General features: G+C 33.4%; 6 protein-coding genes across 24 annotated transcripts; 3 read left to right on the forward strand and 3 right to left on the reverse strand.

Moving 5' to 3' along the window:
* Positions 1 to 17,637: 17,637 nt before the first annotated feature.
* On the reverse strand, positions 17,638 to 27,293 carry LOC105431024 (proteasome adapter and scaffold protein ECM29). Of its 2 annotated transcripts, none has more exons than XM_089074469.1 (28): positions 26,916 to 27,293; positions 26,108 to 26,355; positions 25,908 to 26,026; positions 25,629 to 25,778; positions 25,286 to 25,564; positions 25,013 to 25,208; positions 24,840 to 24,925; positions 24,098 to 24,281; positions 23,858 to 24,003; positions 23,440 to 23,743; positions 23,181 to 23,367; positions 22,663 to 23,022; positions 22,418 to 22,593; positions 22,208 to 22,309; positions 21,926 to 22,132; positions 21,733 to 21,847; positions 21,464 to 21,647; positions 21,030 to 21,318; positions 20,704 to 20,937; positions 20,289 to 20,633; positions 20,057 to 20,213; positions 19,730 to 19,888; positions 19,506 to 19,637; positions 19,081 to 19,390; positions 18,804 to 18,987; positions 18,598 to 18,733; positions 18,247 to 18,456; positions 17,638 to 18,062 (listed from the first exon to the last, which is right to left on the reverse strand). In XM_089074469.1, the coding sequence occupies exons 1-28, from the start codon at positions 26,938 to 26,940 to the stop codon at positions 17,860 to 17,862; spliced, it is 5,427 nt and encodes a 1,808-aa protein (XP_088930595.1). In that variant the 5' UTR covers positions 26,941 to 27,293; the 3' UTR covers positions 17,638 to 17,859. The 2 variants fall into 2 exon arrangements, with proteins under 2 accessions (XP_088930595.1, XP_011643232.2); XM_011644930.2 differs by having other exon boundaries at positions 24,098 to 24,287.
* Positions 27,294 to 27,314: 21 nt separating this feature from the next.
* On the forward strand, positions 27,315 to 37,468 carry LOC105431025 (glycogen debranching enzyme). Of its 10 annotated transcripts, none has more exons than XM_089074474.1 (26): positions 27,315 to 27,487; positions 29,732 to 29,972; positions 30,485 to 30,605; positions 30,745 to 30,931; positions 31,004 to 31,214; positions 31,294 to 31,428; positions 31,511 to 31,729; positions 31,826 to 32,061; positions 32,153 to 32,365; positions 32,459 to 32,653; positions 32,737 to 32,866; positions 32,928 to 33,051; positions 33,173 to 33,438; positions 33,516 to 33,671; positions 33,754 to 33,962; positions 34,035 to 34,238; positions 34,306 to 34,538; positions 34,689 to 34,778; positions 34,864 to 35,041; positions 35,175 to 35,531; positions 35,624 to 35,771; positions 35,880 to 36,243; positions 36,312 to 36,520; positions 36,622 to 36,807; positions 36,946 to 37,182; positions 37,311 to 37,468. In XM_089074474.1, exons 2-26 carry the CDS (start codon positions 29,862 to 29,864, stop codon positions 37,371 to 37,373), a joined length of 4,782 nt encoding a protein of 1,593 aa, XP_088930600.1. In that variant the 5' UTR covers positions 27,315 to 27,487; positions 29,732 to 29,861; the 3' UTR covers positions 37,374 to 37,468. The 10 variants fall into 10 exon arrangements, with proteins under 10 accessions (XP_088930600.1, XP_088930605.1, XP_088930598.1 ...); XM_089074472.1 differs by lacking the exon at positions 27,315 to 27,487 and adding an exon at positions 27,932 to 28,792; XM_089074470.1 differs by lacking the exon at positions 27,315 to 27,487 and adding an exon at positions 27,932 to 28,786.
* LOC148937058 (uncharacterized) lies at positions 37,374 to 39,678 on the forward strand (the record flags this gene model as incomplete). Its single annotated transcript, XM_089074414.1, has 1 exon — positions 37,374 to 39,678. A coding segment is annotated over one exon (1,299 nt), but the record flags the coding sequence as incomplete, so codon positions are not given.
* Positions 39,679 to 40,003: 325 nt separating this feature from the next.
* On the reverse strand, positions 40,004 to 43,686 carry LOC105431022 (LMBR1 domain-containing protein 2 homolog). 2 transcript variants are annotated; one of them, XM_011644928.3, is made up of 10 exons: positions 43,513 to 43,686; positions 43,061 to 43,398; positions 42,601 to 42,811; positions 42,342 to 42,518; positions 42,086 to 42,263; positions 41,622 to 41,803; positions 41,320 to 41,559; positions 41,041 to 41,242; positions 40,798 to 40,920; positions 40,004 to 40,713 (listed from the first exon to the last, which is right to left on the reverse strand). In XM_011644928.3, exons 1-10 carry the CDS (start codon positions 43,684 to 43,686, stop codon positions 40,472 to 40,474), a joined length of 2,067 nt encoding a protein of 688 aa, XP_011643230.2. In that variant the 3' UTR covers positions 40,004 to 40,471. The 2 variants fall into 2 exon arrangements, with proteins under 2 accessions (XP_011643230.2, XP_011643229.2); XM_011644927.3 differs by having other exon boundaries at positions 40,004 to 40,920.
* Positions 43,687 to 43,747: 61 nt separating this feature from the next.
* Positions 43,748 to 44,651, reverse strand: BBIP1 (BBSome interacting protein 1). The gene has a single exon (XM_011644929.3). It carries the CDS (start codon positions 43,993 to 43,995, stop codon positions 43,768 to 43,770), a length of 228 nt encoding a protein of 75 aa, XP_011643231.1. The 5' UTR covers positions 43,996 to 44,651; the 3' UTR covers positions 43,748 to 43,767.
* Positions 44,652 to 48,085: 3,434 nt separating this feature from the next.
* LOC105431020 (interference hedgehog) lies at positions 48,086 to 60,704 on the forward strand. 8 transcript variants are annotated; one of them, XM_089074484.1, is made up of 7 exons: positions 48,086 to 48,632; positions 54,785 to 54,865; positions 54,949 to 55,212; positions 55,363 to 56,358; positions 57,340 to 58,176; positions 58,272 to 58,397; positions 58,857 to 58,991. In XM_089074484.1, the coding sequence occupies exons 2-7, from the start codon at positions 54,796 to 54,798 to the stop codon at positions 58,973 to 58,975; spliced, it is 2,412 nt and encodes an 803-aa protein (XP_088930610.1). In that variant the 5' UTR covers positions 48,086 to 48,632; positions 54,785 to 54,795; the 3' UTR covers positions 58,976 to 58,991. The 8 variants fall into 8 exon arrangements, with proteins under 8 accessions (XP_088930610.1, XP_088930611.1, XP_088930612.1 ...); XM_089074485.1 differs by having other exon boundaries at positions 48,087 to 48,632; positions 58,976 to 59,204; XM_089074486.1 differs by lacking the exon at positions 58,857 to 58,991 and adding an exon at positions 59,028 to 59,168 and having other exon boundaries at positions 48,087 to 48,632.
* Positions 60,705 to 61,707: the final 1,003 nt, after the last annotated feature.

A 61,707-nucleotide genomic window follows, 5' to 3' on the forward strand; every position in this document is an offset into this window, starting at 1 on the left:
TCATTACATTTTTACAGTAACGAATTTTTGTAACTTTCTTAATGCTTTTTCAAAAATTATTTTCGCAAGAAAAATATTAGAAATGTTAAATAACATGTTTATGTACTCATTTTATTGTTAGTGTCCTAAGTCAGTCTCATTATGTCTGATTAAATTAATTGGCCTATTATTCCATTGGAACAGATCAATGATGAAACTTGTACTTCACCATTGATTTTGGTATCTTTAATCATAAATCCTATTATTTTTATATTTGTTCAAATTAAGAAATGTTCTTGAATATATGTTTAATCATTTAAATTAATATGATTTTTATACTGACAAATGATATTTGATTAATCATAATTACATTTACATGAACGCAATTGTGATAAGATTCAGCGATAAAATCATATTCTTGAGTACACATGGAATGTAGTTTTCTTTAATATGAAATATATATAACCAGGGATAGAAACGTTATTTCAAAAAAATAAACGTGTAACATTACCGTTACAACGGTAATATATTACCGTTACCGATACTTGAAACGTAAGGATTTGTTACTTTTTCGTAATTTTTTTCTAATACTAAAATAAATTTAATTAGATTTTAAATTTATGTTCGTATTTTAAATTTTAAAATTAAATACAAGTTTTCTTTTCAACATTATCAATATCAATAAAATTTAAATTTAATTTCAAATTTTTATGTAATCCTAGTACAAATACTTAAATATGACATATGAAAAAAATTAGAAAAACTATATCTATGTACATATACAGGGTGTCCCGTAGCATGTGTAACACCGCTCGTGAGAAGGTGAAACGGGAGCGAGATAATCGAAAATATCTTATCACAATTTTGCGATATTCGCAATAATTTTAATTTTAAAAAAATTATTAAATATTAAAGTTATACAAATAAGAAAGCGCGGAGAGAAAGCGAAATGCGATAAATATCGAGCATTGCTTGTAATCTTATTGTGGCAGCAGATATGAAACAGACATCGTGCAAAGTTTGTTGCCATATCAGATACTGACAGCAAAAACGCAGCAGAAATTGAGCACAGTGTGCCGTCATGATGTGACGGCAAAAATGCAGCAGAAATCGAATAGGGCCTGCTAACATAACTTGTTGGTAAATTAACAACAGAAATCGAATAAATTCTGTTTTGTAAATATTTAAATGGTGACATTGTTACTAAAAAATTTTGGAAAATAGTGTCTTTATTATTTTTTCCTCACAATCTCACAAATTTTCAATACAAAAGCTAACGGACATTCTTCAAAGATCACTATGTGACACGCATTACAGCAATTTCGTAAACTGCCGGATGACTCTGAAGCACATCCTCAGGTTTCAAAAGGATAAATTATAAATTCGTCAAACCTGATAATATCCGAAATTCTATTGCATATATAAGTTTCGCCATTAGCATCGTAATAACCATAATCACCGCTATAATCAACCTGAAAACAGAGTGTGATTATTTTATTAATATAAAATTTATATATATATATATATATATATATATATATATATATATTAGGTGTACAAAAAAGTTCTGAGCTTTAGATTTCATACAACCGAAATAACAATTTAAATTTTATATATCTTCCCGCCCTTTTGCGGTTTTAAAGCGTTGACATTTGGCCTTCTAAAATGTCATACGGTTTGACGTTTGATGCACATAACCTCAAAAATCAGTAGTGTTCACGATGGCAATAACAAAAGAGCATATTCGATTTTCTATCCACTTTGTGTTTCATCTGAAGAAAAATGCTGCTGAAGCCACTGCAATGATTTGTGCTGCATATGGAGAGAACGCTGTAAGTCATATTACATGTAAAAGATGATATCAAAAATTTCATCAAGGAGATTTCAGTCTTGAAGATGAACCGCGCCCTCAAAAGATTGAAACGGACGAATTGCAAGCACTGCTGGATAAACTCTGCGCAAACTGAAAAGGAGCGTGCAGAACAGCTTGGCGTTACGCAGCAAACCATTTCCGTACGTTTACATACAATGGGAAAGATTCAGAAGGAAGGCAGATGGATTCTGCATGAATTGTCCGAAGACAACAAAAATCGTCGGCGTGACACTGCACTCACTTTGCTTTCAAAGTTCCGGAAAAAAGATTTTCTGCACAAAATCATTACAAGCAATGAAAAGTGGATTCTTTATAATAACCCTAAACATAGAAAATCATGGATTGACCCTGTCAACCTTCGACATCGACGACAAAGTCCAATATCCACGCCAAGAAGGTTTTGCTTTGTATCTGGTGGGGGGATTGGACAGGTGTGTTGTATTACGAGTTGTTACAACCGGGTGAAACAATTGCGGCAGACCGCTACCAACAATAATTGACCAATTTGAGCGATGCATTAGAAGAAAAGAGGCCATTTATTGGCCAAGGACGTCATAAAGTGATCTTGCTTCATGACAATGCTCGACCACATATTGCGAAAGCGACTCAGGATCATATCTTTGCGTTAGGCTGGGAACTTCTCCCGCACGCGGCGTATAATCCAGACATGGCGCCTTCCGATTACTATCTATTCCGGTCGCTGCAGCATCATTTGGCTGATGCACATTTCGTGAGATTTGAAGAGATACGAAAATGCATTGATGACTTTATCGCTTCGAAGCCGGTGAGCTTCTATCGTCAAGGAATTCGCAAGCTACCCGAAAGATGGCAAAAGGTCATTGATGCAAACGGGAAATATTTCGCTGATTAATATTTTTTTATTTGTTTTTGAATAAAGATTGAATTTTACAAAAAAAAGCTCAGAACTTTTTTGTACACCTAATATATATATATATTAAGTGTACAAAAAAGTTCATATATATATATATATATATATATATATATATATATATATATATATATATGATCATAAATGGTTTAACTTATGACAAAATCATCTTTAGTGCGATGACATGAACAAGCAAATCATAATATCATTAAATCCATTATATCCAAATTACAACTTGTCAAAATTCGATCATCAGATAAAATCGTTATCGCTTTGCAATCATCTAATACGTAAAACATTATCGTAACAATAACAGTTAATCTCAGGATATGAAAATTCAATTAAAGTTGAACATCCAGATTTTTCAATTAAGTTAAATGTGAAAATGTAATATATACAGGTTATTCCAGAAATGAAAATCATCGTTTGGAAAGTGACTCAGTATTGAAGAGTTTTGATTTTAGCGCGCTATTTATCATCTAGTAATGCATCATCTGTATTTTTTGTTCTTTTAGTCTGAGGTGGCAACACAATATTTTCACTCTCTCCCTTTTTTTTTTAAAATTAACACAGGGTATGTTAACAGAAAGAATCAAAAGTGTCAGATGATTTTCTGTATTTAAGACTAAATAAAGTTTTTATTAAACTAAACCTTTTTTTTCAATTCTCAGAAATAAAAAAGAAAGGTGAACATAGCTGAAAATGCGTTTTCGATTTATTGTCCTTTTTCTGTTGAAATTTAAAATTGCTTTCCTTTTGAATTTTTTTGTCAAAATTGAAACAAGAGATAGTGAGTTTAAAATTATTACGTTTACACGGCGACATTAATCTTAGTAATAACTGTAGTTAAAAATCTCGCGTTAGATTGATACATTCTTTTAAATTTAAAATTGTGATCCAATTAAATACAAGAAATCACTAACTACGGTTGTTACTAAACTGGTTTAACGTCGCCGTGTAGTAAATGATTAAAATAAAATAAAAGTTGCGAGCTGCTTTACACAGGAGAGCACAACCGTAAAGCCTTGATTTCAAGAGATGCTAAGCGAGCTATATTTCGCTATATCTACCGTGATGTATCCTGTGCTAAAGCATGTATGCAGTGCTAAAGCAACCCGCAATTTTTATTTAATTTTGTTAATTATGTTATAAAACTCATAAGACCATTTCTTCTTTTAATTTTGACAAAAGATTTTGAGAAAAGCAAAGCAATTTCAAATTTCAATGTAAAAATGACAATAACTTGAAAACAATGCATTTTCGAATTTATTCATATGAAATTTCTTTCTTGTTTCTTCAACTATCTTTTGATTGATTTCGATTTACAGAATACTGTGCGCTGTAAAATGTGTTTATAAAAAGATATTTAATAAGATATTTAAAAAGATAAAAAGTTTCTATCCACTTTTAAAAAAGACATGTAAAGTCGATTACTCTTATCAGAATTTATTGTCACCTTTCTTCCGCGATGTCGATAGGTTCTCTCATTGCGTTTACAATGCGTCGTAAGCGGCTGTTATTGCGGAGCTTTGACAATGTGTATGTCAAATGGTTAATAATATAACATATTGTATATTATATTTTCGTTTTAACACCTTTAAAAATATAAATAAAAGAGAAATAACGCAGCGCGCGTCTATAGTGTCTAGTACATAAAAAAACAAAAAGAAAAATGATAACAATTATATCTGATAAGACATTTTAAATAATAACGAAAGCAATATATAGAATACAGCGAAGCAAATTGGGTAGCGAGACAATTTGGATAAAATTAAAGTTTCGCGCTCATTAGCTACGAGAAACACCATATTGGTATTTTGAGATTCAAAGGAAAGTGTGAAGTCTTTTGCACGTATGTGCCTTATTAAGTGGAAATTTCATTAATTAAAGTGCGCCGGAGTAGTCTTTCTGATTAAATGTGAATATCAAACTCTTTTATTCTTTGTATCATGTAAAATTTTATGTCCTGAATCTAAGCTGTAAGCATTATATTTTAAATATTGACTCTAATTTGAAAAGGCTTTCATGTTATGACCTCTTATATCATCAGATGCCGCTTTTTGTTGATATTTTTAAAATTAAGTTATAGTTACTCACATGTTGTTTTGTGGGGCAAATTAAATAATAAATTGTGGAGCTATTTGGAGTCATGCGTACATTTCCAAGTTCTTAAATATGAAAATTAATTTGTTCTTTGAGTTGAACTATACTGAGGCACTATAAAAAAAATAGATCTGCCCCATGGGGTAAAAAAATCCATGATCCAGTCTCATCAGTAGAGAGAAACCTGTAGTTATTGGAAGTACTTTATATAATATACCATACGACTTTGCACAGAAAGATTCCGGCAGAAAGAAATCAAAATTATGATGTTCCAGAACTAGAGTCTGCTTCTTTAATATGTCACCCTTTAGTTCTTACAAATAATATCAACAAATCCTTGGCTAACCGTCTTATATTTAGAATATCGGATTTAGCTTGACATAGAAGGCTTTACGAATCGCTGCGCATTTATACAGAAAAATGTGATATTGCGATACCTAGTTCGTGGAAAGAACAAAATTGACTAACAATAAGAACAAAATTACTAAAAAAAAACTGGTACCTTTTGTTTTTTCTCAAAATTTGTTTCAAAATTTAATCTTTTTAAAATCTTTTTAATCTTTTTCAGAATTTTCGCCTTTGTCGTTATGTATACTGTTAGAATAAAACTAAAAAAATAGCAAAAAGTTTCAGATATATTAATCGTCATGATCCAAATTGCCCTATGATCTATTCAATTTGCCCATCAAATTTCCTTTGTATAAAAATCAGTATATAAATTGAATAACTTACTTTCAGCATAGCGACATAGGTTTTATGTTTGATGTTATTGTCAATCAATGGTGTATGTTCTGTATGTTTGATTGAACACATTGTGTGATTTTTTTATACAATTTCAAAATTTTTGTTAACCTATCAAATTATTTTGGTTTATCCTATGTGAAGATAAGAAATATTAAGATCTAGGTGTAGAAATTAATATGTAATTACGGTTAATCTTATACATATAATCTTAGTCTCTGTTTGTTAATAGGTTTGTTAATAAGAAAAATATTGAATTTTCTTACATTTAATACGGCGGAATCAATTCATATTTAATACAAAGAATGATTCCAAGCTCTCCAGATAAAATTATGTTATACAATAACGTTAATGTAAGAACCAACAGTAGATATAAAATAAAATAGATGCAAATTTTTGTTTGAATTCTCTTTAGTATCTAATTAGTTATTATATAACAAGTAAAATAAGTATCTAAACTTTAATATAGACTTAATAATATTATTTAATAATATTATTTATAATATAGATTTAATAATATTATTTAATAATATTATATTATTTACTTCATGTCACCACACAGAAGATAATTTTGTTATAGATCAAAAAGTTTGCATTCATATATGTATTTATTTTTATAATAAAAAAATATAAGTATATATATATATATATATATATATATATATATATATAATATAAGTATATATATATAATATATAAAATATAAGTGTATATATGTGTGTGTGTGTGTGTGTGTGTGTGTGTGTGTGTGTGTGTGTGTGTGTGTGTGTGTGTGTGTGTGTGTGTAACTTAATTAATTAGTTTATTTTTAATCCATTTTCCAATTTTCAATTTTTTAAATATATTATACGTATTTTATATATTTTTTTATATTTTTCAAATTCTTTTTCTAAGTTTTCCTACTTACCGTACATAAAAATAATTTCCGTATGAGGCAAAGCTTTCCTTATGCCTTTTTGTAAGTGCGGCCTCATAGCTGCACCACCCATGATCAATCTTTTCAAGGAAGATAAATATTATACGATATTTCTGAAGAAGACTCTTTATCAGAATATTCGCCGTCAGTCCAAGTTGCAAAAATGCCTATGCTACCTATAAACGATTGCTCTACATAGTAATATTGTTAAGAAACGTTTTTAGCTTAACTTTACTTTAGCTTACTTTAGCTTTAACTTACTTTAGCTAAATGTATACGTATGTTAAACTTTTCAATAAGTTTGCATGTCGATTCCACGTCATATTTATCGCAAATAATCTGCGTCTTGTAAAAATAAATCTATAGAAGAGTACCATCCATCGCATAGTACTGTACCACATTACTACACAGTAAAAAACATTTTGTATTTGTGTCAAAATTGGTCTTTGTTAAAATTTTTGTGTTAAATAAAATCTACATATTTATATGTAAATTTAACACATGTCTACTATGTTAACTGACCTTAACAAATATAAAATGTAAAATTATTAAAATGATTTAAGAAACGTATTAAAATAACACAATTCGTACGTATTTATTCAATATGTTAAAATTTACACAAAAAAAATGTTGGTTTTATAACTCTATAACAGGAGTGGGGATGACTTGTTATTATTCTTTGTGTGGTTTTCGGCATAGTCTCGAATTTTGACGCGTCTCGACATGTTATTTTATCATAAAAATTATGTTAATTGTAACACACAATTAACTTCAAAATTAAAATCAAGAGTACATTTCTTTTTTGTTGAAATATTAACATAGTGTCGGTGTTACTATTTAACACATCCGTATTATGTTAAATTAACACAAAATTTTGAGTGGACCGTTTGGGACATGCGATTTATGTTCAACACATTTTTTTCTAACAGTGTACATTTTGATTTCTTCGGCGGCAAACGACTGGTCGCAAAACATGTTGTTAATCATGGCGCGATGCGACAATATCGTCAGCTTACACGATCCAATACTTCCGGATGACAAAGCCAGCAAGGCGACCTCACCCAAACTGGAGATTGGTGTGCAACGAAATTGATCGAACATTTCAACGTCCTGCTTTTCCTGTATAATCTCCTGAAAATCCCCTTGTATATCCTTCGACAAAACCGAAAGTCACGAAATATAATACATAATTCTTTTTCCTCCGCAGCTTTCACCATAGTTTTGATTCATATCAGCATTCACGAAGACAACTTTGGGTTTTAGCAGAGAAGGATATCGACTATCATCTGTGTGATGATCAAGAGAAATAATAAATATGATGATATTATAAACACAATCTTAATTTATAAGTTTAATTTGATATTATCAATAATCAAAAACAAATTAATTAATCGATTAGATTTATTTTAATTAAAAATAAATCTAGAAGAAAGCCATATTTCATGAACTTTTTTTATTAAAAATATTATTTTAAAAGGGAGTTATATGCATAAGTCAAAAAAAATTGATTTTTGAAAATATTTACTTTGGAAACTATACTATCTAAAGAATATTTTCTGAAAGTTTAAAGTAATTTGAATTAAAATTATCGAAGATATACGAATTTGTAGGGTACGCTGCACAAAATACTTATCGCGGGTAGCGCGCCGTAACTGCCGAGGCAAGGCGATCCCTTTTATGTAAAATTGGAATGTAAATCGATATTTTGTAAATTGATATTTTGGAGACAGTTTCTACAGCAGAAGATTTACGGGCTTTATAGGCCTGTAATAGATGATTCTGTGTAAGTTGAAAAACAGTAATTTTATTTTCGTGACAACTTAATCTGAAACTTCAATTGCGTTTTTCTTGAATCAAATTTTTTTCAAACATACGAATCGGTGAGCAAAATATATAAGAAGGGAACTGCTGCATTCGGGCTAAAATTTTGCAGGCTTCTTTTTTATAAATACTTGTCCTTTGAACAATTGATTTTTTTTAATGAAATTTTTGTTTTTAATTAACCTAAAACAAAAAATTTAATCATATAAAAATTATAATTTTTTTTTATTTAAAAACTACCATTTTGTTCAAAATAAAATTTTAAAAAAATCAATCGTTCAAGAACAAGATTAGAACATATACTAACGAAATCTTTTTGAATTTCTGATTTCATATGATCCAGTTTCGAGAAATTGTGCTCACCGCAAAGCACTTTCAAAAAAACATCTTTCGCGAGAGTGCCTGCTATTCGTGTTTTTCAATATATTTTGAAAAAATTTGTATAAACTGCAAAATATATGTACTTTTAAATACTATATACCTATATTATATACTATATTACCTGCGAAAAAAAATCTTTGAATGTTTCTAAAAAAAAAATTTTCAAAAATTTCGTTTTTTTGGGCTATGCAATACAATTCCTGCATATAATCCTTTAAGTAAAATAAAGATGTGCAAAAGATATAAATATAAAGATATAAATATAATTTATAGAGTCTTTAAAATACTTATTATTGCCAATTTGCAAATTTTTTCCCAATAAACAACTATTTTTTATTTTGATAGGCTAATTTGCATATTGTTTTTGTTAAACGTTCATTCATACTTGCAAGGACTATAAGTTTGCAAAGTTCATCATTGCAAGCATCATCTCTTTATAACATGTATTATGAAATGTTAAAAACAATATTTAAATAAATGCGTTATTAATGTGAATTATCATTCTGTGAACAAACTTCTATAAAAAAATAATAACCATATAATAACCATAAAAATATAATCATATATAATCATATAATAATAACATTTTTATATGAAAAAACATACCGATACTGAGTTTGTAATGCATGGCACAGAATTGCGCGCAAGTAAAAAGAGATCCCAGTAGAGGTATTGGACTATCGATATGATTATGGGGAATAGAAACGCCGATGACATCACCGCGTTATACTCCTTGATTTTTCAACCATAATGCGCATTTAACATTACGCTCAGCGAAAGTTGCCTGCTCCTTCGTAATCGAGTCTATCTTTAACAATATTAATTAAAATGATTTTAATTTTAATTAATTTAATATTAATTAAAATGATTTTAATTTTAATTAATATTAAATATGAATTAAATGAATTAATTAAATGAATAAATTTGAAAATAAAATTTCTCGGTTTATAATAAATCAGTTGAACAATTTATAAGAACGAGCATTACGTAGAAGACATTTTGATATACCTGTCCGACAAAGTCCGGATTATTGTTTAATTTTTCAAAAATCAATTTACTAAAGCATTCGTTAAAAAGTGGTGGTTTTTCACCAAATATTATATTTTTCATGATTGTGCATGGTGATGGATACTGTAATCCATAAAATATTCAATTCATTTATTCTCTTATAGACACATTTCTGAATTGTATATAGAATAAAATTTATATTGTCACTTATCTTCAGCTTTTTTTCTATCAATTGGATAATCGTTTCATTCGACATGTTCGACGTGTTTTTTGATAGAGCTGATTTTGAATAAGCTTTTTTTGTTTTTTTTTTATTCACTTTTTTAATAAAAATGTAACGTTTGTGCACTATTAATATGGCAGCTGTAACTTTGTGGACTAAGACTTTTTTAGTCTTTAATTGTTATGGTAAAAAATATTTCTCAAAAACGAGCAGGAAGGAAATGAATACTAATCTCTTGTATCGGTTTTTTATCTATTCATTTTTTCTTAAAAATAGGTAGGGGACATTTGGGTCTTGATACTGAAATGATCAGTATAACATTACAAATGGATTTCCCTTTGTTTACCCCCAGATAACTACACAATTATAACTATTTATATATAACGATTGAAATAATTGGAAAGCAATAATAGGCATAATGTTATAGAAATTAATTAATAAAATTTAGTTAACTTTTTGATTTAATATTTTGGATACATTAGTTTATATTTATATTATATTTGTATTATATTATATTCTTATTTTCATATTTAGAATTCTAAATATGTATGTTTTGTGTATATATAAAATTTAGTAAATTTTGCCATTAGCAAATTTTTTCGGTTTTTCTTAAAATTTTGTTAAATAAATACTTAAAATACATTGTAATATCTTAACCATCTAAAAGATATTTAAAAGTATTACAAGATGTCTTGTTAAACTTGTGTTAAAGTGTTTGGAATAAATTGCTTTTTTTAAAAGCAATTTTTTAAAGCTCAATTTTGCTCAATTTTGAAGATAAAGCTCAATTTTGCTCAATTTTGCAGATAACAACTATTCCCGTCCCCTCCTACTCTGTCGCATTATTATTGAAGGTGACGATCGAGTCACCGATTATACACTGTGTCAGGAATATTTAATAACAGAATTTCACTTAAATACTTTTTATAAAATTATCATTAAAATATTTTTCTTTCTAAATAATTTCTATTTTCATAAATAATAGACATTAAGTTTTCTGTTATTAATATATTGTAGATATTCTAAAATAATACAATCATATAACAGAGTTTTAATGTAATAACAGTAATAATTAAAATGTTAACAATACATTTCTACAACATCCATGAAGTATTATTGTTGCGATTTTTTAAATAATTAAATTAGAATAAAATATAATTTAATTCAATTACATAATTCTGCTAAAGAACATAAGCCTGCTAAAGAAATCATTTAAAAAATATCAATAATAGCATCTCAAGAGTAATGTGAAAATTCATTATTAAAATATTATAAATTTAATTTTAATTTAATTTTACAGTAAAATTCCCTTTTAGAGAAGTCAGCTCCAATGACCTTGATCTTGACATATGTTGTCAAGATCATGATCCTGAATGACTTTCAAAAAGTTTTAGCCGTCGCTTGCTCTTTGTTAAAAAGTTATAGTCATAAAAAGTTGACAAAATAAAAATACGTTCAACTCCAAATTTGGAAAGTAATTTTCACGTGTACAAATCTCCGATCCGTCCCACTCAGTAAATTTTAATTTCAACTTAGGAATTGCATGGAGAATTATAATAAAAGAAATAATTGATGTGTGAACAAAGTTTTATTTAATATTTAAATGTTCTAATGGGTATATTAAACTTGTAGCGGTCATTGCCACTCCGGCCTAACAACAAGCGCGCCGGCGCGCCGTGCGCTCCCACGCGCCGACATTGTGGGCCCGCGCACGGGAGTGATCCGCGCGCTCGCCACGAGATGGCCAACCACTCGATCATTCACTCGTGCGCAGGATTGGCTCTTGGCGCTATATAAGAGCGGCTAGCACCACTGCTCAGGACTACCACCTCAGTGCGCACTGGAGCCCGCGCACGGCTTAAGTAAGCACTGAGGATTAATCGCTTGCGGTCATTATACGGCCCTTTTGTTACGGCCGGCGTTACCGACCACTGCTGGTCGTATTCCCCCCTCAGTGGCCGCGCACGCCATCGAGGACTTCCTCTACCCTACGACGCGGCCGTGCACGCCGTGCCTCCTCTCACTTGAGTTCACTTCAGCGGCCGTGCACGCCGTTGGACGTGACTCTTGGTACACCCGCCAAGAAGCGACCGATCGCGCCACTTTTCCCGTCACCGGCGGAGCGTCACACCGCAGGGACACCACCGGAGCACACGCAGCCCCGGGACCAGGACTTCGCCGCCGCGCCGGGACCGCCCCTTCGCAGCCGCCGACTTCGTGGCCGCATCCGCCCGTGCCCGAGCAACCTGCTGGCAGCGATCACCGCAGGGAGATCCACCCCCGCTGCCGCGCTGAGTGGACACCTCACCGGCCAGAAGGACTGCGAGGCACCCCGGCACCAACTCACCAATTGGTTTTTGTTTATTTTTAATTCATTGTTAAAATAATTGGAGTTTATTTAAAGAACAAACGTGTAACATTATTTAAGACTAAATAAAATAAATATATTAATAGTATATTACTTATTTCTCGATAAAAATTTGTCCAATCACTTACAGCTTTATCACTTAATTCTAATTCTGTTTTCAAGAATTCCTTTAAAATAAAATTCTTCATAAAATTTCTTTTCGATGGATGCAATTTTGTTTATAATCGCTATCATAGTTTTCATTTTATACAAACATTTTTGTATGAGAAATCATATATCCCTCTGACATTCAATATTATGTTCGAAATCAGCAGGGCTCTAAAGAATAAAAAGAACATTATTTTCAGTTCAACTATAGTAATTATATTTTTAACATAAAATTGTTTTATATAGAACATAAAGAAATATAATAATACTACTTACACTTACTGATAAAATGAAAGAATTTAATGATTCAGTTATTGTGTGATGTTTCTTGTATCTTTATGAATTTTTATTGTTGGGATACATAATGCTGGCAATAATTTTAAAAGTCTAATATTTCTTTTCTCTAAAAATGGAGATTACGAAATATATAATAGCACAATAAAATAATAAATTTTAAGTAGATAATAATAGAAAATATAACTTTTTCTTATTACCTTCTGATATATCTTCTATTTATTTGGTCAAGTTGCTCTTGATATATTCTATCTTTAATTTCAGCCTGCATAACAGTATAAATTTTTTGTGAAAACTCTGGCTCATTCATTGTATATAGAGAACATATTTCTGAATTGTGCAACATAATCAGATTTAATGTGTAAAAATTATTGAAAATGATACACACATATGTGTCTTCTACTAACTTTTTAATACAGCACTATTATTATTAAAATTTTCACTAATGTGTAACCCTATAAACGCTTCAAAATGGGCCATTTTGAAAAAAATAGTTGGACATTTTCATTCCATGTAGCCGTATCTTTTATTCTAGCAAGTCGACTTGCCTTCCAATGTTTAACAACATCAGACCATGGTTCTCTATTATGTTTTAACCATTGCAGATGAAGTTCGCAATTTTTGAACCTATAAATGTATATACATACATATACACATACATACATACATATATACTTTTATATATATATATATATATATATATATATATATATATACAGGGTGTCTGGAAATTCGCGAATTAAAATATCATAGCAAGAAAATTCTCGAAAAAAATAAGTTATTAATATATTTGCCATTTTTCGTTCCAAACAGTAATTTTTGAGATATAAATACTTAAAACTAGTCAATTATAGATTGCAGTTAAACGGAAACTTGTCCGCGGCAATAATGTTAATGAGCGCGCATTTCATGTGCTCACTGATATTAGACAAATGATTGTGTGCGTAACGTCACTGTGCGTATAATATTTATTTCAAAATAATTGATGCTATAAACAAACATAACGAATAAGAAATACTTTATAATTAACTTTATAATTAAAGTACTTTATTAACTTTATAATTAAAATACTTTATAATTAAAAAAAACTTTATAATTAAAGTAAAGTAAATTTATAATTCACCCGAGTTCATTACTATACATCTACGTACGATAGTATTAATAAGAAATCTCAATAAGATTTGAATAAGAGCAATCAAAATATCACATAAATACGTGCTATTATTTTATAATCTTGTAATCTTATACATTTATTTTCTGTTTCTCTTTAATCTTTAACTAAACTGAATGTTTTATTAATTATTTCTTTCTTATAAAAAAAAAATACTTTTAAAAATAAAAAATAAAAAAATATATTTAAAAAATTACTAAAAAAATTACTAAAAAATTACTTTATTTTAAAACTTGGAAAGTCAATCTATAATTGGCTAGTTTTAAGTACTTATATCTCAAAAATTACTGTTCGGAACGAAAAATGGCAAATACATTAATAATTTATTTTTTCGAGGATTTTCTTACTATGATATTTTGATTCGCGAATTTCCGGACACCCCGTAAATATTTTTGGCTCTGCCGGGAATCGAACCCGGGACCTCTATAGCATACTCTACTATGCCACGCTTTTTTTATATTACTTATATTTTATTAATCGAATTTGCTGATCACGTTTTTCTGAATGATATATTTTTTAAAAGTTTTATTAGAAAGTTCGAATAGAAATAAATGGCCTTCTTCTTTTAGAGACAACAGTACGTTAGTCAAAAAATGATAAATAAATTCAGAATTTTATAACTAATTTGCACATTTATTCGTTATTTCTCTCATTTATATACATAATTTCTTTTTTTTAACCTTTCTTATTGAAAGATACGTTAAAGATATTAATCTAATTAAATTAAAAACATATATTGTTTAATGTTACATAGAAATTATACGTATAATTCTATTATGTTATATCAGCATGTGTGAGAAGCCCGATATCCATATAATCACAATTTTTAAAATTATGATTTTACAAAAATGTACAATAATGGAGGATATGTGTAATTTTATCAATAAATTAATTTCAATATCTAGTCCTGATATTAATTTCAATATGTAGTTTATGAAGCAAAATTTACAAGGTTTCTCATCGATTTTGATTGTCTTAGAATGTATAAGAAAGGATAAGAAGTTATCTTTCTATGACTTTACATTACGACTATACATTAGATTTTAACTACGTAAAAAGATTTCTTTACGTTTACTATTCCTATTTGTTTCATTTATATCTGTTTAATTTAAATAACATAATTTTATATATAGAAATATTTATTTCTTTGAACAAAAATATTGTTGTTTCATTACATTAAATCATATGATTTGATTGTTTGAAGCACGATTGTTTGTTTCGATAAGATAGTATGTTCTTTGATTATACTGTATATTATTTAATGGAATAAAACGCAGTATGCACCAGATAGATGCAACAAAGTTTCTTGTAAATAAAAATTATTCAAAATAGAATTTAAAAAAACGTAGTATCGAGACCATTTTAAGCATTTCTAATGAAATGATTTTTTTTTCAAGACGAGTCTCCAAAATGAGGACTATACCAATGATGCCAAACAATCTATGAAAATTGCATATGTAAAAGAATATGGAGAATATAAGTTAATGTATACAATAGCATGAATTTATATTCAGATAGTGACACAATCCATATTCTGAATCCTCTTTTATCAATATTTCTAAAATATAATAAAAATATTTCTAAGAGTGGCTTATAGCCAATGAAAAATCTTTTAAGCCACTTTCAGAAATATTTTTAACGATGAAAGAGGATTAAATATACTTAGAGCGTTTGAGAAGTAGAAGTTTGAAAGTAGAATGCACTCTGTTTTGCCTCTGCCTTCTCTCTCTTTTGCGAAAGATCGAAAGATAAGACGCAGCCACAAAATCGTGGATTGTCTGGCATCACTAGACTATATCCAAATGAAAATAAAATGTCAAGATGAAAATAAATTGATGTTACTTTGATAATACAATTATTAATTAAAATGAACAAAAAAAGTTTTTATAGAAAGGAATATGCAAAGTTGGGATATTCTTTTGCCAAAGTGAGATTGTATGAATGGCCATTCAGCATTGTCGTCACACAAGCCTCATCTTTTGATTTTTGACAAAATTTTCCCAATTTCCATTTTACTTCTTTGAACATTCTATAATTTTTTTTTTAGACGACTTGACGTCCGGAATTTTTATCAATGTATATTATTATTAGAATCATAATACATCGTGTGTATGTGTTAAATAAGACGATTAAATTGTTTGAATTAAATAATGAAATTGTTTAAGTTAACATAATATTTTCTTTCATATACAACAATATTTATTATTTGAAAAGTTAGATAATTATTAACCCAAACAATGAATTGGTTGGACTATCCTAAACATTAAGTTTATTTGAGAATTTATAAAGAAAATTTAGTAAATTTAAAGATATATTTTTTTCTATGTATCCTTAGAATGCACATACATAGATACATTTATATATACATATATACACTCGTACATACATTTCTGCACACAAATTTTCATGTCGAATTTTCAGTATCAGTATATGTATGTATCAGTATATGAACGTTGTGTTGAATTTTGAAAGACATATTCTTTAGGCCTTATATTTTCAAAAATATAAGAATATCAATATTTTTGGTCTTTTAAAATGTAAAAATTTCTTACTGATTGTCAAAATATATTGAATATAAAATTGTAAAAATTGTCAAATTTACAATTACCACACAAATTTTTGGAGATGTACACTATAAGAGGATGCTCTGTCATTTGTAAATCAATTAAAATTATTATTAAATAACAAACATATAAGTCAAATTGAAATTAACTAATAATAAAATAAGTTTAATTATTTTATTCCTAAAACTTATATAAAGTAAAAAAAAAATAAAGTAATAAGTAAAAATAAAAAAAGAAAATATTAAGAAAGTATTCAATTTAAATGTACAAAAGTTCACCATAGCACTTTGTATGAAAACATTTCATCTCAATCTGAAAATTCAGAATAAAAATTGAACGTAATATACAATGAATACAAATAAGTATAAGATATAAGTATAAGATATTATATTTTATATTTATTTATATTCATTGTGCATTGTATTTAATTATACACACACAAATATATCGTTGGGAACATACAAAATATAATTATATATTGGAAAAATAATAAATAAAGATAAAATAAGAGTACTAGTAATAAATATGGTTAGTAATCAAGTATGTAGTTATGCAATAATTCAAATTTTTTTTCAATGGAGGAAGGCTCTAATTTACTAAGAAGTGTGTGCATCTGCCTAACACATATTATTGAGAAAATAAAAATAATACTTTGAAATAAAAATGTTTCTTTTTTTGTCAAAATTATTTTTTGAATTATTCTGTAAATCATACAATGCAATTTGCAAGGTCAACTATTAACATTAAAAGAAAATACGATAAAATTTAATAAAAATAAGTATAGAGTTATGCATAAGAAAGTGAATACTACATCTTGTATTTTTGTTGTTGGTAAAAACCAGAAATCTTATAAGATTAATAAGTAATTTCCTTCTTTGTTAAATGAAAATAATATGAATAGATATATATGTATATAGATATACGTATGTGACACGCTCTTTCACTTTCACTTATCAGATTCGAGAAGCTTTTTACCGATAATTATTTAGCTTAAAACAAAAGGTCAAAAGCTTGTTAAATCCATAATCATAAATCAAATGTAACGTGATTACAATACATGTAACATTCATAGAGTTAAATTATTTTTTAAATTATATTTTTTTTCTTCTACACCCATTTTAGGATATAATACAAAGGTATAAATAATTTTAGAAACAAATTGTGTTTTAAATTACATCTTATTAAGGGATATAATACTATATTAGGCACATCTACATTTAACATATTATTAAATAAACCATAGCTATATCAATCTTTTGTTATCATCGCTCCAAGATTGCCAATCGATACATCAACGATAGTATGCAACATATTTTGACGTGTGCGAAGGATGAATTCGATCCGTGATATCAAGTGCACACTTAATGCATGTATGTGCTAGTTAAATTTTAAGCATTTCCTTAATATCAATTACTCTGGTCCGTATTTCTGGTTGGTTATCCTTCGCTAGATCGGGCAAAAGTTCTTTCAAAAGACGCGTTATTTTGTCAAGTTGTTCATCGTTATTCGTTTCGCGCATTTTTTTCGCTAATGAAAGGACTATATTTAATGCTTCTTTTCTAATTTTGGTAAACTTCGAAATATCTACAAAGAGAAAATGTATTTAGATTTTAAAACATATACTTAATTATAATTAAAATTAACATCATAAGAATCTTAATCTTAATTATTTCAATATAGCATCATATAATATAGTGTACTTAATTATAGTATATAATTTATATAATTTATACATAATTTATACATAATTTATAGGACATATACTTACTTATACAATACGATAATATTTTATTAAGACTATCACATATTTGATCTAGTAGTTTTTTATCTTTCAATGGCATTTCTGTTTTATTTATCTTTAATAAGACAAGTTTATCCACGAAGAGATTTAATGCTGTCAAGATAGCCACTTGAACAGATCTTGTGCTATTTGGCAGTACTTTCTGACAGTGAGCCACAAATTCTATGCAATATTTATCTATAATCATAAACAAATTAATTTAGACTTAGAATGTCATAAAAACATATTCATATCTTCCACTAAATAAAAATGTCATAAAAACATATTCATATCTTCCACTAAATAAAAATTCTAAAATTAAACACATAACTTTATTACCTTGAGTCTCTTTCGTGGAAGGCCATGCTTTTCCAAGCACCTCGTAAACGGTTTCTTGTAATTTTATGTTATTTTCTTTTTTCTTTCTACTTTCTTCTGCAGTATCTTCTTCATCATCATTATTTTTATCAGATACCTAAACATAAAATGTATATAGATATTGTAATCAGTCATCCTTTCATAATATCATTGTTAATGCAGTTTACCTTAATCAATATTTCCTGTACAATTTCATAAGTTTCCGTAAATCTATCAATGTCAAGTTCATGCAAGACCATAGTAAATGCTTGTAGTGCATTTCGACGATATTCCGCGTTCTCCTTCTTACTTTCCCTATATAGCGTTACCACAATTGTATCTAATAATGCAGCATCTGCATTTAAAGCTTCTCTGCAATAAGTTCAATCATTTAAATTTAATATTAAATTACATTTAAATCATTTGTACAAATAACATGAAGTTTCAAACAAAGGTCTAACATACTTGCTATTGCATGCTAGTACAGCAAGAGCATTTAATAAACGTTCTTTTCCGTTCCATGTTCTACCTCGCAAACCATTAGTCAATATCTTTAATAAAGTATTCCTAGATTCCGTATCAATATTATGACCTGACTTTAAGGCAACGGTATGAACTGCGTTCGCCGCTTGCATTTTTGTAGTCCATGACGCCGACTCCAAAGCTGTATGTAAAATATCGATTATTACTCGTAGATTTTGCACAATCCCAGCTTCGGTCCCAGGCGTTATTTCGTTCCAAAGATCAGTCCATAATTCAACGGTACTTTCGTTTCCTAACGAATAACAATATATATATATATATATAACAATATATGTATAATATATGAAAATTAAAACGCGAGGCATACTTTTATATATGTGGCAAATTACAAATATTAAAATACAAACCTGGTACCTTTTCCGCATGCATCGCAAAAAAGGCAAGAGGAATGACTATTTTTTGATAATTTTTTAATTTTTCTTGATTATAATTATTTATAGATTGCAATGTTTGCCCAATTGCTAATCTTATTGCATCATCTAAAATTTATACATATTTTAGAATATTTAAATATAAACATAAAATAAAACAGAACTCCATAATAAAAATATATAATATTAGCTAGATGTACCTTCGCGTTCCAAATACCACGTGCTCAAAGTATTAAATAATTTATCCAGACTAGAATCTTTAGCTGAACCAACTATATGCCCAATGCTAATCGCATTATTTTTTCTCACAGCAGCATTACGATCCAACAAACCATTAAGTAAGGCAGATAATATTTTAGCTAGATAAAAAAAATATATAGTTAATCTTTCTATATATAATAAAAATTCCCAAAAATTTCATTACTATCAAATTATAACATTTCATATAATTTCATATAAGCTTCAAATATGTAGCTTTTCTTAATAAAAAAAATTTTATTTTTCTTGAAATTGAAATGGTTACTAACCACTGTGCGGTTGCAATTCTACTTTTAAATGTGTGCTGAGAAGTATTATAAAATGCGAACAGGCAATTTTGGTTCCAAACCCAACGCTGCTCTTGATTAAGTCTATTACTTTTGGCATTAATTCCTTCAATACATCTGCATCGATGTTTTGGATACACTGTAAAAAAAAGATTGAAAGCAAGGTATTAAGGTGTATCTAACAAATTCAAATTATCTATGGAAATAAAAGTACCTTTGTTATCGTATCTGACGCATAATGACCTTTGGCAACATTTGCTCTAAGATTATCGATTACTTCCTGAGTCTCTGTAGTCGCGCCACACACATTACTCAGATATGAAAGCTTAGGATTCTCCGATTCACCGATCGTTTCCAATAATGACGGTATTAAATTGACCAGCGACGGTTTTAATAGGACACCGGCCGTGGACACGAGTTGAGACACCGTTTGCAATGATATAGACCTCACCGTATCCACAACATGAGTAATGCCAATGTCGAGTAATACGGGCAATATCGCTTGAATAACTTCTTTCCCCGCGTTACCGTGCGACGAATCGCAATGACGTATACAAACCTATGAAATTAATATAGTATAAATCTCTGAAAACCATAAGTCTTTAGAGATACGTAAATTCATAACTCACTTTACTAAGTATTTTAGTGGTGTTCGTCGCGGCTAACCGCGTGCCTTCGTGAATATCATCCATTACGCGGAATAATTTTTTCCAGAGTTCCGGGCCGCATTCGGCAAAGTTGAATTGAACATTTGTCCTTAAAAGATCTGCGAGAGCATTACAACAACTGATACGTACCCTCCATTCGTTATTCGTTAGATTATCAGTTACATCAATCAATATTTCTTTATGATACTGTTCGATCTATGGTGATATATAAAAACATTTTTACGCTTAACATTAAATATATATATATATATTATAGAGACTGTTAACGAATATCAAACATTACTAACGGCTTTCGTCGTGGAAGGAACGACAGCTCGCCAAATGCTGGTCATACTCTGCTGGATCTTCGGCGTTGGATCGAACTGATATCTATAAAGTCGTGGTATAATATTGGGCAGATATTTATTTAGTTCGTCTCTCGCAATATTGGCGATTGCCGCAAAACCAAATGCCGCTCCCTTCTTGGATGTCCATATCGCATTGTGATTTGCCAAATGCATGAAATAATATACGAGTTCAGGTTTTTGCAATTCTGTCGCGAGAGAACAAATTTCTCGATACGTTGACAAATTGCCACTGAAAATTGCATTATTTACATTTAAATAAATATCTACTTTTTGTTAATGTATATATAAATTATTTAATAATTATCACTTCTTTTAACAGATACTTTTCATCTTAAACTGTAAACTCGCGAAACATCTTACAATTTGAATCTTACCCAGACGGACTTTTTCCCAGTTGACCCTCTTCAAATAATTTAGTATCGGCGGTAACTTGTTGCACTGTTCTGCGACCCTGTGTAAACTGATCCAATATGGTGGATACCAAAGCGTCGCGTTCTTCCTGTTTGCTGTTAATGTGTACCAAACTAAGACCTTTTGAAGCAATATCTTGCACTATATCTGTTAAGAAATAAAAAATTAAATCCATTTTTCCATTTAAACCTAATAAAATTCACCGATTACAATCGATAATTCGTATTCTTACCACTGTCGTCTGAAAGAAAATCTATAAACGCAAGATGAATTGTGGAAAATCTTTCCTTGATACATTCTCGCTGGATGTTATGTTTCAAAAGTGCGAATAGCCATACACATACTGCCTTTAAAGAAACATCATGCTATTAATAAAACAAAAACTTGTCTTATCTATTCTCATTTAAATTATGTCATATAAATACCTGTCGTAAATTTGGGTGAGGCACTTGATATATGTTAAATAATTCATTCAATACATGTACTAATAATTCATCACTCTCCTTACTGTACGGAACAATATGTTCAGTGGATAAAGTCGTCCAAGCATCTCTTGCTTCCGGAGAAGCTTGTGCTTGAACGCAACAAACCAAAGCTTCTCCCAAAATTAAGTGGATTTCAATATCTTTCGTCTGTTGAAATGCCATATTTCATTATTATGTAATAAAAAATTTAATGGAACGTCGGATGAAAGCAAATTTACGCACCTCTTTAACTGTCGCTATGATTTTTTTTGCGATGTCCGCGGTATGCGGAAAACATTCACCGACACATAAATATCCCAATGAAAGCGCAGCTTTTTCTTTCATCTGAGAAAGATAGAGAATCATAAGAATAAATCTTTGCTCCATCAAATAACTAATAAACTAATATCTAACAATATACAATATATAATTAACCATATTTGGAAAACGGACCTTGGTATTTAATTTGGCATTAGACAATACGGAAAAAAGCGTTTCTACTATCGCTTTTTTATTCAATTCATTATCACCTTCTGCTGGTAACGGTAGAGAATATATTCTACCTAAAACGCCAATAGCTTGAATAGCCGCGTCCATCAATAATATTGCATTATCGCGAAGATATATACCTAAAAAATAAATATATTATTTCAAATATCATCATATTTGTAACATAATTTTATATATTTGATACATACATATTGTTTTCACAATATCGTTATAAGTTGTCCAATTGCACAAATCCTCATTATTCCCATTATTTCGTTGTTGTATTAAATTTCTCTCCATCATGTAAGTCAATGTCATTAATGCACCGTGCTGCGCTTCCAAATTTTTTCTACTCATAATGTTCATAATACTCGACACATGTTTCTCGAATTCATTTCTCGGAAAATAGCCAGTAATCGCGGCGTACACTTTTGCGGCTAGTTGTCGTATGTCTTGTTTAGCAGAAGTGAGCAAGGAACAGAGCCACGGCAATTCTTTTTCATATGATTTTGTTATATAATGCGGAACAGACCCGAGTACTTCCAATAATGCATTCAAAGAAACTTGATCTATATCGTGGCAATAAAATTATAATTAACTTGGCGCAATATATGGTATAATTATAGTTATGTCGCAAGTTCAATATCATAATTGTAATTATAATTATAGTTATATATTGAGCATAACATATTATTTTTTTATACATCTATAATTATTTCTCTCCTACCTGTAGAAGAATGACTCAAGAGTAAAATCATATCGAGGTAATTATTTAATATATCCGGTTGATCTTTATATAGTTTCTCCAAGTAACGTCCGATCAGAGGAGTATGCTCTGAGGGATGCTGTAGTGGTTCATTTCGCGCTGGAATATTAGCACTTCTGGCCAGGCAAACGCGAAAATACGATATAATCTATAACGACATAAATCACGATTAAAAAAATATTTACTATTTACTAGGTTCTAACTTCCATCTAAAACTTACTTCAGAAAATGTGGCGATGCTATATGGAAGTACCTGCTTGTCTGTATTTCTACCACTACTCGCGGTGGGCATTCTTGATTGCATTTTCGAATAAACATAACTTACTAATTTCACAAACTCGGGTAACAATATCTTACTGCTGATCTGTTGATTGTCCTCGTTTTTATGCACTACACCGTAAAGCGCTTTTGTAGCTTCTGTACTTATCTCATGTTTATTATCACCGCAGGCTAATAACAAGAGATACCGAGAGGGTGCGTCATCAGGTGGAAATACAGTTGCGGCATAATGCATTGCTACAAATCTATTCACAAAACATGTTATATTGAATATGGTATGGTAATACATGTTATATTGAAATATATATTAAAATTATAATGTAATAATAAATATAAATTGTCATAGTTTATATACATGCCTTACGCTTGATTCCGGCGATTCAATATGTACCGACAATAAAGCATTCATTAGAGCTATATTACTTTCGTCTTCTTTATTCAGCACAAACGCAGATGTTACGCAAATCAATGCGTCCCTCACTGTACGTCGTAACTCACCGTCCGTCTTAAATATTAGCAAAACATTCAAAAATACATATTTAGAAATTATACACGATTTCAATAATTATTATTGCGTGTGTTTCATATAAAATACTTACAGAGACAAGTGTATCGAATAAGTTATGTAATAAACTTAGATCTTTATTTATCAGAGATGGTATTCTTTGGCCGAGTTGTCCAATAACTGTATACGCCATCGGTTTATGTACGTCATCGCCTTCAGAGATCAATTTTATCATGCCATTCAAGATTACTCCAGCGACGCGAGTCAATGGCACAAGACTGCAACTTAAACAAAATTTTTTTAATCAAATACAATCTCATTTTTTAAACGAATAAAATATATATTTTAAATAATGAGATGTATGAGATACACTATAAATACATTGTATATATAAAGAGTTAATCCATCTATATTGTATATATAAGAGTTAATCAATAGACTAAAAATTCATGAATAAAATTAATGTCAAAATATGCACTACATACAAACTATGATTTGTGCTATTCATGTTTCAAAATTTACAATTTATTATTCATATAAGATTTGTGAATAACATAAATATATTCACTAAATTTACTTTCAAAATTGCTATTGTTATTTACTATAATCCGTCAATGTAATTTTAACAAAACCAAAATGTACAAATCATGAATTCTATATCGTCTAGTGCTAGTTTTATATATTGTGCACAAAAATAGATATAATCAATTTATTCGTATTTTAAATAACTCTCAAAAAGATAAACTAAAAATATATCAGAAAATATATTACATCAATTAATATTAAATGCAATGAAATAAAGAATAATATTAACAAATGAATTATAAAATACTTACTGCTGTACGATATTTGATGTAAATTGTAGCGCCAATGATTTCAACTTTGCATTCGTATTTTTTCCATAGAGTGAATCGAAAATAACCTAGAAAGAAATGATAATTCTATTATGTAACACTATGTAAGAAATTGATGTTTCTTATAATCGAATTTTTCTTATAATCGAATATACTTGTATGCATGGCGGTATGATGAAACCTGCTTTAGTAACACGACAAAGATACTGTAAAAGCTTGAGACGAATTCGTGTGCTTGCAGGTAGCCGTTTCATTTCAGGTTTTACCTCCTTTTGCGTGGCTAACGCATCAGTACCTAAGAATAATGTGTAAATCGGAGCTGCTAATTGCATTGAAGACCAGTCCAGTGTGCTAAATAGGAAAATATAATGAAAATCACAGCTCCGATTTATACGATTAAACAAATTCCGACGCTTTCCCATACACACCCAATTATTTTTTTTAGTTCCAAATCCGCCATATTAGCGATGCTAAATCTAGTGTCTGCAGCTGCTACAATCAAATGTATGAGAATATCCGTATCCAAGAAAAATCCACCAGCAAGGAACTTGACGATGCCCAGTTTTATCTGTTCAAGTTGCTCTGCTGTAGGCGGATTCTCGCCAATAACTCTTTTAAATGCGTAATCGCTTAGACCTGGTGGCACAGCAAACTGAGACCAATCGATAGTCTGACCGGATTGTTGATTTTCCGTTTGTCCCACAGATCTAACAATATACCATAGTTAAAAATCAAATAAATACTTAAAAATAATACAGTTGCATATCTCACCCATATGGTAATAATAATACATCGAGCATGAAATTTGTAAGTTGCTTTGCTACATAAGGTTTATCTTGTAAACCAAGAAGGGACGCTCGTTTATCAGGATCCGTTGGTATATTGATATGTCCTAATGCTGGCATTATAATCAACATCAAGCTGAAACATGATTGTGTTCACAAGATCAACATTGTATAAATAAAATTTATCAAATTGTAACATATTTGTTAAAATGTAAATATAATGAATATATAAGAATTATATATAAAAAATTTGTAAGAAACAAACCTATCTTGATGAGACAATGGTTTTCCTTCAATGGCATTCAGTACACTTGGAACTAATTCTGCTTGTTTGTTCATCTCCATTCTAGGATATCCCAGTTTTATATATATTATTGTAAAGTTCTGCAATCATACAGATATACATTGACATATCTTTTTTTTTTAATTTTATTATGACCAATTACTATATTCGCAACAACATACAATTACAAATGAACTAGCAGCTGGATCTTGATATTGCAGGAGTAAAGCTTCAACAGGCAGTTGTACTTGAGGCCTGCTCTTTATTCTTTTGTTTATATGAATTAACAATTCCATCACCTTCTTTCTGACACCTTCCTGTCCACTAGACAACTTGAGCAACACAGGAGGTAAAAATTTGCAGACCGATGCCTGTAACTGCTCATCCGTCTCTGCAGAGCCCAAGCGGAGGAACACCCGCTCGAGTAAAACTGAATAAAATCCAAAAAGCATAATGCACAGTTAACATCGCATGTTCATTTTTTTCAATCATCAATCATAAGATCTTTAATCATATGGACATCAATAATGAAATTTATCAACAGGGAGAGGCAGATACACAGAGGGAAATACACAGATGTCTGTCAATGTTTTCTCCAGCGACATCAAATCATTGAATGTAAGATAATCGCGAAAAACTGCTGACATCACGTGTCCATCACATCGAGTCGGAGCAGGAGTCAACGGGATTTAAATCACGATACAGAGACTTGACAGATGCGAGGGACACGTGCCCGAAGAAGACACGGCGCGAGAGGCGTGCCATCCATGGGGAAATCTGTCGGAGGTCGCCTCTCCGACGGCATGACAATCAAATTTTCACCGCTGAATGCCCAACCCCGTGCCCAACCCCATTCTCATCCCCGTCAATAGACGTGATCTATGACCCATTCGTCGATGATCGCGCGACGTAAAAGGGAATCAATTTCTCTTTTTTTTCCTTTTCCTCTCTCTCTCTCTCTCTCTCCTCTCGTTTCTCGGGAGTACTTACTCAGCTCATCCGTAGCTGCTGCCATTTTGAAAAAGTCTATAAAGAGGAGAAAGCGAATGCGCTATCCGGACGGCGAGAGTCGCTGTCCGCAGAGCCGCGCGACGATTCGGCGACGCCGCGACGAGAACTCGACGTCGAGATCGTTAGACCTGCGTATCTCCTCTTCCTCCTTCTTATTTTTCTCCTCCTTCTCCGCCCCTACTTTTTTTTTTTTTTTTTCCTTAACGTCGACGTGATCGCGCGTGTCGATCGTCGTGCAAGCACACGACGCGCCGCGTGTATCGCACACCCCCTCTTACCGCGACTTCGCCGTCGTTTTACGTGAGGGCGCTATGAATTTTGGAACGAAGATTAGCGAAGGTTAGGAAAGGAGCTGACGCGCCTCGCACGAGCGATACTTCGCGATGTCCTTCGCGATGCTCTCTCTCTCTCTCTCTCTCCTTTTTCTTTCTCTCTTTATGACAGTCGCGCCCGCCGAGTGACACGAAAACGACAATCGCGAATTTGTATTAAGATAAATCTGTGAACGCGCCGTGTGCGAGAAGAGAATCGTCGTCAGTCGTCACCAATTGGTAAATCAGCATGTTGGAAACGTGGGAGGTCGTTACGATGTTCTCGAAAACATCTCAATGAAACCTCCTGTCGAACGAACGCTTGTCGATCTCTCGCCGAGACTGGAGTCTCGCGTAATCGGAGTTCGCTCGAAAATGAACGATGCTGCGCGCGGTTGCAAAACCGCTAGGTTGAGGTTAGAGTGTCAACCGATTACAGTTGCACTCGCGAGAGCGATAAGCAAGCGACATGCGCAATCGCCGCGCGGTGTGATTACGATATTTTCAAGACGCGCGGTCGAAAGGGATAGAAAAAGTTCCGCGAGAGTTCAGGAAAACGACCTCCGACCTTCACTTGTAATAATGGAAACTCCCCAAGGACGAATGTATTCTTCTTTTTTTCTTCTTTTTTTCTTCTTTTTTCGATAACCGCAGCATCGGAAGTATGTAACACGCTTGTAATCACGCGTCGACTTTCATGTATTTTTTTTTTTTATTTTACTATTTAACACATTCGTGCAAACAGTCATTGTTTATATTTCTTATCATCATCATCACCGCGTCTTTGTGCGTTTCAAGGCAGAAAAACAAAAATACGACATTACTACTACGTTCGGAAGCACCACCCAAGTGATTCCCGAGTGTATTGTTTTATCCTTGTTGTTCATCGATTGTTAAACATTCGGGTGGTGTTTTCGAACGTAGTCTACTTGGTATATCTTCGATGAATTTAATTTCAAATTTTCCCGCCGAGGTGGGCCTTTTAAATCGATCGCGTGAGTCAAAAGCCTCTCTCTCTCTCTTTCTCTCTTTTAACAACGAAAAATTATCTAAATAAGAAATCGTTCTCTCTCGAAGGAATACGAAGAAGAGTATCATCATACATCTTTTCTCCCGAACCGTGACCTTATTATGAAAAAGTGAAATCGATGCAATTCGCGATTAGCGGGAACACGGGAGATGAAACACTCTGAAGTTGGCTGCCGGCGAAAAACGCCGAGCCAATAAGCATCGCGATTCTGTGATACAAAATCCGCCGTCTCCCGCCACCCCGCTTCATCTGATCTCCCCTCCGCCGCCACGCTTGTTTGTTGACCTTCAGCCCCGTCTTTCGTAGAGTAGAGGTCAACTTGCGTGCCAGGCTCTTCCTGCCTGATCGTTCGAGTACAAGAGCCCGGTTTCATACCGTGTTACGCGATATCATTTTGTATTCCGTCGCCGACGTTCACAGATAGAGAAGCAGAGAGAGAGAGAGATACGTTCGTGTTAACGCGTGGAAGAATTGTGCCCTCGGAACAATTGCCTCCACTGCATGCGTTTGTATGTGTATGTGTATTCACGTGTTGCGCTCGTCAATCATTCAAATTTCAATTATGTATACGCGTGTGGAAAATGTCGGATGTCGGATCTTTCAGTTTGTGTGATCGTACGCATTCGCGCATTTTTTCCATCGCCAATCTTCGTCGTGCATGGAGAATAATTAGCCTAACACGTTATTGTTATCGTGTACAATTATGTCATTACATATTGTATGTAGCCGTCTGTTCTATGTCATTTTTGTATACCATATTTTGCATTTGTTGGATAACACCCCTCATCCACTTTCTTATGCTGTTTCCACTAATGTCTTAATTTTATCTCTGTTCATAATCATTGTTCTTTATTTTTTTTTTTTTTTTTTAATTCCTAGAACTGAAAAAAAGTAAATTAAACCGAAATTAAAGATTAAATTTATATTGGTAAAGAAATGGATATTAAATCTTACAAGAATTTATTAGTCTTAGAATTTATTAATTAAGCCTTATTGCAAGCTTTTTATGCAAATAAAAATCTCTTTTTTTATATGTGAAAAATAAAGTGCGTGATACGTAGAACAGTAATTGTATAATTGCGTAATGATACACTTTTACAAAACGTGTATGTATAAATTAAAATAATAATTGTTAACGAAAAATTAATAAAGATTATTTGCTTGTTACTATAATGTGTGTTTGTATATATGTACAATAAAAATATAATATTTAATATTCATAAAATATATGCGCGATGTAAGTATTTCACTATTTCCTTTTGTTAAAAATTAAATTAAATTATGGAACAATATTGTATGTATCGCGAAAAATATGGTAATATTGAAATTTTATTTTTCTAATTGAAATATCCGGTTTTTAAAAATTATTACATAATATCGAAAGTTCCCTGTCTTAAAACGCACGTAAAATATGATTTACGTTTTATATCTTTAATTTAATACATCTGTTATAGGTAGGCACGCTTAAAGGATTTTGCTTACATATAATAAAATGTCGGCAGGCGCAGCAGTATCGTTTCTCTAACAAATTTTCCATTTTGTCGATGAGTTAAAAGCGTGCAATCAAGTTTACTCACATTGACAATGGCCCGAAGAATAAAACGCTTCTTTTGCATTATGAGAAAAATGCTCTTAAGGATTTTTAGATGCATCCTGCAGCTTATCCATAAATGGCTCGATGAAGCATTGAATATTGTAAGTTCTAGCGTACATGTACAATGCGCAAAGGATTAACGAGAACTGTAAAAAAATTTGGTAAAAAAAAGCATTAGCGATAGAAACGTTCGATGGCAATGGGAGATACGTTTGTGCCGTATTCATTAGAGTCAGCGGGGCAAGTCTTATGGCAAAAAGCGGTTGCCGGTGGTATTGTAATCCTAGCATGTTTAGGGTAAGAATAGCTGTCGCTTTTATATGTGCTCGCACAGCAGAAACACCGTAACGTAATATCATATACGCTTGCTAACCGCTTTATGCCGATAACTTATATTAAGGCTTATACCCTGCCGGCTAAGTACATATCCGGTTCTTACGCTTGAGGCGTGAGTACCGTCCCTTCGGAAACCCCCAGCGAATCTGCTCTCCTGGAACCTGGTGAAAATATTCCATTTCTAACATCTCTCGTAGACGTATTTAGTTCGTAGTGATTCAAAGCGTAGTGATGCCGGTTATATTTTTAATATAGAAACTTTTTTCGTGTTTTTCAGAGAATAATTGAAAGCATGCACCGACACTCGTCATTATCACGCTCCACCGATGAGCAGATAAGGGTTCTGACTGTGAATGATGGGGAACATCTGGATGGGATATTGTATAGATTGAAAAAAGGTTTTTGAAAAGAAATTTTGCTCCTCCTGTTGCAAATTCTGTTACCCTTGCTAAACTGCGTTTCGACATGTTTCTTTTTTTTTTTTTTTTTTTTTTGCGACATATTTTTACCATAAATAATTTTGTATATTCCTCGTAGGTTGGATAGTTGAGTTTCGACTTGGAGCTTCCCTTCTCGGAAAAACGCTTGATGTCTTTATAAATCATCCGTTGTCGGCCGACAAGAAATTCGAAAGGCACAGTTATTATCAGTTGCAATGGGTTGACGAAACGGCGAGTATACATTTAACTTTGGCCGGGTCATTCCATTATTACGTCACCGATCAGTAAGTAAAATTTTGCACGTAATATTAAGATTTTACTTCTCGGTAAAGAAACGGCACGTCAATGCTTTGCAGAATTGAGGGAGATATAAAGCCTGTTGCATCCGGGTATTTGCTAGTCGATCCTGAGTTAAAAGTAGGTGAAGATGGAGAGAAACTACCTCTAGATTGCATCCAAATGCAAACGGTTCTGGCAAAGTGTTTAGGACCATTTTCTATGTGGGAAAGTAAATTATTAGTAACACGGAATTCTGGATATAATGCAGTTCACTTTACGCCAATACAGGTAATACTCCCGTAATTATTATTATAATGATATGACACAAGAATACAATGCTTGCAATAAAATGAATTTAACGTTTTAGGAACTGGGACATTCGAAATCGTCATACAGTCTGAAAGATCAGACTAAGCTCAATCCCGTTTTTAATGACAATAATAAGACAATTACTTATTATGATATCGAAATGTTTATAAACAAAATGCGAACTGAGTGGAAGGTAAATTATCGTTTATCAAAACTAAGAAAAGAAAATCCATATTTCTTTATGGTGTAATCTTTGATTATCTTGTCTATTACAGATGTTGAGTATTTGTGATATTGTTTTGAATCATACGGCGAACGAAAGTCCTTTTCTGATTTCTCATCCGGAATGCACGTATAATTGCATCAACAGCCCTCATATGCGTCCAGCGTACATCTTGGATGCAGTATTGTTTGAATTAACAATGCAAGTAGCCTCCGGAGAATGGGAGTTTAAAGGAATTCCCACTGTAATCGAGACCGAGGATCATCTAAATGTAAGTTAGACATTATTTTCCATACGATTGAAATTTCATTCTTCGTTCCTGTATGTTTCCATTCAATGTAACTCGCGTCAATCAAACATATTTCAGGCGATTCGTCACGCTCTTCATACACACTTCTTGCCGCTTGTAAACATACATGAGATGTATATTGTCGATGTCAATGAAATTGTTGCGGAATTCTTAAGTTTGGCACGCAACGAAATGCCACAAGACGTGAACAATACAGCAATCAAAGACATTGCGGTGATTCAAGATCCCGCTTACCGCCGATTAAAATCAACTATAAATATGCAGCTTGCCTTGAAAAAATATAATACGTACAGGTACAGGTTGATACAATAATGCATCACGCACTATATATTTTCTACGTCCACACTTATAGATGTTTGTGCATAATTATTTTACTTTATACAGAGCTGATTGTTTTGATGAGGAGACTCGTCTGAAACGATGTGCAGAAGACTTGAAGAATAAATTACAAGAACTCAACGAAGCTATTATGAACGACGTACGGAATCATCTGAATGCCGCCGTCGAGAATTCTATTGCTAATATAAGATATTTCAGAATACAATACGATGGTCCAAGGATTAAGGAAATTAGCGAAAAGAACCCTCTTGTTCCTAGGTAATTTTACTAAAATTTGTAAATGCATTATCATAATATTTATGAGGATCCTTGGATCCCTTAGTATGATAAATTTAAATTTACATTCTATAGATATTTCACCGATTATGGAGCACCTAAATCTTTAACAGAACGAGAAAGCATAATGTACTCAGATAACGGATGTTATCTCATGGCTCACAATGGTTGGGTCATGAACGGCGATCCCTTGAAAAATTTCGCGGAGCCTGATTCCAACGTGTACATTCGAAGAGAACTTATTGCTTGGGGAGATAGCGTAAAACTCAGGTAAAATATTTAAATATTATTTATAATAAATTATCAATGAAAAATAAAATATATAAAGTATTACATTAACGTAATTGTCATAGATATGGACAAAAACCAGAGGATTGTCCTTTTTTATGGCAGCACATGACGGCTTATGTAGAACAAACGGCACAGATATTCGATGGTGTTCGATTAGACAATTGCCATTCCACACCAATACCCGTCGCTGAGGTATTTACGTAATTGTAAACATTAATATCATATAGCATATTAAAATACACAATTCTTGTAGTATATGCTAGACGCTGCACGACGGGTTCGTCCGGATCTCTATGTTGTCGCAGAATTGTTCACCAACTCTGATCAAAAGGATAATATTTTTGTAAATCGTCTTGGCATTACATCCTTAATTAGAGGTTGTCATTCTTTCAAAAATTGTTGTCTACTTAATATTCTTGACGTAATTTGTTAAATATATATATATATATATATGATGTGTGTGTTTGTGTGTGTGTATGTGTGTGTTTTATATTGTAGAAGCAATGTCTGCATGGGATAGCCATGAACAAGGGAGATTAGTGTATCGATACGGAGGGGAACCAGTTGGAGCATTCCTGCAGTCACGAAAACGTCCATTAGTGCCAAGCATCGCTCACGCTCTGTTTCTAGATGTGACTCACGACAATCCTAGTCCAGTAGAGAAACGGAGTACCTTTGATCTACTCCCAAGCGCCGCGCTCGTATCAATGGCATGCTGCGCCAGCGGCAGTAATCGCGGATATGATGAATTAGTATCTCATCATGTAAGCTCATAGAGCGAATCTAAATCTTTGTATACTCTTTTATCCTATATATTTACAAAATTTTATTTTTTTCTTAGATACACGTAGTAGATGAGAAAAGGCAGTATACTTCCTGGACAGATAATGATTTATTGGACGATGTTAAGTTTATTAATTCAAAAAGTGGTATAATTGCAGCTAAGAAAGCATTGAATGATCTACATTATGCGCTCGGTCAACAAGAATTTTCGCAAGTATGTTCGTCCATTTTTCATATTTTTATGTAGTCAATGTTTATTAATAATATTGTTTAACATTCATTTTATTGATTTATAGGTATTTGTCGATCAAATAGATACTGACATAGTAGCTGTAACAAGACACTCGCCGACTACTCATGAAAGTGTAGTTCTAGTCGCATTCACGGCATTTAATCACCCTGACCCTAACGCTCATGATTTGAGAAGGCACGTGAAACCTTTAAGAGTGGAAGGCATAGTAGAAGAAATTATTTTAGAAGCGTCGCTCTCACATATTAATATCATGTAAGTGATTATCAACATTAACATTCTTTAAGACGAAGACTTACAGATTTACTTATCGATGTCATTTTGCAGAAATGGCAAAAAACGTTACCTTTTACCTGAAAAATATACGAAGGACGAAAATGTCATAAATGGATTATCTGAATACACATTAAATCTTAAACAACACATACAATGCTGCGATTCTACAATGATCGAAAAAGTTGATTCCGGCGATCCCAAAATTACACAGCTTAATTTTGTGGACTTTCAACCTGGTTTCGTTATAGCTATACGGTATAAATTGCAAATTCTTGTTCCCGAAATTGCGATATCTCTGATAACATGAATATTATAATTTTAGAGTGGCCCTTCACGCGAATATAGTTCCTGCTTTGATGAAACTTCAAAATACTATTTCGGAAATTACTTCAAATGAGAGATCAGATTTACACGATATAGTCTCTCGCATGGACTTTTCAGATTTAAATAAAGCGTTATATAGGTGCGATCAAGAGGAACGTGACGAAACTCAAAGCAAAATTGGGGTATACAATGTACCGGGATATGGACCTTTTGTATATGCCGGATTGCAAGGTGACAAATTGCAATATTTAATTAGATACATAAAATATATTTCAATTTTATATATTATTTTAATTGCGACTCAATATATCAATATATATTGGTACGAGTTGCATCTTTGTATCTTGTTGTCGTTTAATAAGCACTTCATTTTCAAATCAGGTGTTATATCCTTATTGGCTGACATTCGTCCAAATAATGATCTAGGACATCCCCTATGCGTTAATCTTAGACAGGGTAATTGGTTGATAGGTAATATATCAAAGCACTTCTAAGAAATAATGATAAAGGACAATATTAACATCTCTGATAAAAACGAAATTTAAAAAATTGTCAGATTACGTGTGGCAGCGTCTAAAAGAGGATGACGGTACTAAACCACTTGGAATGTGGCTAGAACAAGCAATGGAACCATTCAAGTTAATCCCGAGATATCTTGTTCCGTGTTATTTTGATGTTATAATTGTGAACGTTTATATGATTCTTTTAGATCACTGCAACAGTTTAATGTCAAAGTAAGCACCAAGATAAATATTGACTCGTTAGAAGAAAATTATAAGTTCTCCGATTTTTATTATGTTTGAAAATTAGAATATTCAATAAATAATTATATATTAATGTATTACCTGCCATCTATTATTATTTTAGCTTTGTAAAGAATGGAACTACGTTTGTTAAATTATTGAGCTTGGTCTCGATACAAATGGGCGGTATAATAAAATCGTCGCAATTGCCGGATTTGTCGCCGAATCTCAATCCACCTAAGCCGAAAACCAAAATTCACGATGGCGTGGCTAAGCAAATGTGTTTAACATTATCGGCCGGCTTGCCGCATTTCACTACGGGTTACATGAGAAATTGGGGTAGGGATACCTTTATTGCTTTAAGAGGACTATTGCTTTTGACGGGCAGACACGTTGAAGCGAGATTCATAATCCTTGGATTCGCTGGTACCTTGCGTCATGGTTTGATACCTAATCTACTCGATAAAGGAAGCAATGCAAGGTACAAAATATCTTTTAAAGCATATACATTTTTAGAATAGCGCTTTAGACATTTTTAATCTTAGTTTTATTATCGATTTTATTCTGTAACAGATATAATTGCCGCGATGCTGTATGGTGGTGGCTTTATACCATAAAATGTTACGTCGAAGAAGTTCCGGACGGTTTAAACATCCTATCCGATAAAGTTTCAAGATTATATCCGACTGATGACTCACCAGCTTTGCCGGCGGGTCAACATGTATGTTCTAAAAATCAACTGATTTATTTATTTAAATTTAATTAATATATCTAATTTATCTAATTTAAATTGAAAGCTACATATAAATGTCATATAAATGGATTTCAGGATCAACCACTACACGAAGTAATGCAGGAAGCACTCTTGGTACATTTTCAAGGTCTGTGCTTCAGAGAAAGAAACGCCGGAAGACAGATCGACGAACACATGACTGATCGTGGATTTAATAATCAAATCGGCATACACCCCGAGACTGGTTTTGTGTTCGGTGGTAATGAAGCTAATTGTGGCACTTGGATGGACAAGATGGGATCTTCCGAGAAAGCTGGTAATAAAGGCAAACCGGCCACTCCTAGAGACGGTTCCGCTGTCGAATTAGTCGGACTCAGCAAATGCGTCCTGAGTTTTCTGGCTGAATTGTATAAGCAAAATCTTTTTCCGTATGGTAGCGTTCAACGGAAAAATCGCGACGGTAAGACTATCGAGTACATTATTTGTTTAGATATAATCAACCACGCATTCTGATTATAATTACTATAGGTAACACAATAACTTGGAGTTATAAACAGTGGGCTGACAGAATTCAAGCAAATTTCGAGAAATACTTCTACGTAAATGAAATCCCGACACAGAACGAGTTGAAACCCAATCTGATTCATCGACGAGGCATATTCAAGGACAGCCATGGAGCGACGCAGGAATGGGCGGATTATCAATTGCGGCCTAACTTCCCCATCGCTATGGTAGTTGTAAGTATTATCATTGGCGTAATTTTTAAAATATTCTGCAAAGTCATAGAAGAGAAATATTTCCGATACAACAAATCCATAATGTAACGATCTATAAATAGGCTCCGGAATTATTTAATCCTCATCACGCGTGGACAGCGTTGAAGAAAGCGGAGGAAATACTCCTAGGCCCGCTTGGAATGAAGACGCTAGATCCTGCAGATTGGGCTTATAACGGATATTACGACAATTCCAATGACAGCACTGATACTAAAGTAGCGCACGGATGGAATTATCATCAGGGACCTGTAAGTATTCTTCATTACATAATTTCATAATTACATATTCGTCTTACGAAATATATAAAGATTGAAATAAATTAGTTATTCATATATATATATATATTCTGAATATATTCTGAAATATATATTTTAATATCTTTCTAGGAATGGATTTGGCCAATGGGATTTTTCTTACGAGCGCGTTTGCACTTTGCATCATTAATCGATGATAAGGATAAATTAAATTGTATAATTGAATCGACCGAAGCTATCATTTCACGTCATCTTATCGAAGCATCTACTAATCATTGGAGAGGCCTTCCCGAGCTTACCAACAAGGATGGCTCTTATTGCAAGGATAGCTGTCGCACTCAAGCATGGAGTGCTTCAGTTATATTAGAGGTTCGTGTTTAAAGCGAATCAATTTTCGAGATTTCTCAAAAACAAATATTATTATTTACGAATCGTTATTTTAAAATGTTATTTGCACGAAACACTGTCATTTAGCATCTCTGTATTTTGGAATTTAGGTACTCTACGATTTGCAGAAGATCAAACAGGAATTGCAATCTGAGAGGAGATCTAGAAATTGATGTCATTTTGCGTGTGTTCACCACCAGCAATTACACTTAGAGCAATTAAAATTAGAGGCAAGATATAGCGGAAAAAATAAAACAAATAACACGAATGTAAGCCTTCTCACTAGAGAAATCACCAGAACATCACCACACACATCAGAAACACACGCATATCATATTTCACACATAGACATAACAAACACGCAAATCCGTAAATCTGTAGTCGCTGCTGATAATACATCTATAGGAAATAATACTTCGATCGCTACCGAGAAAAGATTGATCTCTGCGATTAAATGCGATAACACAAATGATAGTCGATATAATTCAACAGAGATTCTACCGGATGCTGAAGCGCGTTTTGATGATCAATGGAAAACTGAAAGCTACAATCAACAGCAGACAATGATGGCGAACAATAAAGAAAAAGAAGCCAGTGTTCTAGCTCTGTCGAACATTGAACACGTTTACGAAGAAGTTAAAATGATTAAAAAGCCACGCAATAGTTTGAACGAGCACGACATTCGAGATTACTATGAAAAATATAGCCCTGCCACGGCGAAGACCTTGATAGACACGCTTTTTCTGCCGCGGCATGCAATTTGTAGAGAATGTGCGAAAATGAAGAGCAGTCCGGTGTATACTGATCGTCTGATATACATGAAAAAATCGTTGCTAGCAATAGAAGTGGTCCTGTGTCAACGCGACGATGTTTCGTGTTTCAAATACCCGTACGAAGATTCCAACGATATTTTCTATTCGCACGATCGAAATCAGGATTGCATGCTGGTTTACAGTTATGTAAAAACCAACTCCGCGGGTATATTTTATTCTCACTGCTGGCCTCAAGACATATTCGATCTACAATCGCTGTTAAAGCCGAGCATTCATGTTATAAATCGCACTTATTGCAACCCCATAGTGAATACTCAGTTATATCATCGATACATAAATAATTATCACGTGAGAATATCAAAAGTCGGTTATACGCCCATGATATTTTGTCGCGAACGTAATACCTTGATAGCTTGTACGAGAAACATTAGCCATAACAATGATTCACAAGAGCCGATGATTTATCAGAAACGATCAAGAGAGAGCCATATTGATGAACGTCGGGGGAATAGGTCAAGCTTATTATTGCTAGAACCATTACTGTTAATGCCGGAACTAGCAGTTTCTGAACATCAAGAAAATACTAAGAATCGAGTTTTACGATCGGAACGTATAAAAATTATCAGAATAATACTGGCCTACATATTATCATTTCTTATTCTCACAAGCATCACGTTTTACATCGTTTATTTTACCTAAAGTGGTTGTTTATTAAACTTGTGAGATTGGTAAAATATTTGGGAGATTTAATCATTTTCGGATATTACATTTATTGTCATTAATTTTACGTTACATTTGTTACGAAGTGTCAAAATATTTAATGAATGATCAAAATCAAACATACGCATGGTTTTGTCGTTACATGCATATATTTTATGTCCAGTGTTAAGCAATTAATCGTTCCATTAATGACAAAAAAAATGTTCCGTGGCATATAAATTGTTATCTTAATTAATAAATTCGCATTCGTTACGAGCGAATCATTTTTATCTCTATCAAATTACATATGTAACGGATATACAATTTTAACAAGCTCGCATAGTAATCGTAAATTATCATGAATATATTTTGTATATGCCTTTAAAGTCTAGAGAGCAATATAGCCATTTCAGATAGCTAAGATAGCTTTATTGAAATTTATTAAAAAATGTTATTCGAGACACGCATTCGAACTAATTTCGAAAATTTAATCTCTTCACGCGTTGTCATCTATTAATATATCAAATGTTTAATAGTTCCTATTATTAATTTCACTCACAATGCTAGAAATGTAGGAATTATTTTAGTGACGTCTTATTTATATGAATATATTCATTGATATATAAAAGATTTATAAAATCAATAGAACTTGATATAACTTAACACGTTTTTCTAAAAAAAAAAAAAAAAAAAAAAAAAAAAAAAAAAAAAAAAAAAAAGTTTTCAAATTTTTTAATAAATCCTATGAATATTTTAACTTGTGGGCGCATCTATCTGAATATATAACACAAAAAATGTATAAGAAACATGAATTTATAAAAAAATTATTAATAATTGACAAAACTTCTAATTGACACAAGAAGTTTCACTATAATTATATTTATTTTGAAATGCCTTCATAACATAAACTGCAATATTTTAAATCAATCGCGAATATTTACATTGAGATTAATATTTTGTTATTATATACTGACTTGTTCTTATATTAAATTTTCTTATTCGTTAATCAATTGATTTTTTTCCTTTTTATGCCATTTCTACCCACTCTCTGAAGTTTTACAAACTATCGTAATAGAAATAGAATTAAAATTACTAGAACGGACAAAATTTATAAACTTTTAAACGTAAACAACGAAATGCAACGAAATCTTTTATGTCCTCATTTTTGTGTATATATGTATACATAAAAAATAATATATTACAATATATATTACATAATATATTACAATAAGTTGAAATCATTTACAAAAAATGGATTAAACTATTGAAAAAATGCCATTTAAGAAATTTCGGTATTAATGAATCACTTCAGGTACATATAATTAAAAAAATCGTATATAAATTATTTATTAGCTTTAACAGAAGTTAAACTATACAAAACTGAAGAGAATAATCGAAAGATAAAAATACATTTGTCTAATAAACATAATACACATAATATGTTTATACTAATTCGGACGTTTATTGCACTATCACTGATTCTATCCGTCGTGCCACAATTCTTATAAAAAAAAGACGTTTCTACTTAATCTATGCTTCTTCATTTTTAGGTTTTTCGTACATGATAAATTATAAATATATCTCATAATGGTACAATTCGTACTTCTAGTACTCAGATTCAAAATGCTACAGGCACATGAAGCCTTATGTTTCATGGTTCATTTAATAAAATTCGCTACTTTATATGAACGAGTCGTCGCATCGCTCAATATAAATATGTCGTGTAAAGTCCTAAAAGCCAATTCATATAGATTCTACGGTAGCACCTAAATTGCATTCGCAAATACAATTTATCCTTTTTAGATATCATCAAATAGTCCTCTGGGCGGAGGACCCACGCGACTTGTACTCGTGGAAAATGCCTTTACGTTACTCGCGTCGTACGAATCAATGTCTCCTTGATTCTCTATGTCACACTGATTATTCGCACCATAACTCTCTCCGCTGAACGTCATACCGATATAATACTCCGCGGGATCGAAATCGTGTAACAAACCTGCTCTCGCAGACTCGATCGATTCATCTCGTTTTAGCGGACGTACTAGAGAATAGTTAAGAATAACGTTATTGATACTGTAATTTATATAATATATTTCATTATTTCCACATTTTTCATCACACATACCAGTATCTGTGCTTTGTCGAGACGTTCTGTAACGCGATCCTGAGCCTACCGAAATATTGAACCTTTCCTGTAATTCGCGTCGTCTATACATAGAATCTTCCGCTCTTTGTCGTTTGCGTCTCTCTACAATAACAAAATGTTATTTCTCTATTTTTCCAACAGAAATATTAACATAGCCAAGTAATAAAACTATTTTGCGTGATGTATATACTGTGTTAAAAATGTATAATGATTTATTAATACCTCTTTTTATAAGTTCTCTCCCCTCATCTACGAGATCTGTCGTGAATTCGTCATCATCGAGGAATTGCTGAAAGCCTAGCATAGAAAGCAATCTACTGCCTATGCTAAAGTACGTCGCTAAGCAGAATGCCAAGATTGCCATAGGAAAGTATACATTAAATCCATCAGATATTATAGAAATAACATCCATATGACCCATTACCTGAAAACAAGGAAAACAGTGCATAAAAACAAAATATAAAATTGCAAAAAATTTGCAAATTATTTAAATAATATTACTTGTGTATAATGCGTTTCCAAGATATGAGTTTTGATGATGTGGGAATCCATGTGAATAAGTCCCAGAAAGTTAAGACACATGGGTGGAGTTAAGCGACACAACATCATACCGCTGAATATCAGACTGTACTCGTTTGTTTGATGATTAGGTGCCAAATAATAGAGATTCAATACTCGTATCTTCAAGACTGTCGAGTAAGCACAATAGCAGAGATATGCGATAATCAATGTAGACAACATCTGAAAATCAAATACAGATAATAATTTATGTATTACGCAAAATACAAAATACAAATCTTTACCTCTATCGTAAAGTAGTCGTAATTTCTCTTTGCTAAATTTAGAAACTGAGCGAATAAAGATAACACAGGAGACTTATTGAAAAATGTTACTTCCGACCATACTACAGCCACCGATAAGCAGCCGGCACAAATTGCAGCTGCCTTCAAAACGTAATTCTTCACGATACATTTCCAGTACCATTCTAAAATTTTAATTACAAAATTACAATTACAATCGAAACAACATAAATTAAATTAATAGAAGATACAATAAATGACATCGACAAGCAGGATTTTAAATGCCTATTAATTTTCTTTTTTTTAATTTATACATATAAATTCAAAAAATTGTTCATGTCGTCATCCATATGCCGTTATTTTTAATTTGCAATGTAACGATTCAAAACTATAGACAAATTAAATTATTAAACAAATATTCATTGACACCAAGATAATAAAATACAATATAACGAAACGTTACTCACCAACAACAGGGTTGTAAATAATGCGAAATGGAAGCGAGCGATGTTTAGGAAAAGACTGTTTGAATCTTCTGTCATGACTCACTTGATTCTTCGCTACGTCTTCCAAATCAAATATTTTACTCACTAAAATGCCCCATTGAGTCTCTATGCGCTGTAAAGTCTGCAACGCTTTTATAGTCTGAAATGAAAATAACAGCAACATGCAGAAGTGCAAATGCGTCGTGATATTGTAATGTATATTTGTTATTAACAAAACCTGTCTGTGTAAACGAATTAGAGATTTCTCAGTAGGTGCATCCGTTGGAGTGTCATCAGGTAATTGTCGTCTGTTCATTCTGTCCTTCAATTCAGCAGGTATCTTTTGAAAGATTGTTTCCAGATTGTAATGGAACGGATGACCTGGTCCAATGGATATTGTTGCAATTTGCAGCGACTAAACAACAATTCATTTGTTACAAGATCTTATGCACAATTCTTACGTTAATATAAATATATTCATATATTTTATCTTGTACCTCGAGTATATCGTCCACTGTTTCTTCTGCTTCGCACTTATCTAGACTTAATTTCGCCACCTTGAAATAGCTGTAGTTCAGAGTATATCCAGGCTTGCTGGAATTCCATAATCCTCGAGGAACTTCTACGAGGGCATAACCGAGCAATAAAACCAATAAAAATAAACCCCATGTATTGGACGCAGATGATGCTATGGCTTTCAATTTTTGCCTAAAACAATAATCATCGTAATTACTTCTTACATTAGTAATTCAAATAACAAGATGACATTAATTGATGTTTCAATAATATTTTATTAATATTAGAGACATTATTAAGACGTCATTTAACATCATTTTGCTACTTGGTTAACTTAAATCTTAAAATTTAAATTTGTGTTATAATCCAACTATTTTTTATTATAATACTTTAATACTATAAAACTTTACTATAATACTATAAGAATTTAACAAAGCTCACCCATCAAGATCTAGACCAGGCTTCAGTGCAATGTATATCAAGAGTATACCGCATATGAACAGATAGCTGCCATAATATATAGCATTATCTATTAACGCGGACTTTAGTTTTCCACGTACAGTAAAATCTCCTGCTTTTATATAAGACTGCATCAACGGGAGTATTAACCATGTCAAGAATTGCGACGTCCAGTAGACTACCCTCCACAAATTTGGAAATACATTCTCTGGCACATTGGGCAAAGGATCTATGCATGTGACAAATGGTGTAGATGTCGTATTATTGAAATCCTTAGTGCTGTTGTGTATATTTTGTTCTACGCACTGCCTGAATACGGTCTGTAAAAGCAAGACATTCTTTCATTTATTTTATCCTTTCCCAAGAAAGAAAAATGTAGTCAATACAGTCAAAAATCAAATAAAAACTATTGATGTATATACAAAAATAATTACCGAAGAAACATCCAGAGGTAGTATGAAGATTATTAATACAGAAAAATACCAAGCTATCAGCACAGATAGAGTAACTGCAATGTGATGCCGAAATACATTTCCATACTTGAAGAGCAGTGTTCCAACCAGCAAGAATACCAGTATGATTCCCGACAAAAATGCACCAAGTACCATCTTGACTCTAATATCTATCTTGCATGACAGTGATAACTAATGAATCTAAATCTTATAAATCTTGAGCTATCACTATATGCTTTATACATTTGCATCTAAACTGCTTTCTGCTTCCTGCGTCTCCCTCACTTTGATTTCTGCATCTCTCTGCATTTTCTCGAGTTTTTCCAGAGTAACCGACTTTAATGGGATCAATTTCGGCTTACAAAGTATATAGGTCAATGTATCCTCCTGATACAGCAGGCCTTGTCTCGGCAGGACTATGTCACACTGTTCAACCTGACCATCTGTATCTGTAGGCTCTGACATTTTCGATCAATTCGCGAGACGATCAGCGAGTTGACGACTTCTTCATCGTGACATCTGGTAGCAAAAAAACTATAACATCGATACTTTGACGATTTCTACAAGAAAACAATTAACTAAAAACATTTTTCGCAATAAATAAAAGGGCTAGAAAGGGCTAGACATTCGGCATATTTTTCTTAATCGGACATCAAGTTAGCTGAGAAATCAGTTCCCCGCGTGTCTAACACAGCACAGTTGGCAAAATGCTTAGGTGATCCGATCACTGGAGAAATTCTCGAGAGAACTATATAGCGAATTGTGTGTCGTCTTCTCGTAATTAAACACAAGTTGTCGCAGCCGATTTCTCCTTCTTAATTTGGCACCAGATTATCCAAAAGACAATCTGTATGACTAATGCCAAGCGGAGCTGGTGGACGAACTCAAGACTCGCCGACGGATCTTTAACTTTAACCGACGAATTATTGGCAGACCATGAACCATCACCGAGCTCCACATTGGATGGCATTGGACGTCGCGACGCAACGACACGAATCTTGGAACTAACATCGATAACTGTGATGAGCGCTATTATCTACAAATAACTAAGATAACTATATCGCGACAATTCGTCATTTCTCCAATATTTACAAATTATATTCATGACGTATAAAAAGAATAAGAAGCTACTTATCTACATTTCCACGATAGATAAAAGAAAAAAGAAAAAAAAGAAAAAAGATTTATTCCTTTGTATGGACGAAATAAAGATAGTAACAATAAAAAAATTTGTAAATAAAATTAAATAATAATAATTTTATAATACTTTAATAATTTAATAATAATTGACCTTCCACTGACGATGTAACTTTTTTTATGGAATTGTCAATTCTTTTATTGTAAATTTTAAGATAATTGGCGAGAATTTGTTATCTTCCACGTAAAAAGATAATATGTATGTATAGAATGCTAGTATACAATTATTTATTTACAAATATAATTGAAAAGGTTTGTCTCCTCAGATGTCCAAGTTGTAGACCAGTATTTTTGTAAAACAATAATTTTAATTTTTTTCTGTGTTTTATATGCTTTTAATGTTAATTTCAATAAATATAAATATTTTGCTTTTAAAATAGATTTTTCGATAATTTTAATTTTAATTTTTTTTTAAATTTTTTAAATTTAAAAAATTTTTTTCTGTATTTTTCTGTATTAATTTTAATAAAAATAAACTCAATTTAATGATTAATTCTTTGTAAAAATCACTATTACTTTTTTCTCGAAAGATTTAATTTCCTTTCTTACAAAATTTTCATTTTCAAGTAATGTTTAAATAATTCAACTTTTTGAAATTGTCATATGCTATTTTTTCTTTCGAAATACTTTCGATTATTACGTACGTATTTTCAATTATTATATAATTAATATAAAAGAAATTTTTTTTATTTATATAAAATACAAATTTTTAACTAAAATCACGTTTTTTCAATGTTTTTGCTCCAATTTTAATTTGTAAAAATAAAATATTTCGACCTTTACTATGATAAAAACTTAATTTTTACAATGTTTATAAAAGTCTTTTCAAATATGCAATCCGAAAGAATGCAAAATACTACATTATTTCTCAGACTCAAATTATAAACAAAAGATGCTAAAATACTGCTGATGGGGAATTAATATTAGAAAAAAGGATAAATATATACACATGCTAAAATGTATCAAAATAATAAATCATAAAATTAATATTATACTAGGAGCTAACTTTATGAATTTTAACAGCCACATGAACATTCTATGAGATGATCAATCTTTAATATAGTGTCTTGTCAACGGTTATAAGATAAGATGTATATTCTTTACAGCTGCACTCATTTTCCGCACTTAAAATAAAACAAACGTGCGATTAGACGTTGAGAAGAAAGAAAGGGAGGAATGGATGAGACAAGAAGTTCTACAAAGAACAATCCTGTTTGAGGAAAGAAAAGGAAGGTAATATGCCGAGTAGGCTGACCAATAAGACAGTCAATGGTTCAGCGAAAGTTTGAATCTAAAAAGAGAAAAAAATGTGAAATAATATGAAAAATGCTATGTAACCATAAAAGTATTAGCGATGTTAGACATTAGAGATATTAGAGGTATTATACTCGGCATTGGCTATGCTTTCCGTGTATTTTTATAAAGGGGGGGACGAGAATACGTTTGAGTTTCGAAAGAGAGAGAAGGAAACAAGGGCAGAAAGTGCAATTGGAGAACAGCAGTGTCGAGTGACAGCGGGGCACAAATAGTCTGAAGTCAGCGTAAATTCGCATGTGAGAATCATGTGAAAATTCAGGTTTGATCCTTGGAATGTGTCTGAAGGAAGCTGCGAAGGTACGTCCATTCGATCACCGATCGAGAAACGATAATTTAACATTGACACATGGAGGAAGGGGAAAAAAGGGGAAGGGAGAGAAGCCGATGATGATGATGAGCATGCTGACATTCCTCGAACGTAAACAAAAAGTGTCATATTTAGCTTCGGTGAAGCGGCGGAGTGACGATAACTGATCCTGAAAGCGAGAGCGGTACATTTATTAGTTGAAGAGAGATGAGCATCCCGTATGTCATTTGCCCTTTCGATTTGTCATAGTAGGTCTGTGAGAGTCAAAAACTTTCCATGGATATTCAAGCCGAATCGAAAAATTGCGTGCGCTCAGATTCTCGAATAACATTTCGTTCAGCATTTCAGAGGATGATTTGAATTTTGAAACATAAAAATTAACTTAACTTTTCTTATATCAGAGCGACAAACTCATATCGTTATTCATATTACAATAAAAATATAAAACACGTTTGTAATTCATAAGAAACAAAAAATTTGATTTTTTTCAGGATTTAGAAATAAAAAATAAAAAAAAAATTAATGTACGTACCTAAAACGAATAATAAATTATTTTAGATCACATAAGTTATATCAAGTAAAAATTTGTTCCTTTCTTAATGAAACATATAACTATATGATTACATCTGATGATAGATATATACAAAATATGAAAAAGAAAACTACTCAATCGCGAGTAAAAAAAAACTTCTTTTCCTTTTTTTTCATTTAATAAAACAAAAAATTCCATAGGAACATAGTCTATTTATAACCGATATCTTGTCACCGATATCTATTTTTAAATATTCGATTTTTCGAATTTCAAATTGCATTCCGAGATACGTCCCTATCCTCACACTTATCAGTCACTGATATCATATGTTGTAAAAAGCATTATTGTCTCATCTCACAGGCAAATTCATATGTGAGTTGTTGTATGTAATCATGTTATACATTTATGAATCTGTTGTATAATCTTTATATATCAATTTTGTCGCACTTCTGTAATAAATATTTATCAATCTATATTCCTAAATTAAGAGTGCGAAAGTACGCGCGCGATCACGTGACATTAGATACCAACCTAAGCAAAACCAATGCTCGTTTTTACCAATGTCTATTAATTTTAATCGGTTTAGTTCATTCTTTTTTTGAAATCTTTTTTTAATTGTTAAAAATTAAAAAAGATAAAAAAAATTAAGTTAAACCGAGATTAAAATTAATTTACATTGATTGAAATAGACATAGGGCTCTCAGTTTTAAAATCTTGATTGCACCTCTCTTTCTTCACTTCTTTCCGTTCCTCCAACGTTCATGTATATTTCTATCTCATTCTCAAATTAAAAAGTGTAGAAAGTGCAATCTAACGAAAAGGAGCTGTATCTCGCGCGAAATTTTTACAATTGCGTTCTTTGCAGCCGAACTTTTCCGAACTGCTCGTCTCTCCTCTCTTTCTTTCCGACATTCTTTCCGCACACCTGTCTCATTTTAGTGAGTGCAGATATCTAGGACGGAGTGTAGAAATCCTATCTCACGTATAGATATGTCACGTTTACTTGCACTTTCTGGCATCTTCTTCAGCCTCGAAGCGAGACAGACGCGTCGCACGCAGGCATTGGAAGAACGAAGAAACGAGAAACCCGAGTGCAGAAAAGTGCGAGGAACGTGACAAATCTTATATCGCATACCATCAACATTTACCCCCACCACCAGCGCCACCGCTACTACTACCACCACCACGTCGCCGTCGTCGCGGCGGCATCCCTCCACGAGTCGCCGCCGCGATTCAAAACCTGTCGGTCTGCATTCCAGTGTCGCCGCCGGTGAACGCCAAGAAGCAGCAGCAGCGGCCAAGCCAGCTCGGCTAGCTAGCTCGCGAGCCATCCAGCCAGCAGCGGCAGCGGCCTCGTCGTCAAGCGCGTCCCATTCTGCCTCGTTCCGACCCGCCGTCTCGATCCGCCGTTTTTCCTCCGCGCGTCCGCCGCTCGGCGTCGTATATGAGTTGAGTTACGCGAGCACGCGCACGAACATGAAGTAGACGCGAGGGACGCGAGAGATTCCCGATTCGCCGCGCGAGAGGAAGCGGGAAAGCGTCCCGCGAAAGAGGGACCCACAAAGGCACGCGCACTCGCGCACGCACGCGGCCCAACCGCGCGGGGGCCGCTTCTCGCGTTGCGGGAACTTTCCTCACGGTGCGGTCCCGTCCCGAATTACATCCCACGAGTTGGCGAGCGACGCGAGGGGTGAAAGGGCATCTCTCTTGGCGTCGACTTTGGTCGGCGCGGCCGAATTGAGAAAAAGGGTAAGCGCACCACTTCTCTGTCTCTTTTTTTTTTTGTTTTTCTTTCCTCTGTTCTCTCTCTCTCTCTCTCTCTCTCTCTCTCTCTCTCTCTTCTCGGCAGACGATCTCGACCCCGGTATGAATCGATCGATCTACGCGATCGTGGACCCTGGTCCACCGCTCGGAATCGCTCGTGATCCGATCCCGTGATTCGGCTGCTCCGCGTTGCGGAAAGGAACACCCGGATCGGCGTGGAGATTTCCGCTCCCACGAGAGAGTTTATAGACCGGCACCAGATCCGGATCTTCCCGTCCGCGTCGCGTTACACTCTCTGTATTTAGCGTGGGTATACGTTCGATCTATTTGCACTTTCTACATGCAAACGAAGTGGCTCGGTGGAGAAAAGGGGAAAGAAACGAGACGCGGAGAAGATATAGTCATGTAACTTTGTCCCTACGACGGAAACGTGAAATTTTTTTCCATTATCTTTAAATAGTAAAGATCCTAGGAGATGAATTTCTAGATCGATTTCTTTCGTATCGATCAATCTCATTCATACATAAACTATCTCACCAAATATCTCACAATGGTCTCTTTTTAGATCCCGATTTATATTTCCCCGCACCTCCCTCCGGAGAAAATAGATGATTTAATTGCGAAATTTATTACATGAGTGTTAGTTTACATGTGGAAAGAATCGGCTCTTCATAAATCCATCCTTCTCCACCTTAACAGTTCGTCTTTATACCCTTTCTGAGCGTGACTTTCGTGCATACTGAGGGAGCGAAGAAAGAAGAAGAGAAAAAAAAGGAGAAACAGGTGTAGAGAGAGGGGAGGGGGAAACGCAGATAGGAAATGTGTAAAAGAGATCCGACGAAACAAGTGTATTCAGGCGTCGTAGGACGAAAGGGGGATCAAGATATCACGCAGGAGAGAGACAGGAGTAACTAAAAAGAAAGACCCCTCATTCGTTATCACTCGTTCCCGGCTTGCATCTCTCCTTTTTCTTTTTCATTTCATCTACGTTCGCGACGGTGAACGATCTAGGACTCGTCCTCGTCGTTTTCTCTCGACCGCGATCGCATTTATACGCAGGAGCGAAACGGAGGGTTGCGAGAATGAAAAATTCAGATTCTTCAATTTTATCTCGAGCGTCACGGGGTGAAAATACGAAACTTTACTTAACACACTCTGCTTGCAATTCAGTTATATTAAATTGAAAAATTCGAGAGTGTTACGAGAGCGTTATGAAATCTGATTTTTTTTATATATATAAATTTTATATATATATATATATATATATATAACTAGTGCGATATATTTCAAAGTTTGGTAAACGAGAACGAAAATTTTAATGCGATCCAGTGCAGCAGTAAAAAACGAGTCTACGACGATTTCGTCCCAACCGTCATGCGTGGAAAGCTTCCTTGGTTCTGTTTCTGGAGGATTTCCGAATGTGAATTGTGTGAGTTACTTTTGCATCCCTTAAATGGCAGGGTAACACGGTGTTTCCTCCACTTGCTCCGAAATTCCCTTTCTCACTTTCAGAGTCCCCTCACCTGTTAACGAAGCAGAGAATCCGTCCTTGTCGCCGCCGCCGCCGCCGCCGCCGCCGTCGCAATCCTCAATCCTCGATCCCATAAATGCACTACGAGAGACGGTCCTTCGCTAGAATACTAATGACACGAATAGTCATTTATGGCACGATCGCGCATTACGCGTAGAGCAGGAAGGGGTCGGTCGCGAGGATCGGAGAGCACTTTTAGCAACAGATCTTTCAGAAGTTTTTAAAAGCACAGGAGTTTTTCGCAAAATCGAGTCTCAACATGATGACTTGATCGTCTCTCTCTCTCTCTCTCTCTCTCTCTCTCTCTCTCTCTCTCTCTCTCTCTCTCTCTCTCTCTCTCTCTCTCTCTCTCTCTCCCTCTCCCTCTCCCTCTCCCTCTCTCCTCTCGTCTGTGTTTCCTACATAAATCACGCTGAATTGAATATTCAGGAGCGGCTCGCGTCGATTATCAAAAAACTCACTCATGTTACTTATATGATAATTTACATTGATGGTACTCGGAGAGGAATTCGTGCTAGCGTATTATGAAATTACCAACTGTCCGCGACACTTTCTCTCACTTTTTTTTTTTTTTTATTATTATTTTTGTTAAATTGACGAACATCTCTGAACATTTCTCTGAACTTCCGTACTACGTTTCGTTGGGATTTTGGAGCGCGCGACGATTTCCCGTTCCCGTTCTGCCTAAGATCGCGCGACGATTAAGTCGTTAATACGAAGGCGTGCATCAGACGGATTAGGTGCAATTACGGCCGCTGTGCACGGCATATATAACACCTGTGCAAACGCAGTTTGCGTGCGTGCACGCGTTCTCCCGTTTCTCCCGTTCATGCCAACGTCCCGTTTGTACCCCGAGAGGGGCGGCGAAGTGGACAACCACTGCTATGGAATTCGGCTTCTTTATTTTTACGAGAGGTAACATCGGAAACCAGCCTCTTTGCGGCCCTTCTCACCTGTTACATACCACCGCCATTTATGCTACCATTTAACCAGAAGTTAAGAATCTCCTCGTACATAAAACACGGCGAATTACCGTCGCGCCGATAATCTACCTGTATACACTCGAATTGTCTTCCTTTTCTTTCATATATATATATATATATATATATATATATATATATATATCCTCCCTCTTCTTCTCTTTCTTTCTTTCAAACTTACTCATTTGAAATGACAAATTTTGAAATGTAATACTCTCGCTTAAAATATTTAAAATTCTCGATATTTGCCTATTTTTCTCTTCTCCTTCATTTGTTTACTTTATCGAGCGTGCCAATTTCTTTTCCTACGTGTGAAGTATATAAAAGACGCATGGAGATACGTATATGTATAATAATGGAAGCTTTTTAATGAAGTTACCTCGCGTAGCACTGGAAAACTATGAATATTTAAAGTTAGTCCGTATAATTATATAAGTAATCTAATTATAAGCTCACAAACGTAACAGAAATAGTTTGGATGAGTCTTACAATCCTCGACATTTCATATAACAATAACAAGTCTGCGATATTTCTGTGAACAAACAAACGATATAACGATGCAAGAACATTATCAATCAAATGACAATGCAATCAACATGCTATATCTGAAAAATTTGATCATAAAGGACAATGATCAAATAAAACTTTTTCCTTAGCATGAACTTACTAAAAAAAAAAAATTAGTTTTAAATCAAGATTATATATTCTCATATATAAGAATATTATAATCTTTATATAAGATTTATAATAGATTTATATAAGATTTATATAGATTTATATAAGATTTTTAATCTTGAATCAAGCAATCACGTAATACTTGCACCAATACAAATTCAATTAAATCAAAACTAAAATTTTGAATCAATAATTTTTAAGGAGATTATAATATTCTTGCTCGTATAATAAAAAATATTTATCTTGATTTAAGATTTAATTTTTTTTCTCATGCTCGTGAAAAGAGAAAAATTTGTATTGAATTTATTGCAAAAAAAGATACGCGATTGATATCTTAATTTTTTTCTGGTAGCATATTAAAATTTAGCATCCCAAAAAAGTTATTTCCATTTCTTGTACTAAAAATTATTCAAAATTTGTAAATTAATGTAGTATTATCATTAATTATAAATAAAAAAAAAGTTTCCCAAATAACATGAATATGTCGACAATTTCTCCTTTCATCGATCTACAGCAATTTCGTTTCTCACGCGCTCTCTCAATTAGCTACCTTATTAATATAACATCAAAATAAAAATTAGCATTTCAAACTTTTCTACCAAATCGATTCCGACAGGAAACATCGACACGCTTAATCACCTAAGTTACGCTAATCCGACGAAAAATTCGTATCTTATAAATGAAACAGCCATTAATGAATTAACATATCATGTCATCGTGTATTTTAATTAGATCTCCGGAGGAGAAGAATATGTCTCGTTTCATTGGGGAGGGGGAGGAGAAGGGAGGTGGGGGGGGGGGGAGGGACCAAGGCGCGTTCGCCAGGCTTTTCCGCCGTCGGGAAAACGTCGCCGCGGCCGATTTCAGATACCTTAAAGCGGGCATGTGTGGGTGCCCCGTAGTACGACGGCGCGATCCGTGATGTGAATGGATATACCTACGCGCGGGTATCTCGTACCGGCGCGTATCCGCCGCGGCGCGTTATAGCGCTCTCGGATCGAGAAAGAATTATTACCGCCGCTCTTCGCTATCGCGGGCGCGCCGCGTTTCCCCGATGGCCTCGCGCGAGAGCGGGCACGTGGGTGTAAAACGGTTCGCGCAATGAACGGCAGCTTTCGTCGCCGTATATGGATATTTTCTAGACAGCCACGCGTCATCGGGCCCCGCCACCCGACTCCCTTTTCTCGTTATTATTACGAGGGGAAACAAAAACCCCCGTTACGTTTCATTGCTCGTTATCACTCCGTCGTTCCGAGTCGCGTGAGGATCGTTCTCTTGGCCGTTCGCGCGCGCGCGCGCGCGCGTTACGTGTATTATTCTGTTCCTTTCTTTCTCTCTTTTAAGGTTTGCAATGGTGGCAACTTTAAGAATCAGATAATACAGATCAGCCAGAAGAGATGATCTTCATGGTACAAATCGAGAAAATTAAATTAAATAGGCTAGTCAAGAGTCAACGCTGTTGATAGTGCGTGCTTGTTTTTTTTAAAAAAAAATAGCTTATTTATTTATTCAATACACAAACATATAAATTTATTTCATTCGTGGACGCAATTCGATTTCGAAGATTTTTGACTCGTCTTCGAGTTATCTTCAGCGAAGTAAAGAAATAAATTATTTAGTATTATAAAAATATAACACGGTAAACAAACGTAAAAATCAATTTTTATGTGCTCTGATCTTGTGGTGTTTTACAGAATGATCTTTATGGTATTTTGCAGAATGATCTTGTACGTACTATTGGACTATTTTTTTATTTCTCATTTGATTCTGATTTGTACGCAAATAAATATTAGAAATTGTCGTTTGATTTTCAAACGCCTTTTATTACATGTTCAACTTTTCATCAATAACAAATTAATTTGTTATAAATCTTTTTGTAACATATGGTGCAAAGTTAGATAATCGATCACTAAATCATACCTGAGTATTCTAATTATATTTTCTTTGAAAGTATCGAATTTATGAATGAAAATAATTAAAAATATAAAATTAATAAAAGAAATCATTAATAGATTACTTAAGAGAATTATAAATCTATTTTATTAATAATTTTTTGAAACAAGAATTAAATATTTAATAATTAATAAATAACAATGAAATAACAACAACGAAGAAAAGATTAAAGATGTCAAAATTGAAATTATTTGAATTTATTTTTACAATTGACATTTTTATTCATATTAACTATTAATTTACTGTTATCAATTATCAATTTTATAATAATATAGAAAATCCTTGTGTTGATATTTAAAAAACTTGATAAATTTTATGAAAATATTTTTTATAATTACAATTTTTTAATAATTACAAAAATGTATATATAATGAATATAAATTTTACAATAAATCTTTTATGAAAATATAAAAATTCAAAATAAAATTGCTTAATTATATCATTATTAATATATTAACATAAATTAATATATCATCATATATAATACATAAAAAAGTAACATAAATTACACTTTATTTTGTTAAATGGTATTAACAAGCAATGGTGTAATTTGTTAAGCTATTACTCATTATTTATTTCATGCTTTTGTTATTAAAATGTTTTTTATGTTAAATAATATAAAATACGGTGAGGTACGACTTGTGCGATTGGTAATGTTTAGCGACTCTTTCCTGATTATTATTATCATCCACTTTCTGTTTAAGATAAACGCGCGTATCGTATCCGATCATATGTGAAATTGCAATTGGTACAAGATAAATTATCATTGCCATTTCATATTTCCTTAATTTAGGGCGAAAAATGCGTTCTATTTTCATATGAACTCGGCGTTCTAAACTTAAACGGCATGCTTGCTCGGTATTAATTTTAGTGGGTCTTCGCCGACACTCCGACGCATTCGCTTTCCCGCGGCGGACGAAGGACCGGAAAAACGACCAGCGCTTACACACAAAATGTCTAGTTAACATAAATAGCACTGTCTTCTTTCGTGCTTGCAGAATGTGTCAAGATGACATCCATCTCCTCTTTATGTGGCGTCATCGTCATCCTGCTTTACAGTCCGATCGCGTATACATGCGGTAAGTGTTTCTTAGGACAGTGTTACGTAAACATACTCCGAATCATGGAGGAGAATAATAACAGTCGCTTCCAATATTCATAGCAGAGGACGACAAAATACAGGAGTTGAGTATGTCCTTTACTCGACACCCGCAGCCTCTGGCCGCTCCATTGAATGATGATGTGAACTTCGAGTGCAGCCTCAACATCCCCGCGGAGCGTTTCGCTTGGCACCACAGACCCGTTGGCTCAAACAAATGGATCCCCCTGGCCAATCTCAATAACGCCGGTGGCAAGACATCTCGACACGTTGTCACTTTCGATAACGAGTCGAAGGCCGGGGACTATCGTTGTATCGCGTTCTTTGGTGAGACATTCGATATTTTACATATCTTGTTCGATAAAAATTTTTCTGTTTGAAAAATATACGCAACACGAGATAATATTAGTATTGTGATAAAATGGCTTTGATTCAAAAAGTATACAAAAGATTTGTTCATTTTTAATTCCTTCACAGGCATCAGCGGCTTAGCGTCAGATCCAGCAAAATTGACACTCGCGATGATACACAAATTCTCCGACAAGGCCGACGTTTTCCTTGAAGTGGCAGAAGGTAATACCGTGCCAATTACTTGTCCCGTGCCGTATTCGGAACCGGAGGCCATAGTACAGTTTTACAAGAGTAAGGTGCCTATCGAAAATACGGATCTGGTGAACGGCAAGACAATGGTCATCAGGAATGTCAGATCGGTAGATAGCGGATCGTACCACTGTAGCGTTTACAATTACATAACGCAGGAAACATTCACGAGCAATTATAAGACCATTTTGACGGTACACACGAATTTGACTTTTACATTTCCATACCTCACTAAACAACCACAAACAGAATACACGGTTCTGCGTGGCAAGAATGTTACGTTGGAATGTTTCGGTGCTGGTTATCCGGTGCCACGCGTCACCTGGATTCGTCTAGGCGGCTCTCTACCATCGAAATCGATCAGATCGTCCACCGGTCTAACGTTGGTCCACGTGCAACCGGCTGATCGCGGGGAATACGATTGCGTGTGGGGCACCGATAATCGACAAATCAAGTCAGCGATAATCCTAAGGGTGGTGGAACCACCGAGAGTCACGAAACAGCCGAGTGCCTGCAAGTTCCACGAGGGTGGAAAATTACAGCTCTCATGTGACGTGATGGGTGAGCCGCAACCGATTATCGAGTGGCTTATCAACGGAGAGTCTTTGATGCCCAGCAGGACACAGGACATGATAGGCTCCACTCTTCTCATATCTGAAGTTGAGAAGAAACACGCCGGAATCGTTCAGTGCGTCGCCAGCAACGAATATGGATCACATTCAGGATACAACCTGTTACAGGTACAACCGAAGGAGCACGTTGTCGGCGGCAAGGTCGAATCGAAGCCGGAATACGGAACCGTGTCGAGGCATAAACATACCAGGGGCGGCGGTAGACGTAGGAATAAAGAAGGAAAGAAGAAGGGAGGCGCAGGTAGTTATTTGCTTTTGTGTTATCGTCGTTCCGTACGTTTCCTTATCGAGCGTTTTATCGATTGTTTGGTCGCGATATCGCCGATTAAATTCTTCAGCACGGTTTTCTTTCGTAAAAAATTTTAGAACTCGTAATTTTTAAGCATAAAATTAACAGTTTCCGCATAATTAATAATTTAATCCTTGATTATCTTATTCCGGATTGTCGCTTAATTTTTAATCATTTTAAAAACTGAATGCATTGTATTAATTATTTGATAAGAAGAAAATAAGCATAAAATAACCGTTTTAATTTGCAAATGCAATTAACGAATACAATTTTAAAAATCTTAAAATTCTTTCTTGTATATGTGTAGCATATCTGAATATCGTAATAGACTTCATTTTTTTTGCACTTTTCCTTCAAACTATTCAGATTTACGATCTTATTCTTCTCGAAACTAATTGTAAGTAAAATTATTTAAAACTTATTATTGTTATATCCAACTTCTTAATCGCGGATATAATTCCAATCTCCATATTCGACAGCATCTAGATTGATATATTAAATACAAATAAGAATAAAGAAAGAAGATGTCGATCTTTTTTACGTGGGGGTCCAGGGGGCGGAGTCCCTGGCCAGAACTTGCGAGCCTCCGAACACAGCGATATGAGTTAGTTGTTTTTGCTATTTTTCTTCCAACCGATGCCTTCCCGCCGCTTATTACTCACCATAGGCTCAATGGCGCAGCTTTTGGTGGACCATTTTAATGTTTCGATATGTAAACTTTAATTACTTTATAAGCAAACGGAATTACAGTGAAAAAAATGCATATAAATGTATATAATTAATATATTATAATTAAGAGTCATACTTTTTATTTTTTTATATTTTATTTATTTCTATACCAATAATTACATAATATATTATAGTGTCTCTTCAATCTTTTACATTTCAGTCAAGAGAATGATATCTTTATTAAATTCCTCGCCTTCTTTTCAGCAGCACTGCTTTTAGTACCTCCAAATCAACCTAATGTCACAAGATTGTCCGATATCTCTGTCATGGTACGGTGGTCGGTGCCGGAGAACAAAGGTCTACCGATACAATTTTTTAAAGTCCAGTATCGAGAAATTAATTCAAAACTAGTTAACGGCAAGTCGCCTGGCAATAAGTGGATGACGGCTAATTCCGAGATACCAAATCATGTACGATCCTTCGAAGTAACCGATTTGCAGCCTAATCATACTTATAAATTCAGGATTGCGGCAGTATATTCGAATAACGACAATAAATTGAGCCCAAATTCCGGGCGTTTCCATCTCAATAGAGACACTGGTATTGAAAGCAACAAAATGCCAATACCCTTGTTAACTAATACCGAGGCATTGGGACCGCATCAGGTGTTGTTGATTTGGCAGAATCCCGACAAATCGGCAGAAATCGACGGGTTTTATATATATCATCGGGCTTCCACCACAGCTGGCGATTATCTAAAGACTACTGTCGAGGGCAAGGATGCCTTTAACATGACCATTTCTCATTTACAACCTGACACTACATACGAATTCAAAGTACAGAGCTTCTCCGTGGACGCGGCATCGGAATTTTCTCAGATATTGCGGGAAAAAACTAAAAAGCTCATCGTCGAGCATCCGGTTCAGCAAGTGGCAGCGGAAAATAAATTGCGACCGAGCGAGAGTAATAAGAATGTCAGTATACACGCTATAATCGGTGGCGTATTCGGAGCTTCGATTATTCTAATTGCTCTCGCCTTCGCAGCAAGATTCTTGTACAAAAGAGCGAAATACAAACAAAATCAGGAATCGCAAAGTGAAGGTATGTGAAATAATTTGACAAATGCATTTGTGTTCTTGCATTTTTGTTTATAATCTTGAATGTAGATAACGTTCTCTTTTTTTAATGGGACACAGGTAAACCGATAACAAATGGGCGAGTAATGAACGGTGGAGTCACAGACTCCAAGATTAACATTACGTCCAATCCGCTTGCCGGACTTGATGCATCCGAAGACATAATGCAACCTAAGGTCAGTATTTGTAAGTAACAACATCTGCACTTTTATTTCACCGGAAGAAAGTAACGGAACTGAATGCTTACATTCGACTTTTATCCAGCAAAAATGAAAATTAATCGAGAGAATTTCATGTTCAAGTTCTCCGTATACAATTTTATTTATTTGATTTCTTCGAAATATAGTTTCTTGCTTCTAATCAGTCATTTACTTTCTTTCCGGGAGTGAGTACGATTCTAGACGAATGCGGAAAACATGTGGTGTAAAATTAAAATAAAATTCCGTTGCTTTAACAATTTACTAGAAGAACAATTTACGAGTACAATTTACGTACGAGTTGAGTTCTTAATCAAACGAGATGTTTTACTAAATCTTGTGCGAGCATTGCATTTGCGTTTGTAACTAAACATCGATTTCTGCTCTCGTCTAGTAGTGTAAATCCGACATTAAACTATCCGATATTAAGGAGACTAGTCTTTTCTAGTTTTAGCATTGGTCGCGCGCTGCTCTTTAATTCTACTCGCTCTCTGCATTCTCTCTGGAGCCGCTTTTCTTTTGTTTTTCCGAACGCGACACACGCACGTTACCACTTACACGCTCTAGATCTGAAAAACGAAGCGAACGAACGAACGAACACGCATGTTTCTAAATCCAGAGCGGACAACAGTCATCGATGGAAATGACGTCGTTTCTAAACGGCCAGAACAACAATGGCAGCAACAACGGCCATAACAACGGCGACGCAGCCGGGTCTGACGTGAATGTTACGTCACATAGCGAGTCGTCGTCTCTGCGCCAAGGGCCGCTGCCTATCGAACAACGTTTGTGAGAATGATCGCAGCCATATCTCTGTTTTATAGACGGTAAGAACGCGGCCCGACCCGCATCCTCAAAGACGGACTTCTCATTCGTATTCATCCACAAGTCTGTTAACAAATTTCATTTCGCGGAGAAAAATGTGAGGACTTGTCGACACGTTATCTCAATGAGAAACTTATAGACTGTATTTAACGTTCAGCTATCGCAACGATGAGACTGTTGCAAGACATTTACAGGGTGTCTTAAGTAGATATGTTCAAAATATATCGCTACCGATTGGGATTGATTTCCGCTACAGATTGGGATTGATTTCGCGTAACTTGCACGGGAAAATATATACTTGACGCTTCAGATTTCCCGGCAGAGAAATACATTGCATTATATTTTATATCCAATATAATCTGTTACAGCTAATCGATTATAGTATCGCGAAAAAATATTTCTTTAACGTGTTCTTTATCAACAGATACAGCTTTTCACGGCAGCTGAAATAGTCCCTCTTTATAGTGCATAAAAAGTTAAACGATCTGATTGCAATCTGTGACATATTCTTTCTCTTTCTTTTTGTAAGAGAACGTTATTAACATCTTTGCCCGTTAAGTAGGTATGAAGTTTAATTAATGTACCTGCGAAGTAACTGAGTTAACTGTTACATATCTACTTATCGGTGCAAACTGATGAGCACTGGACGACGTTGTTAGTAATTTTTTTATTCCTTCTAGCGATACATTTCTATGCCACTTTTACAACGGGCTACTTTTAAAGAATTTATAATAAAAAAAGGCTTATGTATTTAAAGTACATAACGTAAGGATACACGATACGTATAGGTATATTTAACTATTAAAATTGCCAATGTCGAAAAGGAGATAGTATAATTAATTTTACTAGATAGAGTTATTAGAAGTATTTTTTTTTTTTATAAATTAATGAAGTAATGGCTGAGTCATATATTAACATTATCTTGATGTGTATGTGTATGTCTGTTATTTTTATAAGTATTTTTCTAGCTGCAACAAAGATTGAAAGAATAATTATTAATATCATTCATAATTAATGCTATATTATGACGTATTTCATAATATATTTAATTTGTTTACTCAATCATATCAAAATTATATATATATATATATATATATCAAATGTTATATCGCGAATAAAAAAGAAATATGATGAAGTCATATATTTCGATGATTGGAATTTGCGTGTGGCGGCAAAGGATAAAAATTGTAAATATGAGTGTATAAAAACTTTTTTTAATAAATTATTTAATGTTTGGCTTATAAAAATACTGCAATTCACACATCTGTGAGTTAACAAGCTAGTGAAAATGTGCACTGTACATACTAGAATAGTATTCAAGCGACACGAATGAATATATGTGCCTTATATCTTGCCTGAGAATAATGATTACTAAAGATAACGATTATTTATACATTTCTGTACATGTATACCATCATTTTGTGTACTTAATTTTTATAAAATAAATTATATTTGAAAGGAATAAGAAAAATGTGAGATATATGTGTGTTTGTGCGAGATAAAGCTTTATGAATTAAATTTTTTCATTCAGAAAGACTGTATAATTATGCTTAATAAATTTAACAAGTAAAGTATTTAATAATCAGAGAATTAAAACATCGATCGGGTAATAATTAAAGATCCACAACCGAAATTTTTCATTAAAGAATTATATATATATATATATATGTGTATCTTTAATAGTCGAAAAGTTTTCATAATTTTTTTTTTTATTATATGATCTAGAATTCAAGATTGAATTCTATTTCACTTAATTATTATTATTAGAGCATTTTTATTTACAAATAATCTCTCACGAATAAGCAGAGCAAGATCATTGAATTATACAGAATGTACAGGGTTCGTCACCAAAATTCGGATAAATTTAAATTTGAATTTCCTGCCTCATTTAACTTCAGTGGTAGATGTTCAAGTCAGATATTTGTAGTAAACATAATCTCAAAATGTCCGAATATGAGCGGATATGATCGAATGCGGAGATAACTGAAGAGCGGCGATAATCAAAGGTCTTCGCGCTGGGCATTTGCAGATCGAAATTATTCGATTCTTCGGGTATCCGATGTATATGACGTTGCGGCTAAATATTTGGCTTCGGAGACATTCGAAGAAGATTCTGCCAACCTGACGAGGAAGAGCCATTCGAAAGAAAAGTCGGTAAAGACTCCAGCAATTCTCGAAGGGATTCAAAAACTCATCTCAGAGAACCCAGACTATCGCTGACGAAATTGGCAAAAACACTAGGTATGAGTGACACTACAATGCGTTGAATTGCTGAAGAGGTTCTACACTTCAAGTCCTACGTGATAAAAGTTCGACAAATGCTCTCCGAGGCTGCCAAGATAAACAGAGTTGCTCGCTGTAATTTGCTTCTGTGTTCATTGAAAAACAAAGTTGCGGGACACATTTTTTCGGACGAGAAAATTTTTTCTGTCGATGCCAAGATACAACGACCGTTAGCTCACCTACGATCTCAA

The sequence above is a fragment of the Pogonomyrmex barbatus genome, unplaced genomic scaffold (assembly GCF_055798465.1).
Source record: "Pogonomyrmex barbatus isolate J1 unplaced genomic scaffold, ASM5579846v1 scaffold17, whole genome shotgun sequence".
Classification (NCBI taxonomy): domain Eukaryota; kingdom Metazoa; phylum Arthropoda; class Insecta; order Hymenoptera; family Formicidae; genus Pogonomyrmex; species Pogonomyrmex barbatus.

What these genes read in the sequence shown, in the direction of transcription:
- BBIP1 (XM_011644929.3), bottom strand. Translation starts at nt 43,995, where the DNA reads ATGTCAGAGCCTACAGATACAGATGGTCAGGTTGAACAGTGTGACATA.
- LOC105431020 (XM_089074481.1), top strand. Translation starts at nt 54,796, where the DNA reads ATGACATCCATCTCCTCTTTATGTGGCGTCATCGTCATCCTGCTTTAC. An exon ending in TCGTTGTATCGCGTTCTTTG is followed by an intron (nt 55,213 to 55,362) that starts GTGAGACATTCG and finishes ATTCCTTCACAG; the next exon opens with GCATCAGCGGCTTAGCGTCA. An exon ending in TCAGGAATCGCAAAGTGAAG is followed by an intron (nt 58,177 to 58,271) that starts GTATGTGAAATA and finishes AATGGGACACAG; the next exon opens with GTAAACCGATAACAAATGGG.
- LOC105431025 (XM_089074474.1), top strand. Translation starts at nt 29,862, where the DNA reads ATGGCCCGAAGAATAAAACGCTTCTTTTGCATTATGAGAAAAATGCTC. An exon ending in CACCAATACCCGTCGCTGAG is followed by an intron (nt 32,867 to 32,927) that starts GTATTTACGTAA and finishes CAATTCTTGTAG; the next exon opens with TATATGCTAGACGCTGCACG. An exon ending in CTTTGCCGGCGGGTCAACAT is followed by an intron (nt 35,772 to 35,879) that starts GTATGTTCTAAA and finishes AATGGATTTCAG; the next exon opens with GATCAACCACTACACGAAGT.
- LOC105431022 (XM_011644927.3), bottom strand. Translation starts at nt 43,686, where the DNA reads ATGGTACTTGGTGCATTTTTGTCGGGAATCATACTGGTATTCTTGCTG. An exon ending in CAGTGGACGATATACTCGAG is followed by an intron (nt 42,519 to 42,600) that starts GTACAAGATAAA and finishes ATTGTTGTTTAG; the next exon opens with TCGCTGCAAATTGCAACAAT. An exon ending in TATTTACAACCCTGTTGTTG is followed by an intron (nt 41,804 to 42,085) that starts GTGAGTAACGTT and finishes TTAAAATTTTAG; the next exon opens with AATGGTACTGGAAATGTATC.
- LOC105431024 (XM_011644930.2), bottom strand. Translation starts at nt 26,940, where the DNA reads ATGGCAGCAGCTACGGATGAGCTGA. An exon ending in GAACTAAAAAAAATAATTGG is followed by an intron (nt 25,209 to 25,285) that starts GTGTGTATGGGA and finishes TTTCCTATTTAG; the next exon opens with CACACTGGACTGGTCTTCAA. An exon ending in CTTGAGTCATTCTTCTACAG is followed by an intron (nt 23,023 to 23,180) that starts GTAGGAGAGAAA and finishes GCCACGATATAG; the next exon opens with ATCAAGTTTCTTTGAATGCA.